This window comes from Schistocerca piceifrons, chromosome X (genome assembly GCF_021461385.2).
Source record: "Schistocerca piceifrons isolate TAMUIC-IGC-003096 chromosome X, iqSchPice1.1, whole genome shotgun sequence".
Lineage (NCBI taxonomy): Eukaryota > Metazoa > Arthropoda > Insecta > Orthoptera > Acrididae > Schistocerca > Schistocerca piceifrons.
In genome coordinates this window covers 870,713,075-870,785,163 of record NC_060149.1, presented here as the reverse complement: position 1 = coordinate 870,785,163, position 72,089 = coordinate 870,713,075, and positions in this window count along the sequence as shown.

The following is a 72,089-nucleotide window of genomic DNA, read 5'->3' as shown; positions in this document are numbered from 1 at the left end:
CGCAGAAGAAGCTGAGTAGCACAGTCACCGTGGTGTAGTGGTTATGACACTACACTGTTGCATGGAGGGTCGTGAATTCAAAGCTCCAATGAAATGTAAGATTTTAACCTCTATATTCGGTTCGAGTACATTCTAGAGGTATCTACACATATCAAGAATCATTGTATCGGAATGTTCTGTAACTGTATATATATCGTATGTGTTTTGGCTGCAGGCTGTTGTATGTGCAATTGCTGAATAAACCTTCGTTAAGTGAAGTTAGCGTTCGTCATTTATCTAATTACACCTCTTTCTACGTTATACTATATATATATTTCTAACTTAATATGTCTCACAGATCACGAACCAGTAACATAAACAAAAGGAGGGTTTACCTGTGTAAAGATATAGTACAGTACCTTGACTCAGCGATCATTCATTACTAACTTACATTGTGGACGATAGATTCATATAACAACTATAAAATTTCTTTCATTCTTTACAACAGCTCGTTAAAAATATCACTATTGCAAATGACACGAGTAAATATAAAAATAAGAAATGTAACAATATAAGACTTGCAGACTTAGTATCAGTATAAACTAAGTCTTACTGTTAGTGTACATTGCTGTGGACATTATCTTTTGGGACCGATGGCCCTAGCAGTCTGGTCCCTTCAATCGCACGAACCAACCAACATTATCTTTTATTAAGGTCATCAGGAAGTACAAAGTGAAAAAAGTCATAGAGCATCACCTACTATATCTGCAAATCCCTTCAGGAAGCTCATTGCCACTGTCTCACATTTTTAATTCGGTGTGTTCTGTCCACGTTTTCAATTGTGAATGAAAATTTCCAATTCTTCATAAAGAATGAGTTTGTGGCCTTTGTTTATTTTATAAAGAAGTTTTGGAGTGTGCTCAATGTTATCAAACGAATGCCCTGTGTTTCTGAAGGGATGTAGTAATGGTAGATTAGTTGGATGTTATGTATCTAAATACATTGATGTGTTCGTTGTATCTAGTTCGGAAACTTCGTTCGGTCTCAACGACAAACAGATTGCATTTTATCTTGTATACATCTGAGTTGGAGAATTTGTCCTTACTGATTTTTGTATTGTGGGGCAGTCTATTACCAAATCTGTTGTTGGTGGCGAAAGAAGCTCTTAATTCCTTAAGTACTGTACAGAAACAATAAGATACTATGTCTGCAAACTTTATGTTTTTTATTTTTATTTTTATTTGTGTCTTCACTGTCATCTATTTGCAATAGTAATAGTTTCAACAGCTTGTTGTAAAGAACGAAGCAAATTGTACAGCTGACGTATATATCTATGGTCTACAATGTAAGTCAGTGAGAATAATCTGTAAGGCAAGGTACTGTAACTCTACATGGTTACAATTTTTGTTGCTTTATGATAGCGGTTCATGCTCTGTGACACAAATTAAGTGAAAAATCTATATTGACGACCAATTACAGGGTTCTGTGCACTGTAACAAAGTGCAACTTACTCTATTGCCGTTTAAAATGTATAATGTCAGCAGCATATTATACTCACAAGTGCCTGTTAAACGTTTTTGTAGCGATATAAAACCACAACAGAGAACTAGCTGCATCCAGCCAGCAAAAATGTAACAATATCATCATGTTGAAATGTGTGTGAATTCCTAAGGGACCAAACTGCTGAGGTCATCGACCCTAGACTTAGACACTACTTAAACTAACTTAGGCTAAGAACAACACACACACCCAAGCCCGAGGGAGGACTCGAACCTCCGGCGGAGGAGGCCACGCAGTCCATAACATGACGCCTCAAAACACGCAGACTACTCTGCGTGGCAACAATATCATTGTCGCAGGTCAAGATAGGTGTGTAAACTCTCGAAACACGACGTGTGATGAAATAAAAAGAGTGATTGACGCAGATAATTGTTTTATCAGAACACTTATTGAGTGTTGTTTTCTATTAGTTGTGTATGTAGAAGATAAAAAGGAAGAATTAAAAGCTGAACGGAGTTCGTGGGTCTCATGAAAAGAAGATCACATAGCTTGTGAAATAAGAGTGGATTCGTGTAAAGTGGGAATCCTCAAACAATGACAGCGCAGCAGCTAGGAGCATGGCTAATGCTGCTGTGCAATCTCTTCGGTGTATATCAAGACTACCGTAGACGTGGGTTTTGCTAGAAGCTAGCCACAAGTTCCTCGTAGTGTGTTCTGTGCAGTCAACACACATAAACTGCTGTGGTTGGGTAATGGATGCTGTTGTGTTGCTGGAAGAGCCAACACCGTGTTACGAGAGGAGGCCGAAATGCACGCGTTTTATCTCACGCAGGCTGGTGTGAGGAGGGAAGAACTATACTGACGTGAGGTCTGGAACATGACAAGGAATGAAAATTCAGAAAGCGGACATAATTAGTTTGATACTTAACTTTAATACATTAACGATGAACGTTGCTCTTGACGGTAAATGATTCACAATATTATCAGTTCAGAATGCATTCTTGAAGAATATGGCGCCTTGCTAGGTCGTAGTAAATGATGTAGCTGAAGGCTATGTTAAACCGTCGTCTCTGCGAATGAGAGCGTATGCAGTCAGTGAACCATCGCTAGCAAAGTTGGCTGTACAACTGGGCCGATTGCTAGGGAATCTCTCCAGACTGGACCAGCCGTGTGGCGGCGTTCGGTCTGCAATCACTGATAGTGGCGACACGCGGGTCCGACGTATACCAACACCACAATCTTCCCCCGCAAATCGGCGGCCGGTTGTGGTATGAGGCCTCCGCCCGCCGTGGGGAGGACCCCATGTTGACGTATGCGACGAGGTGGGGAGCCTAACAACAGGCGAGGTGGTGCCAACCGCACCCTGCCATTCGGACCGCGGGGAGCTAGGTAACGCCTGAAAACGTGCTCCAGGGTGCACGCCAACATGCGGTGTATGCGCCCGTAGAGAGACAGGAGGGGCCAAAGGGTCGACCTCCATCGGGCCGGGGCACCCGACGGGCGAAGACGACATATGGTCCGGAGCGGGCAAGAGTTCCATGTCGGAGGACAACTGGTCACGGGGAGCGATCGGCGGCACGTGACCCAGGGAGGCGCCCGGCGACTGCAGCGACGCGTTCACTGCGGGCGTTGCAGGGGGGAGAACAGGCGGCGGCGGCGGCGGCGGCGGCGGCGCGTCGCCATGGGGCAAAATGGAAGGCAGCGTCGGTAAGACCTGGGGCTGAGGCGAACCAGTAGATGGGTCCCCAGGGCGCTGACCGGACGGCACCGTCGCTGAAAGCAGACAGGGAGCGGCAGATCCCGTGTGACGACAGAGGAGCTGCTGATTGAGATGCCGGCGCACCTCACCAGAGGCACCCAAAACCAGATACATAGCGCGTCTGAGGCAGCGAAGAATGCGCCCTTCGAGCCAACGCCGTGAACCTCGATAGTGGCGGTAGTGGACAATGTCGCCTGGGGCAAAAGCAGTTGTCTGCCGCTGCACAGGAACCGGATGCGGCGGATGTAGCAAAGACATCAAGGTTCGATGATGGCGACCGTGGAGCAACTCAGCTGGCGAGCGTCCATCTCGGGGCTGAGAGTGATACGAGGACAAAAAGAGCAAAAACGCGTCCTCCCGAGAATGCGACTCTTTCAACTTCAACATCTGTGACTTGAAAGTTCTGACCAATCGTTCAGCAGCACCGTTTGACTGTGGCGAAAACGGCGCAGACGTCAGATGTTGAATACAATTAGCCTTGCAGAATAACTGAATTTCTGCGGACATGAATTGTCTGCCATTGTCGGATACAATTGTCTGTGGAAAACCTTCAATGCAAAAGATAGCAGATAATGCTTGGATGGTGGCAGATGATGTAGTGGAAGACATCCGCACAACAAAAGGAAAATTAATGAATGAATCTATCAAAACCAACCATCGAGAATTCCAGAATGGACAAGCAAAATCGATGTGTAAGCGTTGACAAGGGAAAGTGGGTTTTGGCCATGCAAAGAATTTCCACAGTGGTGCTGTTTGTTGTTCGGCACACACCATGCAAGATGAGCATATATTCGTAATCGTGGCATCGATTCTGAACCAAGTATAGTGCTGACGAGCAAGTTGTTTCGTTCTCACTATACCCCAATGGCCTTGGTGGAGAAGCTTTAGGACAGAGGACTGTAACGAACGTGGGACCCCGACCCTGGACTGATCATTATCAGAACGCAGCAGCAAAACACCACGTTGAACAAAAAGTCTCTCCTTGTGAGCAAAAATCGGCGATCCAAAGAGTCCCCAATCCGTGACTGTGACAAGGGCCATTGCGTAGCAACAAAACGCAAAACGGTAGCAAGGACAGGGTCAGCAGTTGTGGCTGTAGCTACACAACGAAAATCAATCGGAAACGATCCGACCACGTCATCTGTGTCCGAATCAATGAACATGCAAGCAAGTTCAGAGGAATCGAATGCCCTATCCTCAGCAACAGGCAAATGGGACAATGCATCGTCGTTTCCGTGCTTAGCAGTGGACCGATACAAGATATCGTAGCAGTACTGCGAGAGGAAAATAGACCAGCAAATGAATTTCTGCGCTGTACGTGGAGGTACAGGCTTGTTCGGATGAAAAAGCGAAGTGAAATGTTTGTGGTCTGTGGCTATGGTAAAGCGACGACCATACAAGAAGTCATGAAACTTTGTAACACCAAATACGAGAGCCAATGCTTCTTTCTCGATCTGTGAATAATTTCTTTGCGCAGACGAGAGCAATTTGGACGCAAAGGCAACAGGGCGATCGTGCGAGCCATCTTTGAGCGCAAGCACAGCACCGATCCCGAAATCCGATGCTTCCACCATCAACAAAAGGGGCTTCCGGGGATCAAATGGCATAAGGCAAGTATTGGAAAGCAAACGGCGATTACAACCGGCGAAAGGCGAGTTCGCATTCCGTCGTCCAGACGAACGGAACACCTTTACGGCGTAAGCGATGAAGCGGAGCTGAAATGGAAGAAGCATGCGGCACATATCTGTGATAATAGTTGATATTTCCCAGCACACTCTGTAGCTGCTGCAAATTCTGCGGCGAAGGCAAGTCTTGTATGGCACGGAGGCGCGTGGGACTGGGATGTATGCCTTCCGCATTGAGTACATGTCGCAGGTATGGCAAGTCAGGAGCAAAAAACACGCATTTGTCCTTCCGTAAGCGAAGACCATTTTGTCACAAGACCTGAAATAATGTTCTGAGATTGGCTAAATGTTCTTCTTCTGTCTTTCGGAGATCACAATATCGTCCAAATAGTTTGCTGCAGTAGGGACCGACGCACAAACAGTTTTTAGATATTGCTGAAACAATGCAGGGGCGGATGCACACCCGAATGGTAGTCGTTTAAATTGATACAAACCAAGATGTGTGTTTACCACCAAAACGCGCTGGGATTCTTCGTCCACCGGTATTTACAAGTACGCATCTGCAAAGTCCAACTTCGAAAAATATTTGCCCAGGCACAGTTTGCCAAAAAGATCTTCCGGGCGGGGTAAAGGAAAAGTTGCAATCACTAGTTGTGGATTCACTGTTGCCTTGAAGTCCACACAAAGTCTCAATTTTGCCGAAGGTTTTCGCAAAATTACTAAGGGTGATGCCCAGAGAGAAGCCTGCACACGTTCAGTTACACCCTGTGATTCCAAACCGTGTAATGGTTTTGCAACCTCATCTCACAGTGCGTGGGGAACATTGTGCGCTCTGAAAAATTTCGATTGCGCGTTTACTTTCAGTTCCAAATGTGCTTTATAGTTCTTAGCGCAACCGAGGCTCGGTGCAAAAATGTCTGCAAATTCTTCACATAGACGAGAAACACTCTCTAAGGGCATAGTCTGGTTCACTGATAGGACCTGGTTTGCTATAGACAAGTTAAACAAGTGAAATAAATCGAAACCAAACAAGTTCACTGCGGAAGAAGAAGAAGGACGTAAAATGACACAAGTTTTGTTTGTCCTTTTGTATGTTGCAAGAAGGCTGCACTGTCCTAACACAGGGATCTCTTGACCTGATTAGCTAGTTAACTTAACATTTGCGGCACGCAATGGAGGTGTGCCCAGCAGTTTGTAAGTGTCTTGATTGATCAGTGAAACTCTGGTATCGAACTGGAATGGTATCACTTTGCCGTTAATGTCCAAATCTACAAAAAGTTTATTGTCCTGATGACAACTAGAGTGACTGTCTCGTGAACGTGAACTGACACTGGTACAAAATCGCTTGCGACTTGACAGGAGTTTCATCGACGTCAATGCACACTATTTGTGGGACAAACACAGTCACTGTTAGAGAGAGTGGCACTGGGCGGAGCGGAATGAACGAAATGAATTTTCATGGGCGAAGTTTCGCGAGCCTGACTATCCTTGGTTCAATGCCAAATCCGGCACGAAGCAAAGGGCCTGGAATGGTTCTGAGTTTCCGATTTGAGCCTTTTGTGGCAAACTCTCTGAACATGTCCTTTATATTACATTAAAAGCAAATGGCTTGGCGTGACGGGCAATTCTCACGCGAATGTTTAGTAGCACACCGCGGGCATGATTTGAGCACTGCATTTGCTTGCCAGCACGGCACACGTGGCTGAGAGCCTGGCGGCAGCGGTGCGGCCGGGCACGAGGACTGTTTACCGCTCCGTGCAGCTCGTCCGGCGGGCCGGTTAACCTGACACATGGCTGGCGAAGTTTCAGATGATTCCTGAGCAATGTCAAGTGTGTCCTGCCGATCCAATATGTCCACCACTTGTTGAAGGGAGGGATTGACTTGTTTCAAAATTTGTTCCCTTATATGAACATCAGTTGCAACACATACAATAATATCTGAATATGGGAGTCCACATTGACACTCAAAAGCACAATCCCTAGTAAGGCCTTGCAAGGTTGCAGCCCACTCCTGATTAGTCTCACCTGCCGTATGTTTTGTACGAAAGAAGGTATACCGTTTCGCAACTACATTGACTGATTGTTTGAAATATGCATCTAAGGCAGACAAAATTTCTTCATAGGACAGAGTTGCTACATCGCGTTGAGGAAATAATTTGACTGTCACGCAGTAGGTTTGCACATCGACAGACGACAAAAGAAAAGGCTGCCGCTCGTTTTCTTGAATTCTGTAGGCGGCGAGATGAAATCCAAATTGGCGTGACCACTCCGTCCAGCTCTCCAGTGGAGCATCAAAAGGTCGGAAGGTCAGTGCAACTGCTTACTGTGGCTGCGTTAGCGGTGGAGTGGCGGCTGCTGCATCGTTTTGCATTGCACGTTGACCCTGGACTGGCTGTCCAACAGCATCCAGTAATGCCTGCATCTGCTGATTCTGTAAGTGATAAAATTCGGACAGTACATTTGGAGATTGTGGCGAAGCCATTACACAATAAAATCAGGGCAGTATAGAAAAGAACACCGTTTTTACACTCGTCCCCAATGTTGTATCGACAGAAGAGCCAACACCGTGTTACGAGAGGAGACCGAAATGAACACGTTTTATCTCATGCAGGCTGGCGTGAGGAGGGAAGAACTATACTGATGTGAGGTCTGGAACATGACAAGGAATTAGAATTCAGAAAGCGGACATAATTACTTTGATAATTAACTTTAATCCATTAATGATGAACGTTGCTCTTGACGGTACATGATTCACAATATTATCAGTTCAGAATACATTCTTGAGGAAAAAATGGCTCTGAGCACCATGGGACTCAGCTACTAAGGCCATCAGTCCCCTAGTACTTAGAACTACTTAAACCTAACTAACCTAAGGACATCACACACATCCATGCCTGAGGCAGGATTCGACCCTGCGACTGTAGCGGTCGCGTGGTTCCAGACTGTAGCGCCTAGAACCGCTCGGCCACTTCAGCCGGCCATTCTTGAAGAATATGGAGCCTTGTTAGGTCGGAGCAAATGATGTAGCTGAAGGCTATGCTAAACTGTCATCTCTGCAAATGGGAGCGTATGTAGTCTGTGAACCATCACTAGGAAAGTCGGCTTTACAACTGGGGCGAGTGCTAGGGAGTCTCTCTAGATTGGACCTGCCATGTGGCGGCGCTCGGTCTGCAATCACTGACAGTGGCGACACGCGGTTCCGACGTATACTAACGGACCGCGGCCGTTTTAAAGGCTACCACCTAGCAAGTGTGGTGTCTAGCGGTGACACCACAGATCCATCCACAGATTTCTATGGGCGACCCCGTCGACAAGCCGGGGTGTCGGGAGGGCAGGTGCCGCACTCATGGAAGGACCTCTCCACGCTGTCATTTCTGAGGATGTAGCTGCACTCGCAAGAGGCAGATAAGCACTCAGTGAGACACATCTCTGCAGGCGTCAGTCGATGCTGGCATCAGGCTCTGTGAACTACAGGCTCAGACATCGTATATGAAACTATCGACACCTCTGAGTATCCATGTTTTTAGCAGATAACCGATGATGTTATAATACTGTTGTGGTGTGCGTACTGTAAGACCTTTGGTACACACACCATCAGATTATTTGACTTGTCGCTCTAAAGAAGTTGGCGAGTGTCAGCATTATGTCTCGTGGTCTTATCGTGGCGTGTTTATCTTCTGCCATTAGGTCAGATAATAGAAATGCCACTTGCATGCTTGGAGTAGCAGATTGACAGTGACCAACTTTAAACAGAACTTGATTAATTTTGACACAAATTTACTAAAATAATAAAAAGCATAGACATTATGTAACTCGAGTCTGGATGCTGTTTACAATTGACAATCTGAACTTCCTTTGGTCTTCGTACGTTAATCTTATTCTCACATATCTCTGATACTTGACAAAGTGTCTATACATTTATCTACATAGCTATTTACAGGAATATGGTAATCTTATTAGGCGCAGACTGAAACTTGACTATAGACTGGTACAGACTAATGCAGACAAATGCAGACTGGTGCAGACAAATGCAGACTGGTGCAGACTAATGCAGACTGACCTATAGGAGGTCTGTACACTCGTTATAATACCTCGTGCATTCATATATCACTGCGTGAGTGTGATCCGCGAGGAGAAAAGGTTCTACATTAGCAGCGATCTCATTGGATGCGTTACATATTAATACGCAGATCAGCGGAAGCAGAATTAGGTCCGTCTCTAAGGCAGCGCCATCTTGTAGTGCAGAGACGGACGAGCGCTGTGATTCCCGTTCAACAGGCACAGTACAATCGATCCCTCTCCCACGTGTTAACATAACACAGTAGTGAGAGGCCGTCTCTGTACAATATCAGCCCCCAAGTAACTCACAGCAGTATAAAATTCAAGATCATCTTTTAACTGGAATTCACTCCACCAACATTGACAGGTGCATCATGAGCGCCCGGCCGCAGACAGCAAAATAACTGAGACGTGGACGTGTGGAGTGTGTAAGAGATAGTCAGGATGGTGAGCCGGACAAATAACAGACTTTTTCCTTCTGAATATCGGAAAGTCCCTAACCCCAGGGGGAAGGGGCGGTCGCTCCCACCTCGTACCATAATGGAAAAATGCGATGCTTCCATGAAAGACAACGAGGCAGCTGTATCACTTTCCTACCCATCATCGGGGGAAGAGGAATGATCCGAGTGATGTAATATACTTTGCACCAGACGTACGTATCCAGGATTCGAACATTCTGAAACAGGTTAAGGGAACGCTGTCCATGTTCCAGGTCACTCCTTGTATCTTTTCCGTAACCGACTTTCAATTAAGTGTAGCCATTTGGAGCAGAGGATAATCAATTATGACTCCCAAAGATTTATGTCTATCGACCACCATCGACCACGAAATGACAGAATTATTAAAATCTAGTAATCTCATCAACCGACATTTGCCTCCGTTCATGCGACCATCAGATACAAGGCAAAAGGCGTCCAACGTAGCCTTCCACAATGGAATATCCGAGACAGAACGGAGTAACACCATCGCATCGACAGTGTGTGCGCGCACCGATACCGTCTCTCCGAAGTGTCCATCCTTGTAACTGAGCGATGATTCTTCCACGAAAAAACTCAAGTCATAGAACAAACGACATTCAAATCGGCATTCCCTGCGGGAAACCCCTGCGGTTGGTAACCGGGAATGTCAGTTGGCCACAGACAGCCACCGAAGTTTGGATATCAGTAAACAAATTAGACACGACTCCTGCTCGCGGCAGTTGTGAACTAAGCGGACTCCAGTGCCTGTAACAGGAAGCCATGGCTAACCCGCGAACGCCTAGTGAAAATCCAAAAGCGCCAGAGCAACAGTAACAGAAGTAACAGCGATCACCGATATAACATCACGCCATTCAGCTACCGAGGTCAGAAATTTGACGATCAGCAACAAATTTCCACAACCACCCAGGCAGCTCTCGCCACAGTCTTATAAACAAAATTTAATAAGGTAATCTGGACGAGATTTATCATTTGTTGCCTGAGCAGAACTTTTAGGAATTAACACAATGTCGCCAACTTTAAACTAGTTGGGCACAAACCTCCCCTCAGCACTTCTTTCAAAAGCAATGTAGAAATAGTAGCCAACAAAAACCAACTCCGGCGACTTACCAGAAAGCGATAAGGCATTAAGGTCACCGAGTGGGGTGGCGCAGTGGTTAGACACTGGACTCGCATTCGGGAGGACGACGGTTCAATCCCGCATCCGGCCATCCTGATTTAGGTTTTCCGTGATTTCCCTAAATCACTCCAGGCAAATGCCGGGATGGTTCCTCTAAAAGGGCACGGCCGACTTCCTTCCCAATCCTTCCCTAATCCGATGAGACCGATGATCACGCTGTCTGGTCTCCTTCCCCAAACCAACCAACCAACCATTAAGGTCAGAGACACTGTTACACTGAAAAGCTTCTGAAAACGCAGCATTACGAACAGGTGCAACTCTATTACCCAGAGCCAGAATAACAAATCGGACAGGAACGGTAACCTCATACAACCCAACGTAGAGTTGATGCAGAGCGTGCAACATGTCCTTTTGTGCCTCTGCCTTGAGGGACGTGATACACGCACGTCGGCGACAAGTCTTAAGTCGAATAAGATGATGTAGAAAAGACAGTTCATCCGTTCCCACGGAATGTGGTTTGAATTGCATCCTTAACCCTTCCATTTGACGCTGCTTCAACCGTAATAATGGCAACTTCACCCGCACGGCGTCCGGGTTTGCCATTTGAGCCTACCATTCCAAAATGGAGGATCACCTCGTCGGAAGAGGGGTCCCACAAATGCACTACATTCAGCATCTAAGGCGACCTAGACATTTCCACCGACTGCCGCGTGCAATTGAAAGTGACAGTCACCGCACAGTGGTCCTTGAAACTGGGTGGGGATGACATCAATAGCCAAAATTCTGTCACGCACCCAATAAGGAAAATAAAATCTGTCAAGCTTACTGCTAGGAGTAGCAATAAAATAGCTAAATTTGACAAGAGTAGGGTATTTACATACCAAACCACCATGCAGTTTCAAGGAGCGAAATAAATCTTGCAATTCCCGAAACAAATTAAAGCTGGTAAAATGATCCACAGGACGCATTATGTGTTTAAAATCACCACCTATCAAAACACTCTACGGACTTTTCTGTAACCAATAAATCACCTCCTCCTTATAAAATCTGGAATGGTCCTAAGTGCGTCCGGTATCGGATGCTGTATAAAGGAGATCAGGTGAAGAAAAGAACATCTTATTCCTATACCATTATCAAGAACTTCAATCACTTCATTGGGAATGCCCTCCCTAAAGAAAATGCAGTACCCGTGGAACATTCGGGAGCCACGGTAAGCACAGCGCAAAAACCAGGGCATGAATGCTAGTGAATTGAACTTCCGGAGGGAATTCGACATCCGTAGAGGAAATATAAATATACCGACGCAAAGAAGCGAGCCGCAGGTGTGATTCCTACCTACTGACGTTCAAAGAAAAGACATGTAGGCCTGCATACTTTAACAACAAGAAAGGAAATTCGATCTGCTGAGCATCTTAAATACATCAGTGCGTGTCAAGATCCATTGCCGAGTCTGCTGACGCGTCAGAGGTTGTTAACGTGTTTGTGGACATGTATGTGTTTGGGGATGGTATGGCGCTGACTGGCTCTGTTGCTGGAACTGAGACGTGCATTATGTACTGTGAGTAAGACAGTGAAGAGGTGCAACCTTCTCAGTCTTAATACTGGAAATGATTCAAAGAACCTCTACGGTTGCAGGCAGGAGACGGTGGTAGGAGAACATTTTGGGGTTTGGTATCTTAGGTTCTGTCTCTCCTAATGTTTATAAAATTCTCATGTCTACTTCGTTTATTTTCTTATGTTTATTTGGTGGTGACAGAGGCTCTCAGGCAAAAAGATTAATAATGTTCGTAAGAAGAAAAGGTTACAGACTGTCTAAGTTTACGAAGGCACAACCACTCACTGAACAAAACAACTCTTGACGACAGAATATCCGTTATGCGTGTAAACGTTTGCTTGGTCACGTACGCCACTGCTTTGGCTTTGACAGTAAAACTGTGATCGGCCCCAGTGGCAACCGACGGCTACGCCGCCCTGATAACACCAGAGGCAAATTTACGGCTCGTTGTTTTCTGCTTAATATGGAAGCTGTAATTTACTTCAGTGCACTACTGCTGCAACTTGGGCGGAAAACTCCGCCGTGTGTGCAAACCGACCTAAGAGGGCAGTCTGGCGCTTCAGTCTGGAACCGCGCGACCGCTACGGTCGCAGGTTCGAATCCTGCCTCGGGCATGGATGTGTGTGATGTCCGTAGGTTAGTTAGGTTTAAGTAGTTCTAAGTTATAGGGGACTGATGACTTCAGATGTTAAGTCCCACAGTGCTCAGAGCCATTTGAACCATTTGCTTTTTCTTCCTTCAAAGACTTGCAGACATCAAAGTTCACTAATGACATCAACAACTATGGCGGAGCTATCGATGGCAATATAAGATGCCTTTCTTGAAATTTAAAATAATATATTGGCCGCACTTCCTACAAACATCTGCATTGTGTGAAGTGAAAAACTAAATAGCCATCTTAACAGCAAAACAGGTAACAACAACCACCACACTGTAAACATATTTCTCGTGCGGATTATTACAGGTAACTGTTACTCTAAAACTAACATTCATTCAGACAAACAAGCAATAAACTAAAGCGTATATTCTTGTTTATGAGCGTGTAAATAGCTAAGGCGCTGCTTAAACAATGTAATTTATGCGCTATCAATTATATGCATTCGTTTGTGGCGCCGATCGTATTAATAAGAACAAGCAGATGCTTTCCTAATAGAAGCATATTTTTTGTTAAGTTTATTTTCTTCATTTCAGTAAGAGCAAGAACAAAAAGAACAGAGCAGTTTAATGGCCATTAATTGTTAATAGAATCTACATAAACATATAGTAACAGCTGTTTCTCTTTGTTGATGTGCTTCTTGCATCTGCCCATAACCCTCTAACAGAATGCGATGAGGATAATATATATTGTTACAGCTCTGTGCACCCTATACAGAAAACTGCGTAGGTAGCTGTGAACAACAGGTTCAAAATAGCTTTGAGCACTATGGAACTTAACATCTGAGGTCATCAGTCCCCTAGAACTTAGAACTACTTAAACCTAACTAACCTAAGGACATCACACGCATCCACGCTCGAAGCAGGATTTTAACCTGCGACCGCAGCGGTCGCGCGGTTCCAGACTGAAGCGCCTAGAACTGCTCGACTACTACGGCCGGCGTAAACAACAGGGCCAAGTGATGCGACGAGTGTGGATGGTTGCGTTTGAGCGTCATATGATTCCCTACACCGATATTGTCACTATGTACTATTCAAACAACAACGTCAGTTAAAGTGAGAGGAAAGCATTCCGCTAGGAAAAGAAGAAGTCTTCCTGGAAACGCCCAGTTAGCGATTTGTCAGTAGCTGTCATGGAACATTCCCTTCAAACTTTAGAAATGTGCACCAAAAAAGATAAACTAGAGTCTCAGAACAGTTACACTGGAGACGGCGCAAGATAACGGCATGTCGAAGGAAATCTGGACGTCGTGCAAGGAACTGATTGCCAGAAGGACGTAATAAACTGACATGGAAACTAGTAGTGACATCGTTTTGTAGGGGAAATCCACTGCTGCATGAACAAAGTTGCCACCAACAAAACCTATTCCAATACTTGTGTTTGTACCGAGAAAACCCATCAGGCTGCGGGCCACTGTGGCCGAGTGGTTCTGGGCGCTTCTGTCCGGAACCGCACTGCTGCTACAGTCGCAGGTTCGAACCCTGCCTCGGGCATGGATGTGCGTGATGTCTTTAGGTTAGTTAGGATTAAGTAGTTCTAAGTCTAGGTGACTGACGACGTCAGATGTTAAGTCCCATAGTGCTCAAAGCCATTTTTGAACCAACTGACTGGAGAACTTACAATGGACGAATCAACACAAATAAACCATCGAGCAACTCCTGATTCTTCAGATTTTCTCGGCCTTATTAATGGCCTACAAGTTTTGGGTTTCAAACGTAGCTATCATCGTATCTATGAAGGATATTTCTACAGGTTCCCTAGTTATTTTGGTCAGTTGATGGTGCTCGTCGTAGCTCCATCCAAATCGTGTGTTTCCAGACTGGTTGCTGCTGTTGGCGGCATCATGGCTCTACAAATATCGACTACCCGGGGTTCACTACAAGGGGCGATGACGCGACGGGGCCAGTCCACCAAATCCGGGCACTCGCTATGGATGTAGAAAAACTATGTCGAATTAAATTTGTGACAAAACAAAGGTCTGTGAAATCTGCGCTCAGTATTTGCGGAAACTATCTGATCACCAAGCCATGGTCTTCCTGCATCCCTGAGAGTCCTCGTTCAGTGGATGTGATACCCTTGAGAGACCATCTCCGTGCACTCCCAAAATCCCCGTCTACCCAATGGATGCTCGTTCAACAATCATCCGTTGTACGAGTCTATCTTCTGTGTTTTATAATGTTTAGTTCCAACACCATATGTGTCAGTGTACTTACAGGTTCTCTTTAGAAGTGTCAACGAGTGCCGTAACCCCTGTGCCCACTACGAATGCTGCTCTTAAGTAGTGGGGTAATGGGGCTCTACGACCATTTTTGATATCAAGTTGATATCAATTTAATTATGCAAATTAAGTAATTGATAAATTAATTACCTCCACTCCTTGATGACGTCATACGTTTTCCAAAGCCCACATGTGGGTCCCCCTCAGGGAACTCCTAACTCCTGTCCTGTAACTTGACGTAATCCAAGGTGGCTACCTGAGAAAAAATGTTGGCAAATTCAGATTTATTCGTGGGAATATAAAATTTTGTGTTTGTTCACCTAGAGGTTCAGCGATCAAGTGACCTAGTTCACAACAATAACAACACCAGAGGGCACTGTTGGCCCTCCCACATCTGGAAATTAGCGCGCAAAAGGACTCAGTCTGTGCCAGGTTACTGGCCAGAACTGATGTAACTCTTTATTATTTTCTACAAAAGGAGAATTCATTTATTTAAACACTATGAGTTGCCATTGATCGAGCACTAGACAGTAGCTCCACCCACTTTTGTCGATAACTGCTAGATGCTTAATAGGTATTTTTGCTATTCATCTACTGCTTGAAAGTTACTCCAGGCGCTCAAACCACTAGCCTCGTATGGGAAGTAAGGATAAGACAGCAAACTATCACCGAAATACAGAGGAGTAAACTTCTGTCGATATACAAGTAAATACCCACTGCTATGAGGAATAATAATATATTAATAATAATAATAAAAATAATAATATTAGGGCAGGGACCCATCATCCGACTGGGCTTTTTTTCTTTTTTTTTTTTTTTTCTTTATTGTGATTTTGATCACCTTGCACAAGGCGGGCTGCCAGCAGCAGAGTACGCCGCTCTTCAGCCTTGAGTTTTACAATAAGTAATACATAGAGGTGGCACAGAGAATACAATCAAAACGGTGGGCAAAAAATGTAGACACTTAAAAAACAAAAAAAAAAAAAAAAAAAAAACATGGAGCTGTTCACGCTGGACGAGAAATATCACTAACACTAGTTGACACGGCGCACATAACATGGATGATGGCGACAGTACACGTGAACAGTGGTGGCGTGACGGCGAACAAACACTAAACACAAACAAAGGCACACACACGAGACACTGATGGCGATGATCTGCGGCACGCAAAAGTCCACGTAGCATGTGCGAGTCCGGGGACCCACCAAGAGAGGAGGAGGGGGGGCAGGTGGGAGAGGGAGAGGGGAGAGCAGAGATGCCATGGGCAGAGGAGATATAAGGAGGAAGGGGGAGGGGAAGCCCGGGGGAAGAGGGATGGGGGGAAAAGGAGAGAGAAGGGAGGGAGGGGGCCTAAAGGAAAGGACACTGGAAGTGGGGGGGGGACAGGATCAAAGATGATAGGAGGGGTAGATGGAGGGGAGGAGGACATCATCAGGGAGGGAGAGCTGGCGGAAGCCACTGTGGGAGAGGGTAAGGAGAGTGGAGAGATGGAGACCGGGTGGGACGTGGGAATACAGGCGCGGCAGTGGGCGGGGGTGGGAGCGGATGAGCAAGACAAGCGGGTGAGGGGGATAGAGTTTGCAGGAGGTGTACAGGATCTGTATCCTTTCAAGGAAAAGGAGGAGGTGTGGGAACGGAATGAGATCGTACAGGATCCGCATGGGGGAGAGGAGATGGGTGCGATAGGCGAGGCGAAGAGCATGGCGTTCAAGGATTTGAAGGGATTTATAAAACGAAAGGGGGGCGGAGATCCAGGCCAGATGGGTGTAACGAAGGATGGGGTGGATGAGGGATTTATAGGTGTGGAGGATGGTGGAGGGGTCCAGACCCCATGTGTGGCCGGAAAGGAGCTTGAGGAGATGGAGGCAGGAGCGTGCCTTGTCTTGGACTGTCCAGAGATGGGGAGTCCAGGAGAGGCGACGGTCGAGGGTGACGCCAAGGTACTTAAGGGTGGGAGTGAGGGTGATTGGACGGCCATAGATGGTGAGATAGAAATCAAGGAGGCGGAAGGAAGGGTGGTTTTGCCTCCAATGATCGCATGGGTTTTGGAGGGATTGAGCTTGAGCAACCACTGGTTGCACCAAGTGGAGAACCGGTCAAGATGGGATTGGAGAAGGTGTTGGGAGCGCTGCAGGGTGCGGGCAATGGCAAGGAAGGCGGTGTCAGCGGCAAACTGGAGAAGGTGGACGGGGGGTGACGGCGGCGGCATGTCCGCCGTGTACAAAAGGTACAGAAGGGGGGAGAGGACGGAGTCTTGTGGCACACTGGCGGAGGTGAAAAAGTTGTAGGAATCCGTGTTATGGATGGTGACGTAGGAAGGACGGTGGGAGAGAATGGAACCGATCAGACGGACGTAATTAATGGGAAGGGCGAGGGTTTGGAGCTTGAAGAGGGGACCGGAATGCCAGATGCAGTCTTAAGCGCGTTCGAGGTCCAGGGAGAGGAAGATTGCGGGAAGACGGGAATTAAGCTGTTCGGAAAGGAGATGAGTGAGGTGAAGGAGAAGGTCGTCGGAGGAGAAGGACGGTCGAAAGCCACATTGGGTAACGGGAAGGAGGCGGTGCTGGCGGAGATGCTGGTGGATGCGACAGGTGAGGATAGATTCCAGGACCTTGCTGAAGACCGAGGTAAGGCTGATGAGACGGTAGGAGGAGACGGCGGATGGCGGTTTGCCAGGTTTAAGGAAAATCAGGCTATGGGAGGTTTTCCACAGTTTGGGGTAGTAACCGGTGGACAGGACTACATTGTAGAGCCTGGGCAGAGTGGAGAGGAAAGAGACGGGAGCTTCACGAAGGTGACGGTAGGTGACACGATCATGACCAGGAGCGGTGTTGCGTTTTGTGCGGAGTGTAGCAATGAGATCCTGTGTAGTGATAGGGGCACTGAGTTCTGTGTGTGCAATGTTGTCCAAGTACTGGAAACCAGGAGCGAGGGGAGGGATAGAGGTGTCAGTTCGATCGCGGACATCCGGGAAGAGGGAGTAATCGAACTGGGGATCATCGGGGATGGAAAACACATCGGAGAGGTAGGAGGCAAAGTGAATGGCCTTACTAAGGGTGTCAGGGAAGGGGTGATCGTCATGGAGAAGAGGATAGTAGGGGGAGGGTTTAGTTCCGGTAAGGCGACGGAAGGCTGACCAGAACTTGGACGAGTTGATAGGTAGGGTATCATTTAAACGGGTGCATGTCTGTCGCCAGTCCCAGCGTTTCTTAGCCGCGAGCAAATTACGAATGTGTCGCTGGAGTTGCCGGTGGCGTCGCAGAGTGTCCAGGTCACGCGTGCAGAGGAAGGCACGGTAGAGACGGCGGGATTCACGGAGGAGGAGGACGCCCTGTGGGGGTAAGGTAGGACGGTGGGGGTGGATGGCGACAGTAGGGACGTGGTACTCCACGGCCTCCGACTGGGCTTTTGTTTTTTTTTACTTTATTGTTATTTTAAAGCCTGTACAACAGGCAGGCTGTCAGCAGCACACTACGCTGCTCTTCAGCCATAGAATATACAAGCAGAGAAAACAGGAGAAGACACATAAGTTACAGAATGTGGGCAATAAAACAGGAGACACATAGAGACAAACACGGAGCCGTTCACACTCGTCGATAATCCACACTGCTAACTGATGAGACGACGCACAACTCTGTAGATGACGATGGCACTGGTGAACGAGGGAGTGTGACGGGGAACACTGAACACTAAACACGACGGCACACACTAGACACTGATGGCGATGATCTCCGGCGCGCGAATGTTCACCATGCGTGTGCGAGTCCGGGGACCTGCCAAGAGAGGAGGAGGAGGAAGGGGAGTGGGAGAGGGAGAGGGGAGAGCAGAGATGCCATGGGCAGGGGAGAAAGGGGGGAGGGAGGAAGGGGGAGGGGTAGCCCGGGGGGAAGAGTGGTGGAGGGAGGGGATGGGGGAAAAGGAAAGAGAAGGGGAGGGAAGGGAAGAGAATGGAGGGAGGGAGGGTGCCTAAAGGAAAGGACACCGGAAGTGGGTGGTGGGGCAGGGTCAAAGTTGATAGGAGGGGTAGATGGAGGGAGGAGGACATCATCAGGGAGGGGGAGCTGGCGGAAGCCACCTTGGGAGAGAGTAAGGAGGGTGGAGAGATGGAGACCGGGCGGGACGTGGGAATACTGGCGCGGCAGCGGGCGGGGATGGGAGAGGATTGGGGAGACGAGCGGGTGAGGAGGATCGAGTTTACGGGAGGTGTACAGGATCCGTATCCTTTCAAGGAAAAGGAGGAGGTGGGGGAAGGGGATGAGATCATACATGATCCGCGTGGGGGAGGGGAGACGGATGCGATAGGCGAGGCGGAGAGCATGGCGTTTAAGGATTTGGAGGGATTTATAAAAGGTAGGGGGGGCGGAGATCCAGGCTGGATGGGCATAACAAAAGATAGGGCGGATGAGGGATTTATAGGTGTGGAGGATTGTGTAAGGGTCCAGACCCCACGTACGGCCGGAAAGGAGCTTGAGGAGACGGAGTCGGGAACGTGCTTTGGCATGGATTGTATGGAGATGGGGAGGCCAGGAGAGGCGACGGTCGAGGGTGACGCCAAGGTACTTAAGGGTGGGAGTGAGGGCGATGGGACGGCCATAGACGGTGAGATAGAAATCAAGGAGGCGGAAGGAAGGGGTGGTTTTGCCTACAATGATCGCCTGGGTTTTCGAAGGATTGACCTTGAGCAACCACTGGTTACACCAAGCGGTGAATCGGTCAAGATGGGATTGGAGAAGGCGTTGGGAGCGTTGCAGGGTGGGGGCAAGGGCGAGGAAGGCGGTGTCATCGGCAAACTGGAGGAGGTGGACGGGGGGCGACGGCGGCGGCATGTCCGCCGTGTACAAAATGTACAGAAGGGGGGAGAGGACGGAGCCTTGGGGCACACCGGCGGAGGGGAAAAAGGTGTAGGAATCTGTGTTATGGATGGTGACATAGGAAGGACGGCGGGAGAGAAAGGAACCGATCAGACGGACGTAGTTAATGGGAAGGGCAATGGTTTGGAGCTTGAAGAGGAGACCGGAATGCCAGACGCGGTCATAAGCGCGTTCGAGGTCAAGGGAGAGGAAGGTTGCGGAGCGACGGGAATTAAGCTGTTCGGAAAGGAGATGAGTGAGGTGAAGGAGAAGATCGTCGGAAGAGAAGGATGGCCGAAAGCCACACTGGGTGACGGGAAGGAGGCGGTGCTGGCGGAGATGCTGGTGGATGCGGCGGGTGAGGATGGATTCCAGGACCTTGCTGAAGACCGAGGTAAGGCTGATGGGACGGTAGGAGGAGACGGCGGACGGCGGTTTGCCAGGTTTAAGGAACATGAGGATACGGGAGGTTTCCCACAGGTTGGGGTAGTAACCGGTGGACTGGACTACATTGTAGAGCCTGGCCAGGGTGGAGAGGAAAGAGACAGGAGCTTCACGAAGGTGACGGTAGGTGGCACGATCGTGACCAGGAGCTCCGACTGGGCTTCTAACAGACTGCCCTATATATAGAACTCCTGCAGCAACACAATTTGAGAATGAAACCCACTCATACCTATTTATGAGCTGCAAGTCGTATTCGAGCCTCCAGAAACATGGGAAATATATCATACAATATTTTTTACGAATGTAGTGTTCATTATCTCACCTGAACAAGGTATCTCAAGATGAAAAAGAAAACTGATCAATCACCTCCTCTCAGCTCCACTATAGTCCAGTGCCACATACTGAGGATATTGTGTACCTGAAGCTCCAAGATAATGCTCTCTCTACGACCGCTCCAATCGCTTCCGCCGCTGGCTGCGTTACGATGTGGCCCAGCCGCGCGCAGTAGCCCCACGGTCTCGGGCGCCTTGTCATGGTCCGTGCATGGTCCATGCTAGAAATACGACAGTTTAATGGTGATAGAGGCTTCTTTAACAGGACAGTGCCTCTACCCCCCGTTATTTTTGTAACACACTACTGAATAAAACTACAGATTATAAAAGCTTCACGAACATCGCCTGCCAGAGAACTCAACAACATTTTACCGTCTCTCTCTCTTCCGATTTTTCGGGAAACAGTTACCGTCTGTATGCTGACATCAACCATACGTGGTAATCCCATAAAATATACACATGTATTGGTCCACTGGCACAGGCGACCAGTGATCGTAGTTTCTTTCACCAACCTGTGTAAAGTTTTGCGGCCTGTGCTAGAAGAAGGCCGTAAATACTATCAAAACAGAGTGAGCTGTTAATGATATAGAAACTGGGACAATGCTGTCATATCTCCTGGAACCGTATGTGGTATTTAATGCCAGTGCCAAAAGAGGCTTTCTCTTGCCACACGAGGTGATAGAAAAAACCTTATTAGTAGTTACAGTGGTTTTTCTTAATGGGAAAATTAGGAAGACTGCACATCATACAGAAACTGGAAGTAGAACGAGGATTTTGTTACTGCATTGTAGTGCGTTTCCAAGCTACCTGTATACATGTACTGCAGTCCGAAGGAGATCTGCGTCAGTCAGAGTGCATTCATGTGTGTCTCCCAAACATTTTCTCTACCCTCGCTATATCTTACCATTCGACAGAGGAAAACTACAAATTATATATAAAAAAAAACACTGGTAACATCACCCAGTAGGAAACTCGATAAGGTGTTACTGCATCCCTCTTTTCTGATGTATCGAGGACAAATCCTGTCTGTACACAGATATCGTGTATATGTGCAGATGCTAATAATCATACAAATAAGTATTGGTGCTTTAGTGAAGATGGTCAGTTATTGAAGTCGCTTGCCAGACCAGTGTAAAGTTTCACCAACCCTTACCATTGGAGGCCCATATCCAACAGACTGTCAGTCGCAAGAGGGAGTCCTTGTGTTATCCTTTCATAAGCACTTTAACACATTGTTGTTCTGCTGTAACACATTAAAGCAGTGTATAACTATGGCTTTTCACACTGCCATGCATTTTGTTTCTCCCTCACGACTATGAGTTCTTTGTCAGCTGCTAAATGTACATTAATACATTTTAATCCATTGACTCTCACAGAAGGCTGGACATCACCTGTCGTAAACCATGCTGCAACCACAATACACAAGATGGTTGATATAAAAGCTAGAGGTGGTGTTTCTTATTGACAATAATGCGGAAGACATCACAACATATGGAAACTGGAAGAATCGCGGCACTGTGGAGCGTTCTCAAACAGCTACTTGAAAGTCATTATCACTACATTTAATCTCATCTTTCACAGTGACGGGGTAGCATATGCATAGGTGTTCCATTTCAGAGACCAAGAGCAATGACTCTGTTGAAACCTGCCTACTCGTCGAATATGGGGATTCTGGGAAACCTGATTTCTCGGATCCCTAGACAAGAATTCAAGAAAATCGTATTAATCACTTCTATTTCAGAGAGATATATGACAATACTTAACTTTGAGAAATATATAGATGTGTCTCAAGCCATGGCCGACGTGCAATATATTCAATTCCTTCAGTAGAACGATTCCAATACAAGTGAAGCAATACAGTGGATGATTCTATCCAGCTCGCTGACCTTGACGCTTCTATAGAACTGGGCCACGTTGAGTCGCGAGCAGCTCTGATGTTCTCTTCGCCTAGAGACTGCTGCTGTCGTATTGTCGTCCTAGAGAGGGGTCGGTCAGCGTGCTATTGGCTGACGGCTTCTTCACAGCCCTCTCTACTCTCTTGTTTCGGACTGGCGTGCTGGCGCTTGACTTTATGCAGGAACAGGTTCCATATATTGCATCCATGTACGCGATCGCTGTTTCGGTGCTGGCTATCCTGGAAGGTGTTGCTCCCGCTCCATCTCAAAGAAAAAAGTAAATCGTTACATGGCAATCAACAGGGTAACAGTGGACGGATGTGGTGGTTCAAATGGTTCTGAGCACTATCGGACTTTACGTCTGAGGTCATCAGCCCCGTAGAACTTAGGACTACTTAAACCTAACTAACCTAAGGACATCACACACATCCATCCCCGAGGCAGGATTCGAACCTGCAACCATAGCGATCATGCGGTTCCAGACTGTAGCGCCTAGAACCGCTCGGCCACCCCGGCCGGCGGGGTGCGGTGGAAAAGACACTATCGATATGAGTATATCGTGGTATACAGGGTGGTCCATTGATCGTGACCTGGCCAGATATCTCACGAAATAAGCGTCAAACGAGAAAACTACAAAGAACGAAACTTGTCTAGCTTGAAGAGGAAACCAGATGGCACTATGGTTGGCCTGCTAGATCTTGCTGCCATAGGTCAAACGGATATCAACTGCGTTTTTTTAAATAGGAACCCCCATTTTTATTACATATTCGTGTAGTACGTAAAGAAATATTAATGTTTTAGTTGGACCACCTTTTCCGCTTTGTGATATATGGCGCTGTAATAGTCATAAACATATGGCTCACAATTTTAGACGAACAGTTGGTAACAGGTATGTTTTTTAGATTAGAATACAGAACATAGGTACGTTTGAAACATTTTATTTCGGTTGTTCCAATGTGATACATGTACCTTTGTGAACTTGTTATTTCTGAGAACGGATGCTGTTACAGCGTGATTACCTGTAAATACCACATTAATTAAATAAACGCTGAAAATGATGTCCGTCATCCTCAATGTATTTGGCAATACGTGTAACGACATTCCTCTCAACAGCGAGTAGTTCGCCTTCAGTTGTCAACACATAAAGCAAATGCACTGCTTTTCTGGTCGGATGGCATAATATATCGCTGTACTCGAATGCCTCCACTCACTTCCAGTAACATACTCTACAGCTGCAGTGAATTTCCTCTGTTTTCTGTAAGTCTGTGTCTGTGCGTATGTTGCAGACTGCTCAGGGAGGAAGGCAGCTTGACTTCTGGTCAGCTAGCAGCTCTTAGTGGCGTGATCGGTATGCCACAAAGAAAGAAAGTGCGCCATGGAGGACGAAGGCTGGGGTATTTCCCGCACGACAGGAAGTGAGCTTTTGTTCGGGGAAATAGCGCAAGCCCGGGCGCGCTTGCTACTTGCTGGCCAGTGTGGAACGACCCGGCAACCTACGCGTGATGAGGCCCGGCTGTCGGCAGGACGAGATCGCTGGATATATTTAGCTCGATCAGTCACAATGTAATTACATGTTTCAGAATAAAAAATGCGTTGCAGTTCCACACTTTGTACTGAATCCCATAGATTTTTTAATCAGTATTGCACATACTGCAGTTAATTTCCAGCCAATCAATCAATATTTCTGCTTTGTATAATGGAAAAGTGAAGTATATCGTCTTAATGAAATAGGCAATATAATATTACGAAAATTGTCGGAAAATACGTACCAATTTAAGAAAAATACTCCGAAATGCGTGGAAATAGAGAGGAATGGGGGAGTACTTGCATGTCTTCTGCTTGGTGCAGGAAATTATTGTATTTGGGGACAAGTATGTGGCAGCTTGAGGAATACGAGAAAAAGTTGACATGGAAACATCGAGATCTAGGAAAACAGTCATTTATCATTGGCAGCGATAAGGCGGCTGGACTGAGAGCACTTTAAACTTTTGAGAAATTGAAGACATAGTTTCGAAAAGTTTCGAAATTTTTCTCGCCCACACCCCCTTCTCCTCCAACCGACCTCTCCCAAACACACAAATTAATCGAACGAAAAAGTTATTTGCTTACTACATTTTCGCTGCTCATGCATTATAAATACGGCATCAGGAGTGATGTTTTAATTTATTGTTTCTTTTCTTATACGAACTCACAAAAAAATTTGCAGACAGCACCCAGACTCACCACCGAATGTACCTGCAAAATTATACCACTGGACACATATTTCAGGCGATATACCGCTTGATACTTGGAATTTCGATTCTTTAAAGAATGGGGAAGTTGGGTTACTAGAGGTAGAGAGAAAACGTAGAATATATTTGTGGAAGGATCTATCTGACATCGCAGCAGAGGAAAGCAATTTTCAGCTAGGCAGGTGTTAGCTGGAAAGTTGCACAGGTCACAGCAATATTCAAGAAACGAGTAGGAGTAATCCACTAAATTACAGGTCCATATCATTAACGTCGATATGCTGCAAGATTTTGGAACATTTGTTGTGTTCGAGCATTATGAATTACCTCGAAGGAAATGGTCTATTCACAGTCAGTTAACACGGATTTAGAAGCAATCGTTCTTGTGGAACACGACTAGCTCCTTACTCACACGAAGTGTTGAGTGATATTGACAAGGGATTTCAAACTGATTTCGTATTTCTAGATTTCCATAAGGCATTTGATACTGTACCACATATGGAATATCGTCTCAGTTATGTACTGTATTTGTGGTTTCCTATCAGAGAGGTCACACTTCGTAGTAACTGACACAAAGTCATCGACTTAAACATAAGTGATATCTGGCGTTCCCCATAGTAGTGTTACAGGTCCTTTGCTGTTCCTCATCTATATAAATGATTTAGAAGACAATCTGAGCAGCCATCGTAGGTTGCTTGGAAATGACGCTGTCATTTATCGTCTGGTAAAGTCATAAGAAGATCAAAACAAAATTCAAAACGATTTGGAAAGATAAGTATACTGTGCAAAGATTGACAATTGACCCTAAACAACGAAAAGTGGGAGATCATTCACATGAGTGCTGAAAGGAATCCGTTAAACTTTGGTTACGCGATAAATCAGTCAAATATATGGTCATAAAGTCAAATAAATACCTATAAATTACAGTTACGAACAACTTAAATTGGAAGGAACCCACAGAAAATGTTGTGGGGAAGGCTAACCAAAGACTGCATTGTATTGCCATCGCACTTAGACAATGTAACAGATCTACCAAAGGGATTACCTACACTACACTTGTCCGTCCTCTTTTAGAATACTGCTGCGAGGTGTGGGATCCTTACCAGATAGCATTCATGGAGTGCATCGAGAAATTTCAAAGAAGGGCAGCACGTTTTGTATTATCGCAATATAGGGGAGAGAGTGTCAGTGCAATGTTATATGATTTGGGGTGGACATCATTAAGACAAAGACGTTTTTGATTGCGGTGGAATCTTTCAATAACCAACTTTCTCCTCCGAATGCGAGAATGCTTTGTTGACCCCGCCCAGCATAGGGACAAACTATCGCCCTAATAAAATAAGGGAAATCAGTGGTCGCACCGAATGATATAGGTGTTCGTTCTTGCCGCGCGCAGTACGAGACTGGAATAACAGAGAATTATTGCGAAGGTGTTTCGATGAACCCTCTGCCAGGCACTTAAATATGATTTGCAGTGTGTCCATGTAGATGTAGATGTAAGTGTAGTAACAGTCTCGCACATTTGCAGGACGGCCTAGACTCTGGTGATCAGATACTGGCGTTCGCTGAAGGTGGCCAGACAAGCAAATTCTTCTCACACTAACCAAGGGAAACGGCACAGGACAAGTGGTGTCCTCACTTATTGTGCTGAATACGATGCGCTTAATGGAGTCTGAAAAACAGGTCATTGTTGGGCGCCGGAGAAAAATATACGTAGGCTTTTCATCAAAGAAATAGCTTGGGCAAACAAGACTGCCAGGGTGCCATGTGTTGCAACAAACTACGTACAGAGTAACTCATCAGTGGTCAAAGTTTCATACTTATGGAGATTTGATAGCGTGTGAGTCATGATTAAGTTAACAAGGAGACTTACACAGTGTATGCCAGAAAGGAATGGCCAGCATTCAGGGTTATTACAGAAACGATAATTCGAAGGAAAATAACTAGTAAACATTGAGTATAAAGTGCAAACTTAATGAGCAATATACAGTTACTAATCTCCGCCAATGTTAAAAACATCTCTTGTACTGAACGAGTGGTCGTAGCTCTCACGAAATGCATTTTAGACCTCATGTTTACTAGAAATTTTTGTTTCGAACGACGTTCCTGTCATATCACTGAATATTGACCGTCCCTGTTGGAAAACACTGTATACTGAAGAATCGGTAATTGAGAGTTTCAGACAAAAGAAAAGTTTACCTTAACGCTCATGAATGACAAGAATTCAGATGGATGTTAAACTTGGAAAATCAGGAGAGGTGCTAAGGGAGACCATCAATAAAAATAGTTTGCAGCATCAAGATGTGAACAAACAAATTGAGGCTATTATTACTGGTTATTAGAATATTTTGAATACGGGCCTCTTATCCGAACCGTGAAGAAAAACAGGCGCTCTGGAAGAGACTGCCATTATCAAAAGAGCAGATTCCAAGGGTGTCACTCTATTGAATATTTTCTACCAAAGAAAGATGGCACTCTTCGATGTTGCCTTGATGGAACAAAAAAAAAAAAAAAGGACTTTCGTGTGAGTACAGATGTTGAGTTTTTTGGTGTGATGTCATTTGGAAGTTCTTGGTTGAAAGTGAATGCATAGGATGGGAGGGTCCATGCCCTTGTGTGAGGACGGGAATCGTTGTGATATGCGAAAGTGTGGTCCAGCACTAATGCACAATACCAAGATGTTGACAGACAACTCGATTCAGTGTCGATAAGTGGAGAAACAGCCGCTTGCTTTAGCTTGTGTCTTTGACAAGAAATGAAAAGGTTGATAAAGCTGGGGACGACAATACTTAATGCACGCAACGGAAGGCATTCCATCGATTGACAGGGTAACATGTACTTTGTCTCAACGTGATCTACGACGAACGTTGGAAAACAGTCACCTTGTCGTCACCTACATAAACTTAAACCAACGTCCCTCTCAACACAAGTCGGTTGAGTTAATAAACATATTGTGTTGTATTTCTGTATTTTAATATCTTTTCCAGATGAAAGGGGGTTGGCTAAACTTGGTGGACCAGGTAACTTTTATTTATGCTTGTCTTTCTTTAGCCTCTGTCTTCCATTAGCGTGTGCTAAATAGTTTTATGAACACACAGGGACAAATGAAGAATGAAAATTAGTTTTCGTCTGTCATCTTGGGTTGCCGGAAAAATTAAATACTGTAGGGGAATGAACTATAGCCAAGCCTGGCGGAGACGTCAGAGCTCTGAGCAGTAACCAGGCGACAGTCTCAGCCATTTGGTACTGGTCATTTAACTGCCTTATTAGCGGAAGCAGCTGCTTCTGTGTCACAGACCGCCACGTACCGACGCCCAGGCAAGTGTTCAGGAAGTTTCTAACCGCTGACCCACTGCCGACTGTGCAGCCGCCGCAGTCATTGCCTCTGTTCCAGATCATCCGACGCGACTTGCAGCCTCAGCTACTACCGTCAAGTCAGCAAGCTGAATCATCTCAACAATCTGGGGCTGTAACGAGACGTCCAGTCTGCGACGCAGCCACGTCTGCCGCCACTGAGCCATGAATCTCTCCCCATCGCCTGGACACCTGGAGGCGCAGCAGCCAGAGGCCAAAGTACCGGTTGTTGCTGTGACTGAGTATTCACCAAATCCGTCAATATAACTTGCAGAAAATGCCACGATTTGAACAAACCGCAGTAAAGAAATGGTTGCAACCTCAACTGGATATACTTTTGCTTCACGCCACGTCCTTGGTAGAGAACCACCATCGACAGTTAGCCATCCTAGGAATCCCATTGTAATCAGTCCTGCGGAAAACGGTCATCCATTGCACCGTTTTAGCTGGTCTCGCAAGTAAGGCTGGAGACGAAGATGGTTGACAACAAGAAGACTGTGGTCAAATCTGTGGTTCTGTAATAGGGACGTCCTGCACAGCTATGGGAATAAGTGGCGAGTATAAAGATTTAGGACCTGTATTTATGTTACTCTGTCCTTTCTTCTTCCCTTTTTTAAATTTGTGTATATGGTATAATTGTATTTGTGGTACGTAGCCAATATACCACGAAATATTTCGGTTCAGAGTGCGATTCAGCATCTTATAGATGAAGCATCTCACTTGCAGACGGAATTAGGTTGACTAAGGAAGAAATGGAGAGTATGGTCGCCACATTTACCAAGAAAACATGGGTCCATATCTCTGTGTTCTTTGATGATTCGGATAAAGCTACTAGGTTGTGGAACTGTGGTGAAGACAATTATCGAGCCCAGCTAAAACTAGCAGCGAGAGATGGGGTCTCTGTAATGTGTCACGAGGGAGGCACACTCTTTTCATTGATTACGAGAAGTGTTGGTGGACAGATATAGGAGAAATTGTATGTATCGAGGTACTGTCGTAAACAATCTAGCGGGATACTTCAAAAACATGGAAAATCAATGGAAAGTTTGTGGACCGAATTTGGCTTTCGGTGCAAATGGCTTTGTAATAACAGATATTCACAGAGGCATGGATGATGGTGACACTGTGTACCTCGTGCCACGCTATTTATATGGGGCAGGATAGTGTTGTGTCTACTGTACAATGCTCCCACTGAGGGCAAGAACAGATTATCTCTTCGTGTAATCTGTAGCACACCTTGTTGTGACCAGTTACGTGAAGCTAAGTTGATTATATGTGGCAAGTAAGAGTATACTCCGTAAAACAGAATTAAATCCGCCATACTTGGCATTAAGTGACGTAGATCGGAGGTGTGTAGATTCATTTGGTTCAATGGTAATAAGATTCTGACTGGGGGGGGGGGGGAGGTAACTTTCAGGTTAAAGTGGAAGTTTTCCCATAGTTAGCAGTGGCTACGAAATTATATTTAGTTTACTTTTCTTGAGTGCACATCACCCCAAAATTGACTTGAAATGACGTATTGTAGAACTGGATGGAGCACCAGTTCATCTCAGTTCTATGGCTGGAAAATCATTATTGCCTCAAGGACCACCAAAGACATCATGTTAGTAAACTAAACTGTGTATGAGGTCCTTTAAGGTCAATTTGCGAGGTATCATACTCAGATGTACTGCAAAGTTAATCTGGGTTGATATAGGAGCAAATCTGCTGGTGAATTCTTTGTGTGTTATTGAGTCTTTGTCTCAGAATGAAGATTAAGACAAAGTACGATGTTTTGCATGGCATACTTAATCCTAAATATGAAAAACTGATGGAAGCAGAGGTTTGAATACAGGTATTAATAACTTTAGCCCTGAAGAGATGCAGCTATCAAGTGGTATTCTGATAGCTAATTCAGATGTACTAGATGAGGACGAAATGGACAGAGATTTCAGATCATATTATTCAACATCAGGACATTCTGTAGTTTGCACACTGAAGAGGCAAGTAGTACGTCTACAGGGATGGGATAAGATGGACATGGAGGGACTTTTAGAAGAGTAAATAGAGTTATTTGATTTTCCTTTACCATTGCCTGCCACATCACTAGCTCAGTATTATACTCCTATTGCGTATGAATCGTCTGTCTGCTGGGAACTATACACTTTACAGTGTGCTGTAGAAGAATTTATATACATGCAACTTCAAGGAGTGATCGTAGAAACAGGTAATAGCTCCACGTCTCCACCCACTGTCATCACCCCAAAGAGATCACCAGATATCAGCAAATCATATAACTTATATGGGGCTACCATTATTTATACCAGAAAACAATTTCAGATGCCTACCCTACGCCAAATATAACAGAAACCTTAGGCAATCTGGACCAGTGTGCTAATCTCATAACTACGCATATAGAAAGCAGGCACCATCAATTTGACTTCATACCAGAACATCTAGTGAAAACAGCATCCTCAACTCCCTCTGACAATTATCAGTTTTGTCTCATGCCTTTAGGGCTGAAAAACATGCCAGCTGCTTTCTAGTGCCTATTAGATGGCATGTTGTGAAGATTCAAACCGAAGCATATCATGGTCTACATGGATGATATTATTATCTTTTACAAACATATCTTGGAGCATATAGCGTGTTTACAACAATCTTTTGATCATCATGTGCACCACAGTGAAGCCTTTGCCCGGAAAAGTGTTATTTTAGTTTGCAATCAGTCCATCTCTTGGGCTAGTTTACCAACTGAATCATGGTACTCACTAATCTGCAATTGGTTGATGATGTCAAATGTTTTTTGACAACCACTGTAGTAAAGGGATTCCAGTTATATTTAGGCTTGGCTAAGGTTTGTCGAAAATTCATTCTAAAATTTGTTGAAATTGCATGAGCCCTTACCCAGTTACCGAAAATAGGAGTAACATTATACAAACTCCAAATTTTGAATTAGCACTTATAAAAGTAAAAGAATTGCTCACTTATAGTTAAGTTCTCGCCTTTCTAGATTACAAAAAATAGTTTAGACTGTCATGTGACTCTACTAATTTGCCATAGGCTGCATGTCAGGAGATGGGTGGGCAGGAACATCCATAGCATATGCTGCGACATCTTAAAGCAGAAAAGAATTGATGTACTTGTGACGTAACGCGCGAGTTGTGGTGCCCTGCAAATATTCTAATTTCGGAGTTGGCCTGGCCGGGATGGGGCCTCTCGGCGGGCCTCAACTCATCGGCAACCACGTGGTGCCAAACGTTAGATGTGGTCCAGGGACCGCGTGGCTGGTAATTCCAAGGTGACACTGCGTCAATGAAGGAGACATGCCGGGAGTGGCAAAGATGGCGGACTTTGTGAAACCTTAATGGCGGACATTTCACAGATCACTTATAAATTAATAGTAGCCGGAGGAATCATGATACCTCAAAAACAAACGTGTAAATTACCATTATCTGCAAGATGATTCTGATGGTGTAATCAGATTTTCAATATCTTTATTAGTTTCAAGTTGAGTGTCTGACTGTAAATTGTACGAGTAACACCCAGTAACGAATTTCCAAAATCTAAACGGTTCATCCGATTTTGTCGATCGATGTGTCTATAGAAAGCTATTAGTGTAAACCTAAATTGGTATAAATTACAGGCATCAAACTTGAATAGTACATGACTTATTGGAGGTCAAAGTGGCCGATTACTGTTGATCGCGTCAGGCCATGGGTACTCCACAGTTACACGAAAAAACGGTAGCAGCATCCTTATAAATATATTTATTCGTCTATGTCTTTGTTTATATCCGATATATACTATTCATGAAGAAATTGATCAATTATTTACTGTATTTTAGAAAGCATAGAGACGTTAGGCTGTTCCAAAAAGGACACGTGGAGAGACTGTATGGAGGTGGGGGAAGAGCATTGTTTCAAGAGAGGATAAGAGGAGTTCTGGACAGTATGGCACAGGAAACGGGAGGTGCTGGACGGAGATTCCTGGACAGTACGGCGTGACAGACGCACAGTCACAGGAAAGACTTGAAGAGTGGAGCAGTTTGCATGTGGCCGCGGGAGATAGAAATATTTCGTAGTACCGACTTGTGCTCTTGTGAGATTTCCGTGGCTTTTGCAGTAAAGACATTGTATGCGTTTGGAAGTGAATATCTCGCGAGATGTGTTGTTGTTCATAACCAATTACGTGAATTAGGAATCTATTGTTTCCCTGTTATTCAACTTATTTTTTATTTAATTGTTGGACCATTGACACCAATAAGTATTTTACAGTAATAAAAGGCATCCCTAAAGGTACTTTTGCTACTGTATCCGACATTTAAAGTCGTTAAAACAGTACCTGCAGAATTTATTTAATTGCAAACTTTCATTTATAAATTTCTATATTCATTCAAAATTCGCAATTGCCAAGTGATAGGAACCTTCGACCATTCGATTCATGTGTATATTCATATTGTATACTGTCGACTCAGCAGTATTTGGTTTGTAATGCAGCAACTACATATCCCAGCCCCTAGATAACGAAACCAGCAAAAACTTTTAAGATTTCACCCTGAGTGAGAGGGTACGTAGTTGAGGGCCACACCATCATTTCATTCTTTTTTGAAAGCCCGCATACTACAGAGAAAGAAATGCCAGCACATATGCGTGAAGAAATTTATTTCCAGTGTTATTTGTATTTACAACACTGAAATGTATTAAGCAACCATGGAGCACTCAAGTGGTTATTAGAATTTAAAAATCGTACTACTAGGTTAATTACATGTGCGGTACATCTGACTGAGTTCAGTGTTGTAGTAATACACTGCAGAAGTAGATTGCATGCAAATGGAGATGGCATAAGTGGCAGAATAGGTGCTGTGAAATACGCTGATGTGGACATGGATGAATGGATGGAAGCACAAAGCAATGACCTAGATTGCTAGTGGTATTCCAGGCAGCCACAACTCAGCACAGAAGATGGGAGGACTTTACAACAAGACAAGATGCGGGTTATGCATGGGAGGACCAGAAAAATTACAGAAGTAGGTGTTTAGGCGGGCCAATGACTCAATTCACACTGGTTGCAGAGCAATGGAGTGCAAAGTAACAGAAAATTACTGGCGGATGACACGCTATCAAGACATCAATTGTTAGATCACAAATGTTACGATGTACACAAAGGGCAGAACTCGGTCATCAGAAAATTACATTACAAATGTTACTAGATGCATGCCACAGTAGTACACATAAGCTGCGTTAGCCCTATATATAAGAGAACTGTATTTAAGGTATATATATATATATATATATATATATATATATATATATATATATATATGAATATATATATATATATATGAATACAATAGAGGGAAACATTCCACGTGGGAAAAATGTATCTAAAAACAAAGATGATGTGACTTACCAAACGAAAGCGCTGGCACGTCGATAGACACACAAACAAACACAAATATACACACAAAATTCTAGCTTTCGCAACCAACGGTTGCTTCGTCAGGAAAGAGGGAAGGAGAGGGAAAGACGAAAGGATGTGGGTTTTAAAGGAGAGGGTAAGGGGTCATTCCAATCCCGGGAGCGGAAAGACTTACCTTAGGGGGAAAAAAGGACGGGTGTACACTCGCACACACACACATATCCATCCACACATATACAGACACAAGCAGACATGCTCCCGGGACTGGAATGACTCCTTACCCTCTCCTTTAAAACCCACATCCTTTCGTCTTTCCCTCTCCTTCCCTCTTTCCTGACGAAGCAACCGTTGGTTGCGAAAGCTAGAATTTTGTGTGTATATTTGTGTTTGTTTGTGTGTCTATCGACGTGCCAGCGCTTTCGTTTGGTAAGTCACATCAAGGAAAATAACGCAAAGTCTGGGCAAGGAAAGCGAAACAATTCTACAATTCTACAGCTATCCCAAGAACACGACACAGTGAATACGGCTATAGCATCTAGCATTATTAGTCAGTTGTACCAAATGTGATATATCTGGACACATCACTGTAACAGGAGCTACCACTCAGACTATCACCCATCCAATGATGTACCTACCTGTCCTACCAGTTGAAATCCTATGCTCTGAAGACTTGATCTACTTAAACAATGCAGTATACCAAATCTGCTTGCCTCACTAGACAAAATGTTAGCTCTGCAAAGTGGCTGCATATCAATGGAGCGCATTCTAGGCGATATAACTAAGTACCATACTGAAAATCATTCCTAACTCGCCAGTAAAAGAATTTCAAGCTCAGTTGCCTTCAAACGTTTTGCAGTAACAGTTACTACTTACCACCAGTACTAGGTAAATGCAGCCCAGATCCCATCTCTGGCAATAGTCAACTGGCAGGTTCAAACCAGTTATATCGGCACCAGTGAGAAACTACACGACAAAGGACAGAATTAGCCATGAACAAAACCGCTGTATGGAGATAAGTTCTAGTGTGGTCAGAAGAGAAGTGTAAGTACTGTAAAGGAGCAAATGTCACTGTAGGTGGAGGTAAAACTATAAAGTGTAAATATTGGTACATAAATTAGAACCTATGTTAAAGCAAAATTTTCTACAGGAATCTACACTGAAACGCCAAAGAAACTGGTATAGACACGCATATTCAAATACAGAGTTACGTATACAGACAGAATACGGTGCTGTGGTCGGCAACACCTATATAAGACAATAAGCGTCTGTAGCAGTTGCTAGGTGGGTTACTGCAGCTTAACAGGAAGGTTATTAAGATTTAAGTCAGCTAGAACGAGGGATTATAGTCGGCGGTCGAGCGATGGGACACAGTGTCTCCGAGGCAGAGATGTAATGGAGAATTTTTCGTGCGACCAGTTCACGAGTGAACCGCGAATATCAGGAAACGGGTAAAATATCAAATCTCGGATGTCGCTGCGACTGGAAAAAGATTCTGCAAGAACAGGACCAACTACGACTGAAGAGAATCGTTCAACGTGACAAAAGTTGTAACACCTCCGATTTTATCCCGACCTGATCTGATCGAATAGGAGTCCAATATTTATTATTAACATGACCGTGAACCTAATGGGGCTGGTAATCGGAATTGACTGCTACGGAAGTTGTTACTTTCCAGTTTGTCCTGTTCAATACTATAATACTGAATGTCTGGTAATGAGGAACACCAACACAGGTTTACTAATTACGAACTTATATTCTTCTCAAAACACAAAAAAAGGAGACAGCCACTGCCTTCGCCATACATATCTAATTATGGCTAATCTCAGCACAGGCTTCCTTCATTTTCCATTATCGTCACACGCTAATCCATCACTGCATCCAACACTGCGATCCAAGGTTAGGCCGGCGCGGTAGACGCGAAACCAAATATCGGCACTAGTAACGTCACTGATCACTTTCGTAATGATACTTCTTCACTTTCCCGGTATTAATCTATTCCATAGGGGTCTAACCACGGTGATGGCGACACCCTTCTCCGTTAAAACCCTGTATTTCAACAATGGCCTTCACACACATAAACCCGCCAACTACACTGGCGCATGTCGAAACTCGCTCTCTCAACACGTCGCAATCGATTGTTCGTCCTATCGACCTGTGCCAAGCGCAAAGTTATAGTAAGCGCCTATAGACCCCTTACAAAGTGCAACCCTTAAGCAAACTGCTGCAGGTCTCAATGGCGTCAATGTGCGAATCATTAAACAAAACATCATCGATATGGGCTTGCGGAGCCGAAGGACAACTCGTGTGCCTCTGGTGACTCCACGACATAAAGCCTTACTCCTCGACGGGGCCGTCAACACCGACATTGGCCTGTTCATGACTAGAAACATGTTGCCTGGTTGGACGAGTGTCGTCTCAAATTGTGGACGTGTACCGGTATGGAAATAACCTCATGAATGCATGGACCCTCCATGTCAGCAGGGGGCTATTCAAGCTGGTGGAGACACTGGAATGATGTGGGCGTGTGCAGTGCGAGCCATATGGGACCTCTGATACTTCTAGAGAAGACTCTGACAGGTGACACGTACGTAAGCACCCTTCCTGATCACCTGCGTACATTCATATACATTGTGCATTCCAACGGACTTGGGCAATTCCAACGGGACAGTGCGATACCCCACACGTACAAAATTGCTACAGGAACACTCTTCTGCGTTTAAACACTTCCACTGGCCACCAAACTCCCCAGACATGAACATTATTGAGCGTATCTGGGATGCCTTGAAAAGTGCTGTTCAGAAGAGATCTTCACCCTCTCTTATTGCTGCGGATTTATGGACAGCCCTGCAGGATTCTTGGCGTCAATTCCTTCCAGCACTACTTCAAACATTAGTCGAGTCCATGACACACGTCATGTTGCAGCACATATGCGTGGTCGGTGGGGCCCTAGACGATATTAGGCAGGTGGGCCAGTTGGATCTTCAGTGTACGTCGAGGTTTCTTTTCTTGGGACAGTGGTGTTTTTAGGGAATAAAACTATAGCAGAACTTGGAGCAGAAAATTGTGCCCATAGTTATATTCAGACCACAGCCTAAGGTACCCAGCGCTGGTTCCTGAAATGCGTGAGCCCGCATCTCGTGGTCGTGCGGTAGCGTTCTCGCTTCCCACGCCCGGGTTCCCGGGTTCGATTCCCGGCGGGGTCAGGGATTTTCTCTGCCTCGTGATGGCTGGGTGTTGTGTGATGTCCTTAGGTTAGTTAGGTTTAAGTAGTTCTAAGTTCTAGGGGACTGGTGACCGTAGATGTTAAGTCCCATAGTGCTCAGAGCCATTTGAACCATTTTTTTTTGAAATGCGTGATCAGCAGAAGCAATTAGCTCCATGTCACCAAACCTCTTCTTGCTAACGCCAACGCCAGTCTGTGGGAAGTTTCTACATCCCAACCCACAACTGACTATGACTGCGCCACCCTGGTCATTGCCTCTGTACCAGATAAAGATACTCCCGCAAGGTCAGCAAGCAACAGAAACATTCCAACCAGACCAAACCAGCTTGTCACAGTTGAACAACTGGGGCAGTTATATGATATACAGGCTGTGATGATCAGCGCAATGGCCATTATGCTGCCATTCTATCAGCAATGGTCAATGAACCCTTGCCCTACTTCGGAGCATTTTGACACTGGGGCAACTCATCACTTAGTCATTTGTTCTGGAGTACGACTCTAGGGTCCAGCCATCTGTGTCTCCATTGAGATGTCAACAGAGAACTACTTTAATTTTTTCATATTTTGTGGTTTAAAACGTCACTGTATTCAATCCACTGGAAGTATGAATTAGAAAATTTGTCTTAATACATGCTTTACTTTTTGTCTTGTGTGAAGTCAAATGCATATTTCTGTCATGAAAACGTCGGATGTAAGGTTGTGAATTTCGAATGTCAAACACGGAAAATATGCGCCAAATAGTGGAGAAAATGAACAGTGTAAACTTATCAAAAAATCAAATGAAAGTGTTTTAACTGTTTACATCATCATGAATTCTTTTCTCATTGCTGTTAGTACATATCACTTCACTCAAGAGGCACATTTGGTTTACAAATCACTTGTCAATGTGGACGGCACTCTTGGTGCTTCGACATCTTCTGCGAAGGGTAAAAAGAACGAAGTAAGAGGAGTTGGTAAAACTACTCAATTTGTTCTTATTCATGGACCTACTTTACTTTGTGGTGCGAAGTTGAATTTTTCTTTAATGAAAGTTTCCTCTTCTTCCAGTTTGGGTAACGGATGGCTAACTGTAGCTTTCGTTGCTTGTAACAATGCAGGAAGAGCCGATTTCGAATCCTTTGAAACTCGGGAAATCTTAGCTTACCGTACTATATTTGTATCTGAGATTATTATTGCTAGTGGCCGTGCGGTTCTAGGCACTTCAGTCTGGAACCGCGTGACCACTACGGTCGCATGTTCGAATTCTGCCTCGGGCATGGATGTGTGTGATGTCCTTAGGTTAGTTAGGTTTAAGTAGTTCTAAGTTCTAGGGGACTGACGACCATAGATTTTAAGTCCCATAGTGCTCAGAGCCATTTGAACCATTTTTTGCGTACACTTGTTTGTAAAAACATTACAGATGCTTTTGTACATGGTGTGGTCAAAGATGAATTGATTAACAGTGGCATGGATCTCATTATTAAACAACTGACACCCATGGAATAACTTTACACTGGCTTTTAAAATTACTGGAATAATTGTGGGTTGCGAAATATGATTGTTCATTTAACATACACTGAGCCCCACGAGCACGCAGAAGTGCCGCAACGCGACGTGGCACGGACTCGATTAATGTCTAAAGTAGTGCTGGAGAGAATTGACACTATGAATCCTGCAGATCAGTCAATAAATTCGTAAGAGTACGAGGCGGTGGAGATCTCTTCTGAACAGCACTTTACAAGGCATCCCAGATATGCTCAATAATATTCATGTCTGGGGAATTTGGTGGCCAGTCGAAAAGTTTAAACTCAGACGAGCTTTCCTGGAGACACTCTGTAGCAATGTTGGACGTATAGAGTATCGCATTGCCCCGCTGGAGTTGCCCAAGTCCATCGGAATCCAGAATGGACATGAATATATGCAGGTGATCAGGCTGGATGCTTACGTACCTGTCACCTATCATAGACTTATCTAGACATATGAGGGGTCTCATATCGCTCGAACTGCACACGTCCACACCATTACAGAGCCTCCACCAGCTTGAATAGTTCCCTGCTGACATGCGGGGTCCATGGATTCATAAGGTTGTCTCCATTCCCGTACACGTCCATCCGATCGATACAATTTGAAATGAGACTCGTCCGATCAGGCAACATGTTTCCAGTCATGATCAGTCCAATGTCTGCGTTGACGGGCCCAGGTGAGGAGTAAACCTTTATGTCGTGCAGTCATCAAGGGTACAAGAGTGGGCCTTCGGCGCCGAAAGCCCATATCGATTATGCATCGTTTAATGGTTCGCACGCTGACACTTGTTGATGATCCAGTATTGAAATCTGCAGCAATTTGCGGAAGGATTGCTCTTCTGCCACGTTGAACTATTCTCTTCAGTCGTCGTTGGTAGCAGTCTTGCAGGATCTTTTTTCATCCACTGCGACGTCGGAGATTTGATGTTTTGCCGGTTTCGTGATATTCACAGTACACTCGTGAAATGGTCGTACGGGAAAATGCCCACATCAGCGCTGCCTCAGAGATACTGTGTCTCATCGGTAGTGCGCCGACTATAACAACACGTTGAAACTCACTTAAATCTTGATAACCTGCTATTGTAGCAGCAGTAAGCGATATAACAACTGCTCTAGACGCCTGTTGTCTTATATAGGCGTTGCCGACAGAAGTGCCGTATTCTGCATGTACACATATCTCTGTACTTGAATACACATGTCTGTTCCAGTTTCTATGGCGCTTCAGTGTAGATTTTGATTCTATGATTTTGTGGAGAGATGCCTCCGGTTGCTCTAACAGATTTAGGGTCTTACCATTGTTTTCATTTATAGTGCTACCAAATTGTCCTCTAGACTGTTGATGGCATATTTCGTTTCCAACATATGTCATGCAATATCTGATTTTTCGAAGTGGTTGAGCCTGAAAACGTTTATGTTTTCTTGGGAACGGGTTTTGAAATTTCTGCCTGTTTTCCCTACATAGTAGGCAAGACAACTGGGTTATGATATTTTGGACACTCCACTGTTGTGTGTTTGTGTATTTGATTTCATGTTATGGACGAGTAAGTGCCCTAACTTATTGTTATTTGAGAATGAAACTGTTAAATTTGCTTTTTTGGAACGGTTAGCGATATTTTGTGACATGGGGCTGAGGTATCGAATACTGGCAAATAATTTTTCTTCTTTCACTCTGTGGCCATTCGTTGTCTTATTTTTTTGTATTTTCCTAACTAAACTATCAACTTTTTTTGGCTGTATAGCCATTGCTAATGGCAGTGCTGTTTATTGTACCCATCTCATTCCTGAGGCTGTTTTCTTCTAAATCAAGAGCGTGTACTGTGTGTAGCCCGGACCTAAATGCAGCATGTTTCTGTGTGGTGTGACGGAATCATTATTTGTCCAGTGTAATGTGTGTGTACGTGTGTTTGCTGGGTATGCTGAACTTACGCTTTTGTCGGTGGTTGGTAACTTTAAGATCTGTTTTGCTCTGGCCCTAGAACGTGACCCTGCTGGATGTACACGCAGGTACTGCCACTGGGCTGCCCATTCTTCGACGAGGCAATATGAGTTCCTTGCAATGCAACAGCAGCAGCATGCACGTTCAGCAAACAGATGACAACGCCCTGGGGGACACTGGGATGGAATATTCACCTTACCTGCCATTGTCATTTGCAGGTTCCAGATCCCGTGACTGTGAGTGCAGAGCAAAGCACAAGTTACTGTAAACTCAACAGGACTCCCTTCTGCTGAACGCCGCATTTGTCTTTGGCGGAGAACCATGTCCACAACCAGCGATCCTAGGAATCCAATTGTAACCGACAGTGCCAAAAGCCGTCACTCACTGCACCATAATAATACACAGTAAATCTGGGGATAATTATGATTATAATAATGACAATGTTTCACTGTTAATAACAAGTTGACTGTTGTATAGTTCTCACACATTAACAACTGGTAGAGGCGGCTCAAGCATTACAACATTTGCTGGAATCGGAAAAGCATAGAGGAGCGATACTCCTTTGCAGGTTTCTTTCAGTCGCTGTAGATCTATCACACGAAAAAGCATTGCGTAGAACCTCAAATTATGATTTTCTGTTTAGTGTTCATTAGTGTAACGTGTCGTTATCGGTACACATCTATCGTTTGACTCACTAAAAGGGCGGTTAATGTTTTGCTCTTTCATTTAATGCTAACATAGAAAGCACTGGAACGGCTGTGTCACTGGAATAGTGAATGAGGAGTTACTCTTCTCACTAAGCTACCGTAGACGTAGGCAATGACGAAGGACTGAAAGCCTGATTCACTTTTCCGAATTTACACGCACTTAATTCCTCGTTGAAAGAGGGTAAAGCTGCAAAGCGAGAGTCTATCAGCAGCCGCACTGATTTCTCAGTCGAGACAATGAGCGGGCGGAGCTGAAGACCAGCTCGTGGCTGAGAGGGCCACGGATGCGTCTTCTGTGGCGATTATTGTGGGGCTGCACTGTCGCTCGCCACCGAAACCCACCAACAATGCCGCCGTCACTCGCCTGATCTCACAGCCACACGCTCTACTTTTGCGAATTTCATATCTATCGTCTGTCCTATGATACACTTACCAAATTTTGTCAGTGAAAAACGAAATAAAATGTGTATTGGGCATTCCACTGATATTGTGGGTGAAACATAATTTTCACCCATCTGTAGGTAGCGTTCCGCGTTCATTGTGTCACGCAGTATAAATGGCCCGATAACATTTGTGGCAGTCGTTTCACACCACTGTCACTTTTGCGCGGGACTACATTTTCTCCACTGCAGCACCAGGATCCGGTTCCGCCCAAAAACGACAGCTGCGTCGACCACATCCCACATCAAATACAGCCTCGCCACTCCACAGGACGTTATTAAACAGTTGAGGCCAATCTGCGTGCCAATTGAACATCGACTCGCCCTACATTCAATTCTGCAATCACAGTCTTCCGGTGTCAGCTGTTGCACGTGATGAGGTTTCCACGTTCGATAACTGAGTTCAAAATGTTCAAATGTGTGTAAAATCTTATGGGACTTAACTGCTAAGGTCATCAGTCCCTAAGCTTACACACTACTTAACCTAAATTATCCTAAGGACAAACACACACACCCATACCCGAGGGAGGACTCGAACCTCCGCCGGTACCAGCCGCACAGTCCATGACTGCAGCGCCTAAGACCGCTCACCTAATCACACGCGGCAATAACGCTCCAAGAAACTAAACGAAAAGCGCAGGAATATGCGAGTGGCTGATCATTTACAAAAACTTGGGTTAGCCATTAACATTAAAAACACCATCCTAAAGTCTTGTTAAAATGTTGGAAAATTCACAAAATCTTAAAAATCGAACCACACTCGTTTAAATGTTACTTAAAAAAGAGCGCAGACCCCGCGGAAAATCCGCATCGGCCCGCCGGTCAGAAACTGAAACACAGTCGAATAATATGTGGCGCTCAGTTATCTGAACGCCACAAGCACTACGCGTTGGAGGGTTCTATCGCCGGACTAAGAAACCAAGCATCACAGGGCCTATGTGAAGACGGGTTAGGAGGTTCAAAAATGGCTCTGAGCACTATGGGACTTAACTTCTGAGGTCATCAGTCCACTAGACCTTAGAACTACTTAAACCTAACTAACCCAAGGACATCACACACATTCATGCCCGAGACAGGATCCGAACCTGCGACCGTAGCGGTTGCTCGGTTCCAGACTATAGCGCCTATAACCGCTCGGCCACAGCGGCCGGCCGAGTAAGGAGGACTTCGTCCCTTCCACATGGCTGGAAGGAAGTACACCACAGCCGAGTTATGGCCTTTACTACACATAGTTTACTGTCGGTCACTTCCAGCCACTCGTCTTCCCTTCGACGCATGACTATGTACCTCAACAGCAAGGTGATAGCATGCCGGGAGAAATACCTGTTGAGTCCGCAGCTCGTGGTCGTGCGGTAGCGTTCTTGCTTCCCACGCCCGGGTTCCCGGGTTCGATTCCCGGCGGGGTCAGGGATTTTCTCTGCCTCGTGATGACTGGGTGTTGTGTGATGTCCTTAGGTTAGTTAGGTTTAAGTAGTTCTAAGTTCTAGGGGACTGATGACCATAGATGTTAAGTCCCATAGTGCTCAGAGCCATTTGAACCATTTGAAATACCTGTTGATCACGACATACCTCCTTGGCTGCGAGATCCGCCCTTTGATTCCCCGCAATACCCATGTGCCCTGTCACCCAGCAGAATGACACCTATTTCCTCAGTCGTTGTAGCTGGAGGAGGACGTCCTGGATAATCTGGATGACTTTATCTGCTGGATACAAACGTCATAGAGAGTGAAGGGTACTGAGAGTATAACAACAGTGAATAAATTTAGCATTGGATGAATTCCTCATCTGATCCAGAGCCCGCAAGATGGCAAAATAAATTTGCACCAAAGACAATAAAAGCATCAGAGCAACCAACAGTGTCTTCCTGTTTCTGTCCAGCTACATAGTTCTGATGCTCAGATAAAATATCAGGAAATATCGCGTTAAAAACGGAAGCAGGAGTGCACTCTTTTCAGTACTGCACCAAAACTAAAATTACTCTGGACCTCTCTAGTAACAAGGGCGGCAGACCGTTAAAATCCTGGATTATAGGTCGTATTTGCTCCACACCGAGTGACTGGCACATGGTGCACGTGGATCTCAGATGGCGTTGTGGCTCATGAACGATTAAAGAAAAGGCTTCCCAGAGGCGTCAGAGCAACAATACAGTGTGCGGGTTAAGTCGGAGCTGCAAGGAACTTATATACCTGGTACACCACGAGAAGCTGCTACCGGGTGGTAAGTGGTGGTTCCCCAGCCTCAGCACAGAGGCTGCATATGGGACTGGTGCTATAAGCTGCCCTATAAACACTCATGGCCAGCCGAATCTGCTCATGGTGGACGGCGTCAACGATCTTCAAATAAGAAAGCCTCGCCGATCCAGAGACAATGCACCAATACTACACCTGCGAACGCTTGAAAGCCGTATGAAACTGGAGCATACGCTCCCTGTCTGCTCCCCAAGACCTGTGCCTAAGGCTGTCCAGTGCCTTGAGAGTTCTGTCTCCCAGCTCTTTCAGGTGTGGCGACCACGACAATTTGGCGTAAAAAATGAGGCCAAGAAACCTCACTGAGTCTCTAAAATGTGGGATGGTGTCCCTTATATGCAAGTCAAGCAAATTAAAAATGCGACGAGAACGATCAAAATGAACACAAACATACTTATTTGCAAAGAACTGAAATCCTATATTTGCAGCTCACTTCTCTATCATCCGCTATGTAAGTTGCAACTGACAGCTCGCTTTTGGAACACTGGAGGAGGCAAAGAAACACTAAAATCGTCCACAAATAAGGAGCACTGTATAGGACTCCTTACCGTAGGCGTGATACTGTTCATGGCTGTGGCAAAGAAGCTAATATTTAAAACACTGCCCTGAGGGAAACTATTCCCCTGCTCAAAGCGTCTGACAGCGAGTCACCAACTGGGGTTCTAAAACACCGCTGTGTCAGGAAAGACAGTGTGAAGGTGGGGAGGCAGCCACGAAAGCACCATTGATGCAGTTGTGCGAGAACACTGCGTCACAAGGTAGTATCGTATACCTACTGATATCGAACAATATACCGCTACAGTGATATTTACGTAGGAAAGCCTGCTGAACAGACGCCTCTAGCAGGTTCAGGTTGTCGGCAGTGGACCGAAATCTCCGGAATCCACACTGAGAGCGGCTAAGGAGTTGCCTGGTCACTGTAACGAGACCGGACGATACTTAACCATTCGCTCCAGGGTTTTTTCTACACAGCTCGTTAAGGCTATACTCCGATAATTACTGGGAGACCTGTCCGCCCCCGGCAGCTAGCTGAGTGGTCAGCGCGACAGAATGTCAATCCAAAGGGCCCGGGTTCGATTCCCGGCTGGGTCGGAGGTTTTATCCGCTCAGGGACTGGGTGTTGTGTTGTCCTAATCATTGTCATTTCATCTCCATCGACGCGCAAGTCGCCGAAGTGGCGTCAAATCGAAAGATTTGCACCAGGCGAACGGTCTACCCGACGGGAGGCCCTCGTCTCACGACATTAATTAGAAACTGGGAGACCTGCGGTCCTGTTCTGGTTTGAGGTGAGGTATCAGAAGTGCCTCTCTCCATGAGTTAGGGAAGATTAAAGTATTTGAGGAGGATTTGTCTTGACGTATCTGATAAATGGCGAAACATGCAGTACTGGATTTGGTCGTGACTGGGTGTTGCATCGAAGCCTCTCACAGTGTCGATTCCATCTCCCACATGGAGAAATGGCTGTTGTAACTGTCACAATTGTTGGATCTGAAGTACAGTTTTCCCTTCTACATAGTCGCATGGTAGTAACGAAACGCAGGATGCTGGCTGCCACTGGTAATAGTTTTGCAAAATTCTCAGCCAGCGTCTGAGCGACATCTCCAGGTGTCGTTTGGAGACACGTTTTCTTGCTCTCCCTAATTACGTGCCGAGACTTAGCTCTCACGTCTCGAAAGGCTATGAGATTTTCTGCTGTAGGACGGCATTTACTCTGAAGCGCCAAAGAAACTGGCAGAGATATGTAAACAGGCAGAGTACGGCGCTGCGGTCGGCAACGCCTATATAAAACAGCAGGTGTCTGGCACTGTTGTCAGATCGGTTACTGCTGCTACAATGGCAGGCTATCAAGATTTAAGTGAGTTTGAACGTATGTTATAGTCGGCGCACGAGCGATGGGACACAGCATCGCCGAGGTAACTTTGAAAATCAAATGTTCGAATGTGTGTGAAATCTTATTGGACTTAACCGCTAAGATCATTAGTCTCTAAGCTTACACACTACTTAACCGAAATTATCCTAAGGACAAACACACACTCCCATGCCCGAGGTAGGACTCGAACCTCCGCCGGGACCAGCCGCACAGTCCATGACTGCCGCGCCTCAGACCGCACGGCTAATCCTGCGCGGCGGTAACGATGAGATGGGTATTTTCCCATATAACCATTTCACGAGTGCACCGTGAATAGCAGAACTTTGGTGAAACATCAAATCTCCGACATAGCTGCAGACGGAAAAAGGTCCTTCAAGAATGGGATCAACGACGACTGAAGAGAATCGTTCAACGTGACAGAATGCAACAATTAACAAATTGCTGCATATTTCAGTGCTAGGCGATCAGAAAGTGTCAACGTGGGCACCATTCAACGAAACATCATCGATATGGGCTTTTGGAGTCGAAGACCCACTCGTGTACCTTTGATTACTGCACAACACGAAGCTTCATGTCTCGCCTGGACCCAACAACACCGACATTGGGCTCTTGATGACTGGAAACATGTTGCCTGGTTAGACGAGTCGCGTTTCACATTGTATCGAGTGGATGGGCGTGTACGGATGTGGAGGCAACCTCATGAATCCATGGACCCAACATGTAGGTGGGGGGACTGCTCAAGCTAGTGGAGGCTCTTTATTGGTGTGGGGCGTGAGCAGCTGGAGTGATATGAGGCTCCTGATACGTCTAGATATGACTCTGACAGCTGACACATACGTATACATCCTGTCGATCACCTGCATCCATTCATGTCCATTGTGCATTCCAACGGACTTGGTGATCTCTAACAGAACAATGCGGCACCCCACAGACCAGAATTGCTACAGAGTGGCTCCTGGAACACTCTTACGAGTTTAAACACTACTGCTAGCCACTAAACTCCACAGACATGAACATTATTAAGCACATCTGGGATGCCTTGCAACGTGCTGTTCAGAAGAGATCTCCATCCCCTCGTACTCCTACATATTTATTGACAGCTCTGCAGGATACTTGGGGTCAGTTCCCTCCAACACTACTTCAGATATTATTGAAGTCCATGCCACATCATGTTGCGGCACTTCTGTGTGCTCGCAGGTTTCCTACTCGATATTTGGAAGTTGTACCCGTTTCCTTGGCTCTTCAGTATAAATCGTCGAAGAGCCACACGCCTGTCACGGACTGCTGAACAACAGTCATCTGTGCACCAAGGTACAGGTTTCCTCCTGAGATAAACTGAGGGCTTCAGGATTTATAAGTCAGCAACATAAATGATCACACATGTATGTGATCCACTCATTACTGGACACTGTAGCGATGTTCGAACATGGGCATCTGGCTGAACAGCGTCCAGTTATCCCTGCTTACCATCTGCTTTGGTGGTTCGTGTTGAAGCAATCCTCTATCCAGTAGGTGAATACGGATTGGGAAGTGGTCACAGGAATGAAGGTCGTAAAAGCCTTCCAGTGAACTGTGTTGGCGAAGACTGGAGAGCAGAGAAATAGGTTGACAATTACCCAGTAGCAGCGCAGAAATGAGTGGGAGTACCAGTGTTGAGGATGGACAATTCTTAAGACGTCAGGAGCTTTCCAAATCCCTAATCCAAGGGCAAGTATAGGTCAAGCCCCACAGGACATGATGGGCATTGAAGTCTCCCAGTAGGAGAAATGGTCAGAAAAGTTACTCCATAAGATCTATGAGAGCATCAGAGTCTACTGCGCCGGCCGGAGTGGCCGAGCGGTTCTAGGCGCTTCAGACTGGAACCGCGCGACTGCTGTGGTCGCAGGTTCGAATCCTGCCTCGGGCATGGATGTGTGTGATGTCCTTTGGTTAGTTAGGTTTAAGTAGTTCTAAGTTCTAGGGGACTGATGACCTAAGAAGTTAAGTCCTGTTGTGCTCAGAGCCATCTGAACCAGAGTCTACTGCATCTAGTGGAGATAAATACAGAGAGAAAACTGTAATCTTCTGATGTGCACCAATTTCAACTGCAACTGCCCGCAGATCAGCAGCTATGGGGAGAGCAGAGGATTGTTGTGAATTATTAACAAACGGAGCAACCCCTTCCTTGGCTGTTTCCCCACTCATGTCATCCACGCAGTAGAGTGTGTAGCCCCATAGGAAAAGGGGCATTAGATGCCTTAAAATGTGTTTCCTGCAAACAAATGCACAGGGGGCGTTCCTGCGTCACCTGCTTCATTTCCTCCACATGTGTCCTGAGCCCATTAACGTTCCACTTGAGGATGGCAGCTGTCTATCACGGTGATCGCACTTTCATCTTGACTTTCTGGCTTGGAGAGGAGCCCACAATGGGTGGAAACTCAGTCTCGGGGCGAGATACTTGCCCCAGTCAGACATCATTTTCTATCGCCTCTTAAGAAGAATAGATAGAGACGTCTGTTTACTTCCCAATTCCATGTGTGGTGGACGCTTTCCCTTTGATTTTTTTCTCTGTGTAGACCTTGGAGCCACAACTGCAGCTTTGGTTGTGGCAGCATTGAACAGCATATCAGACGGAACCTTTGGATTGGCATTGAGCTCCACAATGTCAGCAACCAAGGCATTTTTGAAGTTCTGCATGGAAGTACTGACACTAGCAACCTCCGTTTGTACAGCAGCATCAGCTTTCTCCGCCGCCTGTTTAATAACTGAAGGGAAGGAGGTAGTGAACGTTGGGGGCAGCATGGCTTTATACTTCTTTTGGCCTCATTATGTGGTATGTGCTTCGTAGTTTTAAGTTCTTGTATCTTCTGTTCTTCAAGGTACACGTTGTAGTCCCGACTCCAGACAGGGTGAGTTGCAGAGATATTCACACTTCAATGGAGGTGAAGAAGGGACACTTTTGTGAGCGACCTTACCGCATTTGCCACTAGTAGCTTCTCTAAGACACCCACTAATAAAATGCCCACAGTGCTGGCATTTGAAACGTCAAGCCTTAACATGCTCAGGAAGCTTCCTGCTATTAAACGTCAGGATAAAAGAGTCGAACTTTATAACATCCCCGTCCACCCTCACCATGACATTTTGCACGTCAGCTATTCCTTCTGGGGCGCACTCATCCTTGAGTTCCTCCTTGGAAATGTCCACCAGATCTCTGCACTTCACAACACCTTTGCTGCAGTTCAAGGTGGTGTGCAGCTCACTTTCGATGGCCTATTCCCCCAGGCGTTGCGCGTTCTGTAGGTTCTTTACTGATTGGGACCTAGGAGTTTCCACCAACAGTGTGACATTACCCAATCGCTTAACAGAATTTAAATTGCCCGCAATGCCTCGTAAGCCTTTTTGAAGGAATGTGGCAAGATCCCTCCTGTTACACGCCAGAGGTCTGTGGGTATAGTGCGGCGTGTTATCATTGTTGTATGGTGACATGCTGGGTTGCAGGTGTTTTCTCTAAAAGCGAAAACCGTATTGATTTTATTAGTTATACGCCGTGAACGTGATTGATTTTGTATGTGCTACTGTACAGGTGATCTCCTCCTTGTTCAGCAATAGCCTTCGACATGTCCAGTCCTGCGGAGGTGATCACCAACATGTCGATCTCCACCGCATCCTGGCCCGCAGCAACCTCAGCCACCATATTTCTGAGACCTGTACTGACCTCCAGACATGCAGCTGCAGTAACGTCCAGTGTGTCCAAACCTGTAGTGAAGACATGGGATCCTGTGGCTCACATTGCCCTCATGCTGGAGCATATTGTCTGCCCCACTCATCGATTTGGGTGATGAGGATGCCCAGCCTGTTCCCAAAGCTGATGGTTCTGAACAATATGATGGAGGTCGGTACTGGTATCTGATATACGACCAATCCCACCAGAACATCCCTGTGGTAGCGCAGCGGCAGAGAACACACGCTGTGGATAAGAATGTACCAAGTGAGCTCATGCTTTTCTGTTCTACATACAGTTTAAATCCTAGTGGAATGAAATGTGTAAATGTTGGTGTAGAAGCACCTCATGACTGGGGGGAGGGGGACTGCATGTGAGGATAGAAGCCGGCCGCGGTGACCGAGCGATTCTAGGCGCTTCAGTCTGGAACCGCGCGACTGCTGCGGTCGCAGGTAGGAACCCTGCCTCGGGCATGGATGTGTGTGATGTCCTTAGGTTAGTTAGGTTTAAGCAGTTCTAAATTCTAGGGGACTGATGACCTCAGATGTTTAGTCCCGTAGTGCTCAGAGCCATTTGGACCATTTTTGAGGATAGAAATTGAGAATGCATTGAATGGTATTCAAGTACCTGTTTCGTTTTAATGGAATGAAATATGTTGCGTAGTGCACTACATCAATCAGTAGATGGCCACAGAGCATTATTCAACTCATGCCCTACCAGACGTTTGCCTTACTGGTGTGACACTTTCTATTACAACACTGCATCATGACTGAGTACTATGTGTGATATCAGGTGACATGTGTGTTTATCTGCAGCGTGCCATAGTCATGAACTTACATAATGTCTATATAAAATTAAATATTGCACTGGAGAGACTAAGTTGGTTGCTAACAAGCGTAAAATCCTCATACAATGATGTAAAGTGCTGTAGCGCGCACAGCCACACAAACGCAACGGTCGGCTACCGCGGCAGAGTTAAGCGGCGCCTGCAACTTAGTACTGGCGCGTTCCGCCAGCCAGCGCTAGAGGCGTTCCCGCCAAACATTCAATCAGCCGCGAACTATACACGTGCACGAGCCTTTTTCTGGCGTGGATGGTCACACTATGATACCACCATCCGCCAATCAGGGATCGCCAACGGCCGCCAATCATCACTCTGGACTCAGTGGAGGAAGACTGGAGCCGCCGTGTTAAATAGCCGGAAGAAAGGAAACCAGGCGTCTTTCGACCCGCCGCGGACTGCCGCCGGGAAGATACTTCGACGCAACCGGAACGTCCAGGTGCCACGTCTTCGCTACGCCAGCCAACGACCCCGGACTCAGCGTCCGTCTACTTCCTCGGCATCTGCCGGAAAGCGTCGAGAGAAAACCCGACAAAGGAACGTAAATTCAGTTCAGTTGCTAATATTTCAATTCAATAAGGTGCATAATTCATGACTTGTTATAAAATTTTGGTAGTAGAAGAAGCCTTTTGTTTTCGAAGGGAGTTTATCTTGGTGTAAAATTAGGCGGTGGCTTTCTCCGCCTAATAAACATTTTTTGTTCGCACATGTGTGTTAATCTGTGGATATAACAGATTTGGCGACGAAGGTAAACATTTGTGGCGTTTTCAGTATGACGAATCCGGAGCCAGTCGACATGACTCAGGCCATGCTGAGCCTGATGCAGAATTTCCAAGCCACCAATGAGACGCTGGTACGCGAAATGCAGATGTTGCCACGACAACGGACGAACAACTACTTCCTCATCGGCCGGCCCAATGCTGCCTCCTTTTCCAGCTTTCGACTGCCAGGTAGCCCGTTTGCAGCGATTATCACGGGACTGCAAGTTTGCATGCACTAATTCAATGTGTCAAAAGTCCTGCTCAGCCTCTCTCGTACGGGACATGATTCTGGTTCACGCATCAGATGAGTCTTTAAGGCATGATTTACTTAAACTTAGAGACCCAAGCTTGAAAACTTGCCTACCAATCATCCGAGCCCTTGAGCAATCACAGCGCTCGGTTGGGGCCACACAGGAACCGGCATTAGTTTTTTTCCAGCACATCGGTTCCTCCGCAAGGAAGTAACAAGGTCACAACGACTATTGTTAGGTGCAGACCACAGTTAGAACAGCGCAGACAGCCTCTCCCGTCCAGCAACTATTGCTATATCAAGCACAATAGACAAGACTGCAGGTTCCGCAGTTCAAAAATGGCTCTGAGCACTATGGGACTTAACATCTGTGGTCATTAGTCCCCTAGAACTTAGAACTACTTAAACCTAACTAACCTAAGGACATCACACACATCCATGCCCGAGGCAGGATTCGAACCTGCGACTGTAGTAGTCGCGCGGTTCCAGACTGAAGGGCCTAGACCCGCACGGCCACACCGGCCGGCTTCGCAGAGTTCGATGCACAGCATGCAGACGTACGGGTCACAAGGTGGAAGTCTGTCGTCCACCCGATAAGATAGATGTGGACCTCACGCATGGTACTGCTTCTGATGCGGGTTCGGAACCACAGAACATCGCGATAGTCAACGTACTGATGCCACCGTCGCCTTGCAAGATGTTCGTAACGGTCAAAGTTCACGGTCAGGACATCAAGCTGCAAATCGACACAGGGTCGGCAGTAACGATCATCAATAAACTGATGTACGAAAAATTAGGCTCCCCTGCTGTCAGCCCATTTACGACTAAGCTCGAGAGCTTCACTAAAGAAACCATCCCGGTCATTGGCGCTTTCACAATGCAGATCAGCTACGGACGTCAGACAGTCACAGGCCACATTCTAGCGGTTCCCAGCTCAACTACTAAGAATATTCTCGGTGTGGACATCTTTCACGCCCTCGGAATGCAAATTCACGACGCGAGCCGGCAATTAATGCCGTCGAACACCAAGAACTGACGGCGCACTTCCTGGAAAGGTTTCCTTCTGTTTTTCAACTCCCAACAGCCGGGGTACGAAATTTTGAAGCAAGCATTGAACTTATACCCGAGGTGGTTCAGAAATTCTGCAAAATCCGCCCAGTACCATACGCACTCCACGACAAACTAAAACTGGAACTACAGAGAATACAGGACGACGGAATCATATCTCCCATAGCAAGCAGTAGATGGGCATCGCCAATCGTCACAATAGAGAAACCAAATGGGGCGATCAGAATCTGCGGTGACTTCAAACGCACTATCAACGCACAAACAGTCACCGAATCCTACCCTATCCCAGCGATCGAAGAAATTCTCATTCGACTCGTTGGAGGAAAAGTCTTCGCGAAAATAGACTTAAAAGACGCATACCTACAGCTGCCGATGACAAAGAGACACAAGAAAAATTAGTAATCATCACCCCCTTTGGGTTGTTTCGATTTAATCGCCTCCCATTCGGAATCTCTAGTGCTCCAGCGATTTTCCAGCGGTTCATCGAACGACTGATCCACCACATCCCGGGGACGGCAAATTATTTGGACGACATTTGTGTCAGAGGCCGGAACACAACGGAGCTCATAAGGACCCTTTCAGAAGTATTTGCGGTATTTCAAGAGGCAAATCTCAAATGTATCGTGGAGAAGTGCGTTTTTGTATGCTACAAGTGGATTACTTAGGCCACATATTTAGTGCTTCAGTCATACAACCCAGTCCTGGCACCACCCACGGATACCACACAGCCCAAATCAGTGCTTGGGAAAATCAATTATTACAGGCGGTATATCCTCACGCTGCTGCAATAGCGGGACCACTACACCACCTTCTCCGCAAGGAGGTAAAATGGCACTGGTCATCAAAGTGTGACAATGCTCTCCAGGCCTTAAAGAAGGCACTCTTAAAAACTACATGTCTTTGTGCACACGATCCGACACACTAGCTGGTACTAGCAGCAGACGCTTCCAATGATGGGGTCCGAGCGCTCCTTTCCCGTTGATCAATGGTGTGGAAAGATCAACAGCATTTGTCTCAAAGTCTCTCACAACAGCTCAACGCAATTACAACCAAATAGAAAAAGAAGCTTTGGCTATAGTATTCGGAGTGAAAAAGTTCCACGAATACCTGTGTGGACGACATTTTGTGTTGCAGACGGACCACAAGCCTCTGGTACCTCTGTTCCGAACGTCGGCCGACGTACCCACCAGGACAGCTCGCCGAATTCAGCGATGGGCTCTATTCCTTGCAGAGTATAACTACGACATACAGTATCGCTCATCAGCACGACAAGCGAACGCGGATTTCATGTCTCGGCTCCCGGCAAAGGACGATCCAGCATTTGACGTGGACCCGGTCATCTGGTGCCAACTAGAAGGGGATGCAGAGGACCCACTGGCACAGCTTCCGCTGGATGCAAAACTCATTGCCAAACGCACAACTGAAGACACAGCCCTATCAAAACTTCTCCGATTCATTAAGACCAGCTGCCCAGGCAACAGGTAACAGATACAAGACGCAGACCTTAAGGCCTACTGGGACGGGCGACATGAATTGTCGACCCAGCAAGGTGTCATGCTCCTACGAGGTGAAAAACACATCACCAGGGTAATTATTCCGGTTGCCCTGCACATGAAAGCACTGGACCTATTACATAAAGGACATTGGAGTGTTGTACTGACTGAACAGCTGGCCTGCAAACATCTCTACTGGCGCGGAATGGATCGTGCGATTTGTGACACCATCGCCACCTGTACGACATGCCATCAACACCAAGCAGCTCCCCATAAGAAATATTTTCCGTGGCCCGCGGCAGAAAAACCATGGTCTCGGATTCACATCGACTATGCAGGGCTTTTCCACGGCCACTACTGGTTAATCGTCGTCGACTCCACGACGCGTTTTCCTTACGAAGCACAAATGACGTCCACAACCTCAACAGCAACGGCTCAAGCATTAGCTCGCAATTTCGCAATCGAACGGCTGCCCAACACGTTGTTATCGGACAGTGGGCCCCAATTTTGCTCTGAGGAATTTAAGACTTTTGTACCTTCAATGGTATCCATCTGGTACACACAGCACCATTCCACCCGGCCTCGAATGGGCTCGCAGAGCAGTTCGTGCGAACATTTAAGGCACAAATGGCAAAACTAACTAATCATTATGCTCTGCCTGCGGCTCTATCATTGTTCTTGTCTTCTTACAGACGTCATCCTAAGGAGGGTGGATCACCAGCTGAACAACTACGCCGGCCGGGGTGGCCGAGCGGTTCTAGGCGCTACAGTCGCAGGTTCGCCTAGAACCGCGCGACTGCTACAGTCGCAGGTCCGAATCATGCCTCGGGCATGGATGTGTGTGACGTACTTAGGTTAGTTAGGTTTAAGTAGTTCTAAATTCTAGGGGACTGATGACCTCAGAAGTTAAGTCCCATAGTGCTCAGAGCCATTTTTTGAACAACTACACAGAAGACAACTGCGATCCACACACTCTCTACTGCAACCACCAGACAGGCAGGGGCAGCAGCCAACCGAGTATCGGACAAAATAACAGCCCGCTCAGAAAGTCTGGGTCAATGTCCATACACAGGGGCGTCCCCATTGGATACCGGGCTTGGTCGCTCATATCAAAGGGCGAGCGATGTACGCGGTCGTCTGCACTCGAGGTATCATACATATCCGACACCTGAACCAAATCCGACCACGAAGGGGCAATGACCTCCTACCTTAATCTCTAACACGACACGCTGTTTCAGATCGCACCTGGGAGCAAGTCCACAAACCAGCCATCATGGAGGCACCCCCTGCAGCACCCAGACGTCAGCAGTCGGCGACGCCGATGGACGTGGATTCTCGCCCAGGCCTGCCTCTCCCAGGCATCGAGGACATGGACACTGATCACGACGAATACCTCAACCTCGGGGAGGGGAAGGGGGGGGGGGGGGGAGGAATGCTGTGGTGCGCACAGCCACACAAACGCTACGGTCGGCTTCCGCGGCAGAGTTAAGCGGCGCCTGCAACTTAGTACCGGCACGTTCCGCCAGACAGTGCTAGAAGCGTTCCCGCCAAACACGCAATCAGCTGCGAACTACGCACGCGCACGAGCCTTTTTCCGGCGCGGATGGTCACACTATGATATCACCATCCGCCAATCAGGGATCGCCAACGGCCGCCAATCATCACTCTGGAATCAGTGGAGGAAGACTGGAGCCGCCGTGTTAAATAGCCGGAAGAAAGGAAACCAGGCATCGCCATCAGTGTCTCGTGTGTGCTGTCGTGTTTAGTGTTCAGTGTTCACCGTCACACTCCATCGTTCACCAGTGCCATCGTCATCTTCAGTGTTTGTGCTTCGTGTCAACAGTTTGTAGTGTGGATTGTCATCGAGTGCGAATGGCTTCATATTTTTTTCTGTTCATGTGTCTACTGTTTTTTCCCGCCGTTTTTCCAAGTCATGAATCTTCTCTGTTTATATCATTGTACTATCTTTGGCTGAAGAGCGGCGTGTTGTGCTGCTGGCAGCCTGCCTGTTCTACAGGTTTTAAAATCACAATAGAGAAAAAAAAAGAAACCAGGCGTCTTTCGACCCGCCGCAGACTGCAGCCGGGAAGATACTCCGACGAAGCCGGAACGTCCAGGTGCCACGTCTTCGCTACGCCAGCCAACGACCCCGGACTCTGCTTCCGTCTACTTCCTCGGCATCCGCCGGAAAGTGTCGAGAGAAAACCCGACAAAAGAATGTAAATTCAGTTCAGTTTCTAATATTTCAATTCAATAAGGTGGCATAATTCATGGCTTGTTATAAAATTTTGGTAGTAGAAGAAGCCTTTTGTTTTCGATGGAAGTTTATCTTTTTGTAAAATTAAGCGGTAGCTTGCTCCAGCTAATAAAATTTTTTTGTTCGCACATGTGTGTTAATCTGTGGATATAACAAAGTTTATAGATGTGCATAATGTATGTGTTGATGATTTGGAACAGTACTTTCTTTCCTGCATCAATGCTTACTCGAAATGTACATTTGAAAAATAAGAATATTGTGAGGTGCCCAACGGTTTGAAGGAGATATGAATGGAATTTAATGCATATCAGAAAGCTTTATTTGGGTAATATTGTGCAGGTGAAAAGAAAGAATCTGATGATGTTTTTGAAATACTTCATCAGATTTACGATATTTAAATAAATACTGTCTACATATAACCTCAAACCATGTTTGTGTTTTACTTCATGCTTCTTTTTCTATAGTCCAAGTATTACACTTACTAATACCATTATTTTCATATATATGTTTGAGTACTCTGTGTAGCCAATATAGCTTAGTTGGTTGAGTAATACAGCTATAGTGGCTACACACATTGTTACCACATTTACAAGTGTGTGTGTGTGTGTGTGTGTGTGTGTGTGTGTGTGTGTGTGTGTATGTGTCTTTCCATATATGACCTTACAAGAGTGTGTTTGACTTTCTATATACGCCCACGTCCACCTGACATAGTCGGTATCATGGTAGGGTGAGTCAAACATCATCATCACAAGGACTTTGTGTTGCAGGTAACTGGTCCTGTGAAGATGTAAAAGAAGTCCTGAAGAAGAAGAAGACGAATGGAATACTTGCTGATAATATATGAGAAATTATTGTAGGTCCATCCAATTGTGGCAAGACTAGTGTTATCATGACGCTGCTAAAACACATAGATAAGAGACTTATTTGAACGTATTTGTGTATTTTCAAAAACACTGTTTGATCCCAAGTACCGGCTACTACAGGAGATATTGCACGGTGTAAAAGGCGTTATGTATGAGGCATTCAGTGAAAGCAGTAATATTACCACACGTATTTCTGTTCCAGTCGTCATATGGGTGCTGATGTATTTTATCTAAACCAAACATTTTCCAGAATCCAAAAACAGTTCGTTAGAGATAATGCAAACCTCGTAATAGCCTTCAAACAAGACAATCTGAATTTAAGATGCGTTTACCAAGCATATGTAGGAAATGACACATCATTCAATGATTTTGCAAATATATGTGCTGATTACTGGAGTCATTCACATTAAGGGTTTCTTGTTACTGATAAAAAAGAAAATTCAATGATGGTAGGTATAGGCGAAACTTCCAAGAGTTTCTGTATATATAGTCTGGAAAAAGATGTGAGTACATCAGTATACGCTGCACCATGGAAAAATTCGCGCGCATGTTTGTCTCTCAATCCGAGAGAACGGGTGTACACAGACAGAACATTCGCAAGGACGTTCGCTTGTACATGGATCCGAAAATTCAGGAATTTGTTGATGAAATCGGTAACAAAGTAATCGACGCAACTGGAAAGGTTGAGACTATTGAGGGTAAAGTAGCTGTAGCGGTCCTTATTATCGAGAAGTGGGAGCAGGCACATAATAATAAGAAGAAGATCGGATTTATAAAGCCAAACCTGCAGATAAGTCTGATTAGTATACATCGACATCTGGATCTACAACAAACACTAATAGAAACCTTTAAGTCTGTTATTAAATCTCTCAGGCAGCTGTAAGCAAAAATAAAACACGCGATGACAATGGTGTTGCAATTGACGACTGCATTATCCGTCACGTACCTGGCCAGATTGATACGACATTCGGTGTCAGCAGGAGAAGGCCGTACATGCTGCACACGCAGTATATAAATGTAACTGATGACATAATACACGCTGGTGATGGGCAGTTTGGGAGAACACCTGTCTTAATGAAGCTTACTTTCCTGAGAACCACAAAGAAAAACGTATAAATTATTCCGTTACTGATAGGGAAATGTACCGTGACTGATTTATATGAGATCGCACAAAGCCAGACCAATAAGAAATATAAAAGTATTGTGATACCAATACTTGAAGGTGAAAACAACAACAGCAACAGGAGCAACGATGATGAAATTGACATTGGGCATGAAACAGTGAACAATCTAATCCCCCAGTATTTATATCATGACGGCCCAACGAGCTAATAGATCGACTACGTTCTGCTGATGGCATCAGCTGCTGGAGGTAATATAGCTCTTTCGAATGAGGCTGTTTCAGTAATCTCCGAGGTTAGATAGAGAGGTATCATCCAAAAAGTATAGAGACGGTAGTTCGAGAACTGCACAAACCAGCAGGCGAAACATACCCTCGTAGGCATGTTATGATTATAGGTTTGCTTGACTTATAGCGGGCTGATCTTGTAGATACAAGGGAATATTCACATGGCAATAATGGATTCAAATATATTTTAATGGTTACTGGTGCAAAGTACAAAATTGTCTGGCATTACCTAAAAAAACCGAGGAAAAATGTCACGGAGGTGTGTCAGCGTTTGTTGCAGACAGGGACGAATCGGTGCCGTAATACCACTAGGCAGTTGGGGAGTTTTACAATATGTATTTCAAGGCCGCGATGCAATGGTCTGGAATACAACGCTACTAGACGTTCACCCACCTGAAGGGGAGTTCGTGGAACATCTGAACAGAACAATAAAAGCCCAAATGTGGATGCGTTTTCATCTCCGTTGGTCATACAAATGGACGGATATCCTCCCAGGTAAAAATGCACAGAATAATCGCACCAAACATAGCAATATAAAAATACAACCAATCGATGTTCCTGATAATGTTTTCATGGATACGGTGTACTATCGTATTAAAATGCTGGATACACATAAACAGAGCCTTCCGTGGTGGCCGAACGGTTCTAGGCGCTTCAGTCCGGAACCGCGCGACTGCTACGGTCGCAGGTTCGAATCCTGCCACGGGCAGGCTTACACACTACTTAATCTACCTTATGCTAAGGACAATAAACACACCCATGCCCGAGGGAGAAATCGAACCTCCGACGGGGGAGCCGCGCGAACCGTGGCAAGGCCGCACGGCTACCCCGTGAGGCTCAGACTTCGTGAGAGAGCAGAATGCGGCGCTCTGCGGGCCTCACGTACTTCGAACGTGGTCAGGTGATTGGGTGTCACTTTTGTCATACCTCTGTACGCGAGATTTACACACTCCTAAATATCCCTGTGTCCTTTGTTTCCGATGTCATAGTGTAGTGGAAACGTGGAGGGCCACGTACAGCACAAAAGCGTACAGGCCGACCTCGTGTGTTGACTGAAACAGACTGCGGACAGACGAAGATGGTCGTAATGTGTAATAGGCAGACTATCCAGGCCATCACACAGGAATTCCAAACTGTATCAGGTTCCACTGCAAGTACTATGACACTAAGGCGGGAGGTGAGAAAACTTGGATTTCATGGTCGAGAGGTTGCTCATAAGCCATACATCACGCCGGTAAATGCGAAACGGCGCCTCCCTTGGTGTAAGGAACGTAAACACTGGACGATTGAACAGTGGAAAAACGTTGTGTGGAGTGACGAATCACGGTACACAATGTGGCTATCCGATGGCAGTGTGTGGATATGGCGAATGCCCAGTGAACGTCATCTGCCAGCGTGTGTAGTGCCGACAGTAAAATTCGGAGGCGGTGGTGTTATGGTGTGGTAGTGTTTTTCGTGGAGAGGGATTGACCCCTTGTTACTTTGCGTGGCACTATCACAGCACAGGCTTATATTGACGTTTTAAGTACCGTCTTGCTTCCTACTGTTGGAGAGTAATTTGGGGATGTCGATTGCATTTTTCCACATGATAGAGCATCAGTTCATAAAGCACGGCCTGTGCCGGAATGGTTACATGTCAGTAACATTCCTGCAATGAACTGGCCTGCACAGAGTCCTGAATACCACAGAACACCCATGGGATGTTTTGCAATACCAACTTCATTTCGGCCGGCTGGAGTGGCCGAGCGGTTCTAGGCGCTTCAGTCTGGAACCGCGCAACCGCTATGGTCGCAGGTTCGAATCCTGCCTCGGTCATGGATGTGTGTGCTGCCCCTTAAGTTAGTTAGGTTTAAGTCGTTCTAAGTTCTAGGGGACTGATGACCTCAGCAATTTAGAGCCATTCCAACCATTTGAACTTCATGTCAGACCACACTGACAGACATCGGTACCTCTCCTCAGTGCTGCACTTCATGAAGAATTGGGCTGCCATTCCCTACGAAACCTTCCAGCGCCTGATTGAACATATGCCTGCGAGAGTGGGAGCTGGCATCAAGGTTTAGAGTAGGCCAACACCATATAGAATTCCAGCATTACCGACAGAGGGCGCCAAGAACTGGTAAGTCAACCAGGTGTCTGGATACTTTTGATCACATAGTGTACGTCTCTGCATCACCCATGGATTTGAATAGTTTAGAAAATGCATGATAATTCATAGATGACCGGTTGGATAGAGCAGTTGCAGAGTACAAACGATTTACTGCATGAATACCTCTAAAAATGGTTAAGAGCTACTTTGAGGGTATGAAGCAAATTATTATGAATGCTAAATAGGTACTCATTCTGCTGCAGATTGCGATGGATAATAACTCATACAGTCAAGAAGCTCAAGAGAAAAGTATGACCACAATCAGAAAGATAATCTGGAAATGCCTCTTACCAGTACATCAAACGAGGAGCGTTTGAAGCTTTTAAAAGTTCTTAATGCCGGTACGTATCTATCACTAATATTTCGCTTTTGGGAGATTTTTGAATACCCTGTGTTACGTACAGCATCCAGACAAACACAGGAACTTGAAACCTCTGTTCATGTCGAGCTGCCAAGAATGATCACACTTGCGTGTCAGACTGCTAGAAGGGGTAATATAGCAGCTGATCCCACTGTATCCGAAAACTACAAGTTAACTGATGCCAGGGTCTACCTGAATTCAGAATTCTACCTATAAGGCAATTTACTTCCGAAATGAGATGAAAATATAAACGGCCTAGCGTTTGACATTTATGCGAGGTTCTATGCTTCATACTGTGAAGAGGATGGATGTCTACTCAGTCCATGAAATTCAAGGAGCTGGCGCTAGTTATCGAAATAGACTGCTCAAAACACAATGAGACATTTAAATCTGGACCTATAGATTTACTAGTTGAATTTCAATATTCGGTAAATTTCCTGGAACACACTGCCGCGTATGCTCTAGTTTTACACGACCAAGTGATAAACTAATGTCCGCTCACTGGTGTTGTGCTACGAGCTGAATAAATGAACAGGTACAGAGGCATACCCAGAGCATTCCACAATGGTATTTCAACGTGTAAACATCATTGCAGACGCTCAGGGTTTCTATAATGATGAGCATAGACAGTTCATATTTAAAGATGTTGCATTCATAGTGTACATAGAAGATGCTGGAATAATAGGGACATTCTCAGCAAACATTGCAACATGAGATCTTTCAAGGATGTGAAGAGTGCTAAAACACAAAGGAGTGCAAAGTGATCAACACATTTGTATCATGGAATTCACTGGAATGATCCTGGCATAACCTATAAAGATGTGGTGACGTCGCTTGGATTATTCGACTACATGGATATCATATTCTACGTGAATTTTAAGTTGCATGAGAAATAAATGAATTTTTACCATATAATATGTGTGTACTGTCTTTGATTATTTCCCCCTGATATACTGCGCCTGTGATTTTCCTCTAGCACTGGTAGTATAATTTTAGACAAGATTGCTATATGTCTTTGGCCGTCATGCTTAGAACTAATACCTTGTGCGTCTTGCACAGCCTTTATATACATTAATGATGGTAGGGGTTTGTGAAAGAACAACAAAGGCATATGGTAGCAAAACAAAATTTTTATTCAGATATAAATATTGCTTTACATTCACAAAACTTGTTGTTTTCACAACACAAGAATAAATACTGCTTTTAAATTCACAGCTCTTATTAGTGTTTGAAAATTTTTGTATGCACACATTCGCAGTTCTTGGTACGTAACAAATAATAGTACTGAAAGAAAATTTTTTCTGTACATTGCAGTTCTGACTGGTAGTGGGCAAAAATTCCTACATTACATTGCATTTCTGATTGTAGCTGTGGCAGAGGTACAGTTTCTCTTTCCCAATTACTATTACTACTACCAGTGAAATCCCATCTAAACATAAGACTTAATTTATACGTTTAAGTGGGTGCCTCTGAACATCTTCCCCATCAAGCAGCTGAAATAATTTAACACAGTGAATTAGGTGGCTTTAAATTGCCCATGTCAAATATTGAACTAAATTGAACTGGGTTCAATTCTCACTGAAAACTACTATTACCTGGACATCTAGAGGTAGGTGAAACATAAAAATTATTCTATTTACACATGTACTCCAGAATCACAAACGCACATGAAGTGCAAAAGAGAGAAATATTGTAAAACTATAGTTTTATTCTCTGTTTGCCATTTTTTAACTTCTTATTGATTTTTCTACAATTTTAAACTTTTTATATACACTTTGCACAACGTTTTTAACTTTTTCGTAATTTTTATGTTTTGTACACATTTCCCAGCAGATGCTGCTTACATACACATTCATGCAACTTATTAAAGAAACAAGCTGAATGTATATACACACAGGCATACATATTTACACTGGCATCCACACTGACATGCTCACACACACACACACACACACACACACACACACACACACACACACACACACACACATGGGCACGTAAGCAATCACACATACAAGCACACTGTACATCACACACATACAATATTTACACTATGATAAAAGAGCCATACTATTAAGCACAAGTTCTCATCCAGTTTCTCTCTCTCTCTCTCTCTCTCTCTCTCTCTCTCTCTCTTCTCTCTCTCTCTCTCTCTCTCCCTCTCTCTTGCTCTCTCTATGGCTCTTTTATCAGCATCAGATGACAATCTGACTTTAGTCTGCAGTACAGTGTACACTTCATGAACTCACATTCAAATACTAGTTTCCCATAGTATAAGCGGACGCTGCAGTGGAGCGCCGCGAACATCACTCTACAGGTACTGCAAGTGGTCATGGGGTCACATGATGCAGCACATCACACACCCTTATCATGCCTCTGAGTGGCCCCATCGTTGTACAATATGCAGACATTTTCAGTCTTAGGCTCCACAGTCGGCAGTCCATTCACCTCAGCTTTCATTAAGCCGATAACATAATTGTTCTGAGAAATAATACCTTAAGGATTATTGACTGCGTATCCAGATGTGTCGAATTCATTACTGTGACACCTCATTACTTCATATGGAATGCAGTTCTTCTCCCAGTAGATGAATTTCAGTAAACTCATAGAGAAACCGATACGTGTCGAGTTTAGAGATGTCCAGTATACACATACCCAAATGGACTGGGACCATAAACTCTACCGAAAACCTTCGACATCTCTACAGCAACAATGTTCCCATTGAAAATAGTGATCCACTTAAAATTTGGTTTGGTGATTCAATTTCTTACGCCCCAATGTCCCTCCCATTCGATCCTAATCAAAATATCATGTTCATTTCTTGGATTTTGCATGGTTTTTCCAGTAATGGAATTATTCATTAACTTATAAAAATCTTTTTAGAAATCACTTGTCGCATCTGCCATCTTTATGGTATTTAATTCAGTATACTCCTCCAACTATGGAGACAGATTGAAGGAGACAGCCCTGGTGATTCTACTTCTCTGGCGATAACATGAGGCGATAACATGAGAGCACAAAATAAAATAAATAAATAAATTATTACAAGTACAAACTTCAGGTGGTCTGATATCTTATTTCTATTTTTATACTACGTATAATACAGGCAGTTTATAGCATTTAAAGAAAAATCATGATTGGCATAGCATGGATACCAAGGAATCAATGATTCAGAGTTATTGGATCTGCACTGAGATGCAGCTGTCTGTATGACTAGGACCTTTATATTTAAATTAATAACAAACCTTGGGATGAACTGTTGACTTATTTCTGTATTTATGTTAACATGATTTGGGGTATTAGAAAGAGTGGATGTAAGTAGGCTGTTTAGGTTTTTATGTTGGTAACGCCACGTAGCGCTCTTTATAAAAATCACTGACTGTGCTGTGTGCAGTCTGTGACTGACTGGAATTGTTGGTGATGTGTCGACAGAAGTGCCGACACAGTGTGGTTTGAGGAGACCGAAATACACGCTATAAGCTCACGCAGGATGGCGTGAGGTCTGAAACAGGATACGTAATGAATGCTATAAAGAAAAGTACGTAGCTTCTGGAATACTTAACTTTAATCCATCCTTGGTACATAGCTATTGACGATACAAGTGAGACTCTATAGTTTCAGACAATATACTGCTAATGGCGCCTTGCTAGGTCGTAGCCATTGACTTAGGTGAAGGCTATTCTAACTATCTGCTCTGCAAATGAGCGAGGCTTCGTCAGTGTGCATCGCTTGCTACGTCGTCTGTACAACTGGGGCGAGTGCTAGTACGTCTCTCTACAACTGCCGTGTGGTGGCGCTCGGTCTGCTATCACTGAAAGTGGCGACACGCGGGTCCGACATGTACTAATGGACCGCGGCCGATTTAAAGCTACCACCTAGCAAGTGTGGTGTCTGGCGGTGACACCACATTCCTCCCCCGCAAATCGGCGAACGGTTGTATTATAAGGCTTCCGCCCACCGTGGGGAGGACCCCATGTTGACGTATGCGATGAGGTGGGGAGCCTAACAACAGGCGAGGCTGTGCCACCCGCACCCGGCCATTCGGTCCGAGGGGAGCTAGGAAACGCTTGAAAACCTAGTCCAGGGTGCACGTCAACATGCGATGTGTGCGCCCTTAGAGATATAGGAGGGGCCGAATGGTCGACCTCCATTGCGTCGGGGCACCCGGCGGGCGAAGACGACATCTGGTCTGGAGCGGGCAAAAGTTCCATGGCGGAGGACATCTGGTCACGGGAAGCGATCGGCGGCGCGTGACCCAGGGAGGCGCCAGGCGGTTGCAGCGACGCGTCCACTGCGGGCGGCGCCGGCGGGAGAACAGGCGGCGGCGGCGGCGCGTCGCCATGGGGCAAAATGGAAGGCAGCGTCGGTAACACCTGGGGATGAGGCGAGCTAGTAGATGGGTCCCCAGGGCGCTGAACAGACGGCACAGTCGCTGAAAGCAGACGGGGAGCGGCAGAACCCGGGCGACGACAGAGACGCAGCTGATTGAGGTGCCGACGCACCTCACCAGAGGCCCCCAAAACCAGATACATAGCGCGGCCGAGGCAGCGAAGAATGCGCCGTGAACCTCGATAGTTGCTATAGAATACAACGTCGCCTGGAGCAAAAGCAGGAGTCTGCCGCTGCACAGGAACCTGATGCGGCGGATGCAGCAAAGACATCAAGGTTCGATGAGGACGACCGTGGAGCAACTCAGCCGGCGAGCGACCATCTCGGGGCTGAGAGCGATACGAAGACAAAAAGAGCAACAACAAAACACCACGTCGTACAAAAAGTCTCTCCTTTGGAGCAAAAAATCGGCGAAACAGCGGATCCTCGATCCGTGACATTGACAAGGGCCATTGCGTAGCAACAAAACGCAGAACGGGAGCAAGGACAGGGTCAGCAGCTGTGGCCGTAGCTACACGACGAAAATCAATCGGAAACGATTCGACCACGTTATCGGCTTCCGCATCAATGAACATGCAAGCAAGTTCGGAAGAATCGAATGCTTTATCCTCAGCAACAGGCAAACGGGACAACGCATCGGCGTTGTCGTGCTTAGCAGTGGACCGATACAAGATATCGTAGCGGTACTGCGAGAGGAAAAGAGACCAGCGAATGAATTTCTGCGCTGTACGAGGAGGTACAGGCTTGTTCGGATGAAAAAGCGATGTCAAAGGTTTGTGGTCCATGATGATGGTAAAGTGACGACCATACAAGAAATCATGGAACTTAGTAACACCAAACACGAGAGCCAAAGCTTCTTTCTCGATCTGTGAGTAATTTCTTTGCGCTGACGAGAGCAATTTTGACGCAAATGCAATAGGGCGATCATGTGATCCATCTATGTGCGCAAGCACAGCACCGATCCCGAAATCCGATGCATCGACCATCAACAATAGGGGTTTCTGCGGATCGAATGGTGTAAGGCAAGTATTAGAAAGCAACGCCGATTTCAACTGGCGAAAGGCGCGTTCGCATTCCGTCGTCCAGACGAACGGAACACCTGTACGGCGTAAGCGATGATGCAGAGCTGAAACAGAAGAGGCATTCCACATTCAATCACACCTTGTGATCCCAAATCATTTAATGTCCTTGCGAGCTCATCACGCAGTGCATGGGGAACAATGCGCGCACTGAAAAATTTCGGTTGCGCCTTGACTTTCAGTTCCAAATGTGCTTTATAGTTCTTAGCGCAACCAAGACCCGGTGCAAAAACGTCTGCAAATTCTTCACATGGACGAGAAACACTGGCTGAAGGCACAGTCTCGTTCACTGATAGTACCTGATTGACTATAGACATGTTAAACAATTTAAATAAATCTGAACCAAACAAGTTCACTGCAGTAGAAGAACGAAGAACGTAAAATGACACAAGTTTTGTTTGTCCCTTGTACGTTGCAAGAAGACTGCACTGTCCTAACACAGGGATATTCTTTCCTGAATAACTATTGAACTTAACACTTGCGGCACGCAACGGAGGTTTGCCCAGTTGTTTGTACGTGTCGTGATTGATCAAGGAAACTGCAGCTCCGGTATCGAGCTGGAATGGGATCACTTTGCCTTCAAAGTCCAAGTCTACAAAAAGTTAATTGTCCTGCTGACGACAAGAGCGACTGTCTCGTGCAATTTGAACTGATACAGGTACAGGAGCACTTGCGACCGGACGAGATTTCTGGCGACGTCGACGCACACGTTTTGTGGGATGAACACAGTCACTGTTAGAGTATGTGGCACCGGGCGGAGTGGAATTAACTACATGAATGTCCATGGGCGAAGGTTCACGAGCCTGATTGTCCATGGTTCGATTCCGGCGCGAGGCAAAGGGCCTGGAATGGTTGTGATTGGCCGATCGGAGCTTTTTCTGGCAAACACTATGAACATGTCCTTTCTTACTACAGTAAAAGCAAATAGCTTGGCGGGACGGGCAATGTTCACGCGAATGTCTAGTCGCACACCGCGGGCATGATTTCACTGCATTTTCTAGCTTACGCGGCACACGTGGAGAGCGAGGCGGCAGCTGCGCGGACGAGCGCGAGGGCTGTTTATCGTTCCGTGCAGCGCGTCGGGCGGGCCGGTTAATGTGACACATGGCTGGCGAAGTTTCAAATGATTCCTGTGCAAAGTCAAGTGTGTCTTGCCCATCGAATATGTCTATCACTTGTTGAACGGGCGGATTAACTAGTTTCAAAATCTGTTCCCGTATACGAACATCAGAAACGTTCTGTGCAATTGCATCACGTACCATTGTATCTGAATAAGGGAGTCCACACTCACACTCAAAAGCACAATCCCTAGTAAGGCCTTGCAATGTTGCAACCCACTCCCTATTAATCTGACTGGCCGTACGTTTTGTACGAAAGAACGTATACCTTTTTGCAACGACATTGACTGTTTCTTTGAAATAGGCATCTAACGCCGACAAAATTTCTTCGTTGGACAGAGTTGCTACGTCGCGTCGGGGAAACAATTTCACTATCACACGGTAGGTGGACACACCGACACAGGATAATAAGTGAGGCTGACGCTCATTACCTTGAATCCTGTAGGCGGCGAGATGGAATCCAAACTGGCGTGACCACTCCGTCCAGGATTCCATGGCCGGGTCAAATGGCCGGAACGGGGGTGCAACAGCATATTGTGGCTGCGGTAGCGGTGAAGCGGCGGCTGCCGCATCGTTTTGCAGTGCACGTTGACCCTGGACGAGCCTGCGTCTGCTGATTCTGCAAGCGATAAAATTCGGACAGTACATCTGGAGATTGTGGCGAAGCCATGACAAGTAAATTAGAGCAATACGAACGCGAAATCCTCTTTTAAGCCTCGTCGCCAACTGTTGTGGCGTAGCAAGACAGCCACGCCACTCTGAAGTAGCCGAAAGGCATGCGCTAAGCTCACACAGGATGGCGTGAGGTCTGAAACAGGATACGTAATGAATGCTATAAAGAAAAGTACGTAGCTTCTGGAATACTTAACTTTAATCCATCCTTGGTACATAGCTATTGACGATACAAGTGAGACTCTATAGTTTCAGACAATATACTGCTAATGGCGCCTTGCTAGGTCGTAGCCATTGACTTAGGTGAAGGCTATTCTAACTATCTGCTCTGCAAATGAGTGAGGCTTCGTCAGTGTGCATCGCTAGCTACGTCGTCCGTACAACTGGGGCGAGTGCTAGTACGTCTCTCTACAACTGCCGTGTGGTGGCGCTCGGTCTGCTATCACTGAAAGTGGCGACACGTGGGTCCAACATGTACTAATGGACTGCGGCCAATTTAAAGCTACCACCTAGCAAGTGTGGTGTCTGGCAGTGACACCACAGTTGGCATATTCACTATTGTGGTATTGGGCAGTTGGATGTGAACAGCGTGTAGCGTTGTGCAGTTGGCGGTGAGCCGCCAGCATTGGATGATGTGGGGACAGAGATGCCAGAGTTTTGAGAACGGACGATCTGGACGTGTGTCCGCCAGAAAAAGGAAATTTGTAAAGACTAATGTCATGAATTGATAGATATATATATGATGACTTTTGAACACTGTTAAGGTAAGTACATTGTTTGTTCTAAATCAAAATCTTTCATTTGCTAGCTATGCCTATCAGTAGTTAGTGCCTTCAGTAGTTAGAATGTTTTATTTAGCTGGCAGTATTGGCGCTCGCTGTATTGCAGTAGTTCGAGTTACGAAGATTTTCGTGAGGTAAGTGATTCATGAGAGGTATAGGTTATTGTTATTGAGGGCCATTCTTTTGTAGGGATTATTGAAAGTCAGACTGCGTTGCGCTAAAAAAATATTGTATGCCAGTTTAGAGATGATCAGAATGAGAAAAGAGAGTAATGTGTGAGTGCATTCAGTTTTACTCAGCTGTCTTTGTATCAAATAACGTAAGAGGGTTACCAGCACAGTAATTTATAATTTTCTGAGGAGACGTTTCATAAATTCTGTTTATTTTAGCTAAAGGTATATGTATAAAAGTTATAGTGATTGTAATGGACTAAAGCTGTTTGTATGGCTGTACACTTTATATTTAAAAACCATGAACAATAGTTCTTATTGACTTATTGACTTATTTTTATTCTTACATTAAAGTGAGCTGAAATATTGGTAAAGGCAGCTTCTGTTTCTTCCAGCTAGAAGTAATATGTGTAAAATTACTGATTTATGTTAGCATTGGCAGTAGAGGGTTTTAACATTTAGAAATATAGTACAGGTTTTATTCTGTGGTAGGATATTACATTGACGCCAGTGTAGTTAGGATGTAAGGAAATTGAGGGGGAAGGTAGTTGGGGGGGGATGGGGAGGCGGTATAGGGTTCGTTGAGTGGTTGCTTGTTTTGAACTAGTAGGTCTTGAAAGTTCTGAAGGAAAAGTTTGTTTCTCAGTTCAATTTGATGATTGAGTAGGTAGTCAGGTGCTGTATTTGTGTAGATAAATATTTCAGTTTCTTCAAGAAGGTCAAGTATTGTGACTTTGTTGGCAAAATGGAGTATTTGGAGATTCTGTTCTATGTTGTTTGCAGAGGGATTGTGTTGGGCAATATGCTGGAAAAGTATTGCTGTCAGAGTGTAAATTAATATAGTTTGTGTGGAAGTGTATGTAGTGATATAACAACTGGACATCAAAATGGAGGCAGACAGGTGGACACTAACGAAAAAAAGCCGCCTATACTGTCGCAGTAAGTAAAAAACTAAATTTACATCCACATCGACAGATGAGCTATAGTCAAATGTCTGTGTGAAATCTTGTGGGACTTAACTGCTAAGGTCATCAGTCCCTAAGCTTACACACTACTTAACCTAAATTATCCTAAGGACAAACACACACACCCATGCCCGAGGGAGGACTTGAACCTCCACGAGCTATAGTCATGGCGATACTTTAAAGAGTGTTCCATCTTTTTGTCATAGAAGCAGCACCCAGCATATTGCTAGCAATAATGATGAAACTTCCTGAAACTATCTGAAGATGAACCTGAAAAGATTCGAAAACCGCTTCATGGAATAAAACATAATTATTCAAAAAAAAGTGACTGGTTGCAGTTTTGTATAACTTATTTACATATTGTCCCTTGTCTAATAAATTGAGCTAATCCTTGGTATCTTATTTGCAAAACGTTACTTCAGGATCAAATAAAGTTAATCACAACTGTCAACTTCCTTTACGAATCGTGATAGTACTTGGTACAATCTTGCATAATTAGGCTTGAGACCGTTTCTTTTTGTGTAATTGCAGTTTACTTCATTTTTAACGGAACCTCGATTAGATTCCCGTTTGTTATGCTACTGTTTCCCTTCAATAGCAATCTTTAGAGAAACAAAGATAGTTCTCTGCCTCGTGATGTCTGGGTGTTGTGTGATGTCCTTAGGGTAGTTAGGTTTAAGTAGTTCTAAGTTCTAGGGGACTGATGACCATAGTTGTTAAGTCCCAACTACTTTATTATTTAAATTTCACAGATTCATAAAAAGAGCTATAAATAAATTTTAACATTTCACCTTACAAAAGTGCTCAGAGCCATTTGAACCAAACAAAGATAGTTCGGTATCTTTCCATAACGCACGATAACTATGAAGGAAGTATTCTTCCGTAGGAGTAACCTCATCGACGTGCTGCTAATTTGGAAGTAACCAATAGTGTCACACATGGCTTTGCCCATGACGGGACTAGTAGTACTGTTACGGGAAAAGTGTTACGTATCGGATCGCAAAGTGCAGTATTTTCAGGCTACACCTGCTTGAAGTCGCCTTACAACGATTGCTGGGAGCGCGGTAGACGCTTGTTGAACGGTGCAAAGGAGAAACACCAAATATTATGGTTTGGGTCACCATTGCCTACATCATGCCTTCTGGCCTCCTATGTATTGAAGGTAACCCGAACAGCAGCTGTTACCAATGGGAGATCACAGAGCACAGGGCAATGCCCCTCCTGCAGGCAACGTCACATGCCACATTTCAGCAGCGTAATGCATGGCCACATGTGACAAGAAATGTGGAAATCTTCTGCAAAGAACAACGAGTGCCATTGCTTCCTTGGCCTTTCAGCGGAAGCGTAATAGCATTTGCCTGAAGCGATTTAGGGAAATCACGAAAAAGCTATATGAGGATGGCCGGACTCGGATTTGAACCGTCGTCCTCATGAATGCGTTTCCAGTATGCTAACCGCTGCGTGGTGGCTACACATCGTAATTAATACTCACATTCAGAATGCTGGTATATCTCTGTAATTCTATTCACTTGTGTTTTGTGATGTTCCTAATCTGTGGACTTCTGTTTTAATGACGTCTCCTTCTTAGTGGTAGAATTTTCAGAAACAGAAGTGCATAAACGCTCTTCGCTGCAGAGCGACATTGTCTAGCTGCCAGCCACTTTTTGTGCGTGAACACGAGACACAAAATATATCCTCAGTGTAGGTAGACCATAACTCAAATTGTTAAATTTTCATACTCGTCTAAGTATCCTGTATATTATGGCAAAGAGGTATGAGAAGTCAGATATTCTTTGCTTTTCTTTTTTTTTTTAATTGCTGATCAAGTTAACCAAGGTGAGGGATAGAAGTGGAGGAGGAAGACGCCTTGCAGCACCGCTGCTGCTAGTTACACAACTGCAGAAGCCCTGCGGCACCCACGGCCTGTGGGACGAGTCAACCGCAGCCGGCAGCAGGCAGCCCCCGCCGCCTCCATCTCGCTAATTGGATTGTAGCGGCGGGGTGGGGATGCTGGCAGGTTCCCTCCACCCCCTCCCTCATCCGTTACCCTACCCTTGTGTTATGTGGTGTCACCGCCAGACACCACACTTGCTAGGTGGTAGCCTTTAAATCGGCCGCGGTCCGTTAGTATACGTCGGACCCGCGTGTCGCCACTGTCAGTGATTGCAGACCGAGCGCCACCACACGGCAGGTCTAGAGAGACTTACTAGCACTCGCCCCAGTTGTACAGTCGACTTTGCCAGAGATGGATCACTGACAACTACGCTCTCATTTGCCGAGACGATAGTTAGCATAGCCTTCAGCTACGTCATTTGCTACGACCTAGCAAGGCGCCATAGCATTGGATATTATTTTATATTGTGGTTATAACATTTACCGTCAAGAGAGATGTT